General features: G+C 31.7%; 3 protein-coding genes across 3 annotated transcripts; 1 reads left to right on the plus strand and 2 right to left on the minus strand.

Annotated features, from left to right (window-relative positions):
* Nucleotides 1-10,844: 10,844 nt before the first annotated feature.
* Nucleotides 10,845-14,847, minus strand: LOC127735239 (toll-like receptor 4). The gene has a single exon (XM_052245355.1). It carries the CDS (start codon nucleotides 14,748-14,750, stop codon nucleotides 12,267-12,269), a length of 2,484 nt encoding a protein of 827 aa, XP_052101315.1. The 5' UTR covers nucleotides 14,751-14,847; the 3' UTR covers nucleotides 10,845-12,266.
* A 9,327-nt stretch (nucleotides 14,848-24,174) lies between these two features.
* Nucleotides 24,175-30,015, plus strand: LOC127735260 (NADH dehydrogenase [ubiquinone] 1 alpha subcomplex subunit 13-like). The gene is made up of 4 exons (XM_052245378.1): nucleotides 24,175-24,304; nucleotides 26,719-26,797; nucleotides 28,384-28,455; nucleotides 29,739-30,015. Exons 1-4 carry the CDS (start codon nucleotides 24,214-24,216, stop codon nucleotides 29,941-29,943), a joined length of 447 nt encoding a protein of 148 aa, XP_052101338.1. The 5' UTR covers nucleotides 24,175-24,213; the 3' UTR covers nucleotides 29,944-30,015.
* Nucleotides 30,016-43,143: 13,128 nt separating this feature from the next.
* LOC127735238 (toll-like receptor 4) lies at nucleotides 43,144-46,724 on the minus strand. The gene has a single exon (XM_052245354.1). It carries the CDS (start codon nucleotides 46,670-46,672, stop codon nucleotides 44,180-44,182), a length of 2,493 nt encoding a protein of 830 aa, XP_052101314.1. The 5' UTR covers nucleotides 46,673-46,724; the 3' UTR covers nucleotides 43,144-44,179.
* Between the last annotated feature and the right edge of the window lie 25,365 nt (nucleotides 46,725-72,089).

Consider the following 72,089-nt stretch of genomic DNA (forward strand, 5'->3'; position numbering starts at 1 on the left):
TTATAAAATCTAGAAGATAGGAGTAGGCTCGGAAAGACCCCAAAATATACACTTTTACAAATTTGTTAAAAATGTAAATATTTAACTATTTGTTGGAAAGTAAAATACTTTTGTTACATACATATGGGCTGTTTTTTAACAATACAATGCATGTGCATCATGTGTTAGCATTATTAATTAATGCAAAATTACTGAAATCTTCACAACTCTAGCATAAGTGCTAATTTTTAGACGGTTTTTGTCTATACTTAAAGTGGCCGCACTTGCGTTCAGTCTTAATATTTGAATATATGTTGTATTTAATGAAAATACATAACATATATAAAGGTTGAGACTGAACACGAATGCGGTCACTTACATTTTAGACAAAAAACCATCTGAAAATGGACGTTTAATAGCATATTTGATAGATTTTTTATATTGAAGCTTGAATTTGACCGTCTTTATTCATCAAATCGGTTCAAATCTTTTACATAAACTAATTGAATGAACTGAAGTAAACACTTTAATGTTCAAAAAGATGTCAAAAATATTTCATCGGATGTACTTCAAATTTTAGGCCAAAACTAGTTCTTACCGGATTTTCTTTTCAGTGTTGTAGATGTCGTATGGCCAATGTTAATAAAGATGTTTTATTTTCAAACATTTAGTTATAGTCCAAATGTTTAGGAATTTCATTTAGATCGTAGTGTTAATTATAGATACAGATCGTTCATTTTAAAATACCGTAAATTTCTTTAGTTGAAATGTAGTAACCGGAAGATTGAAACATGTGTAACAAACATTTAATCTTGTATGTGAAATATATGACACAATAAGAAAGATTTAAATTCAAGCTACTCTAATAATTGGAGAAGAGCATCTTGTTTCAAACTTGTACCACTATTGTCCATTCATAATGCCAAGTAATTCAATACTTTTGCAATATGTATAGCTCGCCGAAAAAAAAAGTGACTTTTAATTGCTGTATATTATTTGCTGTTGTAGTTTGATATTGTTTGCACATAATTACTATTTCGACCCTTATTATTATGGTGCTGTGAAAAAATGTTGAATGTATATATTCTATTATCTGTATTGCTTACAAACAAAGACATTTTTTCTATTCTATATTCAGCAACGTTTGTTAATTTCTTAAATAACCAATTGAGATTATCCACTATTATAATGTTGAGCTGATATTGTTTTGAAAATACATTTTAGCTATAATTTTTTCTATTATCTACCAACAGAAGCTTAGTATAAAGATAAAAGTGAGGCGAAAGATACCAGAGGGACAGTCAAACTCATAGATCGAAAATAAACTGACAACGCCATGGTTAAAAAATGAAAAGACAAACAGACAAATAATAGTACACAAGACACAACATAGAAAACTAAAGACTAAGCAACACGAACGCTAAGGAAAGAAACTTAACGTGTAGTCATTTCCAAAAAAGAAATATCACATAAAATTGATAATGGAAATGGAGAATTTGTCAAAGAGACAACAACCCGACCAAAGAGCAGAAAACAGCCGAAGGCCACCAATGGGTCTTCAACACAGCGAGAAAATCTCGCACCCGGAGGCGGGTTTCAGCTGGCCCCTAAACAAAAATGTGTACTAGTTCAATGGAAACATGTTTTTCTATCTTGTGAGGAGGTCAGCTTTACTAGTTTTTCTTCGCTAATATGAAGATCACAGACGGGTAAAATACCAATCTGAACAATTTCGTCTTGCAGACCGTTACCTTGAGTCATGCTTATAATTGGATATAGTCAATGGAATATCATCCATCATTACCGTCTTCCTAATCTTTTAGTGTACAGTGCAGGTGCGGATGCAGGATTTTGAAAAAGCGCGGGGGGTTAGGGGAGGGGTAAGCTAGAAAACCAACGTTTGGAGTGATACTTGTAAAACGTCTATGCATTAATCAGTTCATGAGGCCCATACAAAAATTACTATTAAGATTTTCTGGTACATTCAGCTGGTGACACTTGAGGTCACCCTGTTTTTTTTATGGGTTCGTGCCGCTCAAACCTATTTTTTGTATTTTGTTTTACGGACTGCAGTTTTTCGTGTTGTCCATATCGGCTTGTGGTTTTGTGATTGCACCCTTTTTATAATGTGCTATTTCAAATCGAGGCTAGAATATTTTATAAAAGTTTTCACTTCGTTGACAAACTGCATAACAATTAATACAATTACTAGCACATCTGCAATGTTGGATCATCAATAATTGTAAATATTCTCATCACTAACATAAATATACAAAACTATACTGTGCTGCGATACACTCAGTTGTATGTATACAATTTTTGCAATATTCATCTCTATATAACACGTGTACAATAGTTTATCTTGGATGTACACCAATTCTTGGTCACCATACTTAAAACGACGAAAAAAATATACGGAGGAAAACTATTTGAAATTAACAAAAAACAAAACAAATAGGCCAAGTTAACAGGTAAATAGGTTTATGCATGGTACACTGCCCATTTGGTTGACGCTTGTACCTTAATACTACATCAAAAGAACCAAAGTCGAAGCTTTTGCTAAGCCTTTTGAACTGCATCCTTCTCGACTGACCATTGAATTGAGAGCGCATCTTTCCAAATGGTGGAAAATTGCATCGGAATATTATCCAAAGGGATATATCTTTTTATTACAACAATCCTCTGCAGATTTTTGGAAAACTTTTCATATTTTGCCCGCTCGATTTCAAAACGTGCCCATTCATTTTTAACAATTGAAGGCGTTACTAGAAATATTATGTGTCTACATCTGTTTATTGACGTAGCTCTTTCGGTAGCAATCGATTCGCCTACAATAAAATATCTATCTTCAAAGCATATTTTGAAACCCAATTCGTCCTCTACTTCCTCTTGCAATTCTTTCACTAAAGAAACGCAGTCATCAGTATATGAAACGTAAACGTCATAATCAAATGTTAGCTCCAGCCCTTTCTCAGCAAATCTTTGGAAATTTCGAAAGGAAAAGAACCTTATCCTCCATCTGAAATTGTATAATAGTGCAATACAAAGCACACTCGATAAAACAGAAACCAATAATGAAATGCCTAATTTGATCCAAACGGTAGTATCACAGTCAACGAAATAATGATGAAAGTCTTCAGTGACATTTCTTGTATAGTTGATGCTTTTTCTTGAAGAAACCCAACAAGAGTAATTACCATTGTTATCTAACTTTGCTTTAGTTGTCAAAATGCAACGTAGAAATTTCGTTGCGCCACACGAACAAATAAACGGGTTAGTATTTAGATATTATTTAAATATTCCATGATTTCTATGCTGGGTATCAATCCAATCTAGTATATTCTTTCCAATTATTGTTAATTGAGTGTGTGATAAATCGAGTGCGACAATGCTATAAACGGTTGTAACTACATCTGGAACAGTCTCAAAAAAGTAGTATGAGATGAATAGAGCTGTTTTAAATCAAGTAGTAGCCCGAGTGAATTTGCTTTGATTTTCCAGATATAATAATATGATATATCCAAATTCATTATATTTGGACAAAAACTTATTATTGTTGTATTAGTTTGTAAAACATTGAACAAGTGTGTTTCTTTCAAGATAAGTGCTTTTAGATGGATCAAAATCGGAATTTTTGCCTTTCCAGTAGTTTTTACTGAATTTATACCTTAATCTAAATGATTCAAACTGTTAAATTCTTCCATAGTTATAAGTGGGAATAAATTTGCTTCAACGTAAGATATTTCAAGGTGACAAAGGAAGCCATTTTTTGCTTTTATTTCTAGAAATGAACCTTCCGTCATCAAATGAGTTATTCTCATAAACTGAATTTGACTCGGAAGTATAAATGTCATTGAAATGACCTCTCTTGCCCATTTGCCTAGAACTTGTTCAACTCTTGTTAAGTTACCCTTTGTTAGTTATTACGTTAAGGAAAGTTGGATTCTTGAATCCTAATGGGAAATATGAAAAATTTATTATTTTATTGTTGGTAATCTTGAACGTAAACAAGGCGAAATCAACTCCCCAGCTATCCATACTCAAAATATTAGCAGATATAATAACACATTCAAAGCACTCTGGACGTTGAAACAAAAGTAACGATTTGTTTTTTACTAAAATAATGTCATTTTCGGATAAGTCTTAGGTTTTTATACAGATAGTATATGTATATTTCATCATCTCTGGTGTAAGAATTTCTGGACCAATGCTATGCTTCCAATCTGGACGAGGTATTCCGCGAAAAAGAAGTGCATCCATTGTTTTGTTCTGAAATGGATGTAAAATGTTTAGGGCCTATGTTAAATGAATATTGATGTTCGTGAGATTTAGTTCTTTAAGATGTGGAAACGGAACTAAAACGCCACCTTCAATGACAACAAATTCTTTACACGTTGTCATGTGGAACTCCTTTAAACTTACCGGCATTTCCAAAAATGTTTCATTTGTAATAAATGATTTACGTGGCAATAATTAAGACTCAACTTTTGTAAATAGTACAGTGACTTGAACTGCTCTCAAAACGTTTCATTAAACACAAGATCAATGCTCAGCTCTCGCAATTTACTAAGTCCACCCACTGGAATTTTATATGGGTTGTAGTCTCGAGTTTTCATATTTCTACTTATATCTAAATCTGATAAATTATTTAAGCTCTCAAACACTCCCTGAGGATACGACTCAGATACTTTCAGATCATTTTAAGACAAAGACAAATTTTTCAATAATGATAAGCCACAGAAAGCCTTTGTATGCAACCATCTGATGTCATTATTATCAATTATAAGATATTCTAGATACTTATATCTATAAAACCCATTGGCATCCAGTCTGGTTAGTCGATTATTACTTAAATCCAATTTCTTTATATCAGGTGATAAAAACATCGGAGTCGATGTTATTCCTTGATGTTTACACAAAGCCTCTTTATAGCTGTGCATATTATGTGTGATATTGCATTTTGCAAACACAGTTCTATATGGGTAAAAAGTGTAAAACACATAAAGTAAAGGCCGATGAAGCGTTAACAGTTGTGACTATTTACATATTATGATAACGCTCACCTATTTAAATACCGATATCATTTTTCAACACAATGAGACAATGAATACATGCACACCAGGGTAGATTCTATTTCCACAGGTGTTAAAGTCGTCATACCGGGAAGCGGTTAGTATTATGATTTGGTCCAGTAGGACATGTTTGGTCCAGTGTGTTCTGCATGACAAACAATGACAAAATGTAAACATTGCATTTTATCCTAAAAGAAGTTATGAAAATAAATTTCGTCTGATAAGTAGCTTTGTGTATAGCTATTATGTTTGTAAATGCAAACTTTGTATTATATATAGGTAATAGTATGAAAAATATAACGTACGACAATTTTTTAAAACTTAAGTTATTGTTTTTACACATAAAAAAAATCCCCTTTTCATGCTTGATCCAGTTTTATAACAAACAATCGCTTTAAAATATTCTGTAAAACTCGCCACTTTTGCCAATAATTCATTAATCATAATATGTCATAGTTTGATTAAGAATGTTATGGTTTGGTTCAAGTTCATCATGGTTCAGTGTTGTAACTCACACATGTTCATTATCCATATGAAATAAAATTAGTGAGTAGATGAATAAATGTGATGCAATTATTTCAAATATTTTAAGTTTATAGCGTTATTGAAAATACATGCAAAAATAACGACAAGGACAAACAGGTTTTAATGAATGGGTTTTGTTTGAAAAATGTCAGAATGGAGTGCTGCTGTCAAACTTATGACCTAAAACAATATCTTTATTTAGCAAATAATAGTTAAGAAAGCAGAGCTTATAATAATTTTGTCTAAATTTTACTTTCAGATTGTGTTATCAGGTATTCAGAATGAAGCATCTCAGCTATGTCGTTTACAGACAGAAGTAAAATGTTTTTGAAAATTGGATTTCGATTCTATCTCACAAAAAATCTTAGCTTCATGATAGTTTAATTCCAGAACTTAGATGAAAGGATAAAATAGACTTCTTTATCGACAGTTCTTTCAAAATAAAAATTGGAGGGGACGGGGTTCAAGTCTTCTTAATTAATCAAAATGTAGTTGTAGCTTTAATAACTAAATAATTATAAAATTTTTATTCGGCTGCCATAGCAACAATGTACCGGAATCTGCATCTGCAATGAAAATAATAACGACTTAAACTTTTTTCTTTCTCTTGTAAGGAAAACTACATAAATGCTAAGACAGTGAATAGCAAGATATATAATAAACCATCAAGGAGCTATGTATTATTAGATATGCTTTCTTATGTTCATCTGTTATCTTATTGGTGATACATTTTGTACAGGTACCCTGACATAGTGATTAAATCAAAGATCTGTTAATGCAGAGTAAAAAGAAAAATCAAACAGCATGATCAATAAACTGAGGGCATGTAGATGAAAGGGATGTAAGAAAACTTTCAACAACACATATATCTTGTTTATGACGTTCTAAGACAGTTGTATAAAAAAAACTAGGAATAAACATTTGATGAGACACTATTGGGGTCCTAATAGGCAGGTATATCTTGCTTGATTTATATGTACCGGTATATATTCATGCAGATGTTCATATTTCCCTAACAACGTGAAACAATGAGATTTACTCCAAAAACTTGATGTTCATGCTGCAATCTGATTAAGGAATGTTATAAATTTTCGTTACTTTATTTTTCTAAATAACAGCTAGCAATGCAATGGTGGTATAATTTAAACCATTTTGTCTTTTATCGCATGATCTAAATAGACATTCAATAACAGGTGCCCCGATTACGTTACGTGACTTTACATCGACGTTTTCTCATTATGACGATTACCGCCACAAGCCTGGAAATGTCATGGCGGATCACATAAGTCGTAGACTTGGGTCTTGTTGTGACTCATTTTGAGGTGGGGGTATATACGACAAAATATAGAGTCTACTTTCGGAATGATTCATACGCGGTTCCATGTAAGGACTTCCGGTGAAATGGGGGGAGGGGGGGGGGGGCGTGACCATATATGGTATCCAGACCATATTTGTGAACGCCTAACGCCTATTTTGCATAAAACTGAGCACACCCTACTACTCACATATGATCTCTTCATTTTTTTATCGACCTAATTCTACATATGTCACATATACGGAATTTTGTAAGTAACTGACGACTTTTACATTTTTTTGTAACTCTTTAGTATATTTCTTATCTTAATTAATCTCGGTTATCAACGTAAAAAAGGAATGACCAAAAAGTAAAATAGCAAAAATACCGAACTCAAAGGAAAATTAAAAACGGAAAGTCCTTTACCAAATGGCAAAATCAAAATCTCAAACACATCTTACGAAAGGAAAATTACTGTCATATTCCTGACTTGAACCTGGTTTTATAGCAAGCTAAACCTCTCACTTTTATGAAAGTCGCATAGAATTCCATTATATTAACAACAATGTGTGAGCAAAGCAAACAGACATAATAGGTTAAATTGTCAAATATTGGGTAACAGCAATCAACATTGTGTTATAGTCTTATTCACTATAAAAACAAATAACTATTTCAACAAGGAAAATGAAAATATCATATAGACACTCTATAGACAAAGTACATTAGCAAAAATGAAAGACAAGAAAACAAAAAAAGACCACAGCACAATAACACAATGGCGGGATGTATAAATACCGAGCCACGCCAAAAATATATTACCAAAAATGGACTGGACTAAACAGTAAAGTTAAAAATATACAAAGACAATATTTTTACTGATAGATGTTCAAAATTGGTCAAAAAAATTTTCCCTCTGAAACTAATGAGCCAGTTTGAACTGTAGGCTATAGTTTTAAAAAATGTATCCGATGATCCCGCCTGTCAATGAACATGGATGCCAAGCTGAAAATAGAATATGGAGGTTAAACGAAAGTATTGTTCATTATATTTAAAACCGTTGTAGATACAGAAAATCAAAAAGAGACAGACATTATCTGAATAAACAAGATCTACCGATATTTAACTTTTACCAAAAACTGCCAGACAACTCCTAATGTAATTATTGTGCTTCAATGACGACTTTTACATTTTCATTTTCTATAAATCTATAATAAATAAAGTGAAACTATAAATAACAAAAATGATCAGCATGTCAAGATCGTCTGATTTTATTGTTTGAATCAAAATCTTCAGTAGATTCATTATAGGATTAATTACTCTTGAAAGACAATTGGTACCCATTTGTGTTTTTTGTGCGGAAACTGACATAGTAAATAGAGAAAAAAAAAAATATTCACAGCAAAGATCACCAGAACAAGATCTATAAATAAGTCAAATAGACTAAATCTTCAAATGACTCTTTATAGAAATTATTGTCCTAGAACAAAAATCTTTACCCATTTGTTACTATTTTAAGTAACTATCACAATACCATAAACGGTACCAATTGTTCTGTACCAGATGTGCATTTCGACAATCAATGTCTCTTCAGTGATGCTCGAGGCCAAAATATTTGAAAATCCAAAGCTTATTAAAAAGGCGAAGAGCTATAAACCAAAATGGACAAAAAGTATAGCAAAAGCTGGGCAAGAAATCAGAGCTTTGCATGAGGGAGATATATTCCTCTATTTAAAAAGATTTCTTAAATTTTATAACAGCAAATTTTAATAACACAAAATCCGTATTTTCATGCCAGCACCGAAGTATCGGCTACTGGGCTGGTGATACCCTTGGGGACTAACAGTCCACTAGCAGAGGCATCGACCCAGTTGTAGTAATAACATAAACGGTACTATTTTTCTGCACCAGATGCTCATTTCGACAATCAATGTCTCGTCAGTGATGCTCGAGGCCAAAATATTTGAAAATCCAAAGCTTATTCAAAAGATGAAGAGCTATAAACCAAAAAAGGACAACAAGTATAGCCAAAGCCGGGCAAAGAATCTGAGCTTGGCATGAGAGAGATATATTCCTGTATTTAAAATAATTTCCAAAATTTTGTAACAGCCAATTTTTATAACACAAATGTTTTTAATGCATTGTATCAATATCCCAATATACCAGGTAAGCTGTACATGCTACTTGGAGCCTGTAGTAGTGTTATTTGTGGAAACAATAGTAGATAGAGAATAAATGTAAACATAAAAATGATCAGTAGGACAAGATCTACTATTAAGTCGACATAGCCAAAATCGTCAGTCGACTATTCAGTCGAGGATTACGCCATGAAACGGGGTACCTCCGAAAAAGAAGACGTAGACTCTTTCCGAATTGGTCAAGGCTTTGAGGTCGTTGAATTAGAATTGAATGGGTCTATAAACACTCATGCTTCATCTATCATCAAAGACCAAAACGTTGCTAAACATTTGTCTGATCTCCATGACAAACATGTTGCTGTCCCTGCAGATAATGTCTCGAATATTATTGTTTTTGTGTGTAAATCACATTACATAAACTGCTTGATAACGAAATTAGTAATTGGCAATTCATTTGGAGTATCAACATATACGCCCACGACACCTACCAAAGAAGAAATTCTGATCAGGCAGAGGTTGGTCTGTCCTGTTTTCCTTTTGAATTTCTACCAAAGATCAAGAACTTGTTCTTCATTCACTGTACTGGATACCCAAATTACAGGAGTGTCATTTCACACAACGTTATATTGCTGGTTCTGTCAAGCAATCTACGAAATATATTTGCAAACTATATATAGCTATTCAAATCAATTTTACTGCAATCAAAACCGGGTTTCAGAGTTACTGTGAAACTACATATTCCAAGGGCGGTGTAAATTTTGAAAATCGAAAGATCTGTTATTATATTTACAATCTCAGGCTCTTTACTCTTGCAATAGAATAAAAAAATGTCTTTACTACATTTTACACTAGTATACCCAACTCTAAACTTAAAGACTGACGGAACTTATTAAAAAAAAAAAATAGTCAACGTAGATACTTATACATTGTTTAAGGAAGGGATACATCATTCTTTGTAAAAAATAAATCACTCTAATTCAAACAATATATTGTGTGAAACTGACATCATCTGAAAAGAAATTGGACTGCGATCACATTGTTGATTATAATACAATTATCGATTAAAAAGAACCGTAGACAATTATCTTGGCAATTTGTTTTACTGGTAATTTATAAAGTCTGATAAATATTATCTAATAAAAAACAGAAGTTTACTGGTAATTTTTGTTCTCTTAAGTAATTTTGGTCTAATGCCAGGGAAATCCCTATCACCCCTTTTGTATTCATTTCACGTCGATAACACGGCAATTGAATTTATGAGTTAGTAATATTTAATTTGTATTTGATTATGCATGCTAAGATACAGTTTTACTCAATAAAAAATTTCCTGATTTACAAATAACCTATTGATTATGTTAGCACGTATTCAAGAGCGTGGATATAACATGCATATAAACGCTTTGATAACAAAAATTGTAATTTTTAGAAGCGAAATGTTATGAAGTTTGGGGACACTACAAAGCAGACGACTGAGACATTGAAAAATTTGTGTATCTTTTATTCCAATTTTCGTCAGTTTTAGTTGTTTTAATTGATATTGGTCGGACAATGCGGAATAACTCAGATCTATATTGGTAAAAACTCTATGTGTTTTACTACTAGGGTTGTTCCTCGCTTTGTTACAGGTAAAAAAAAAATGAAATTGGATACCTCTACCTCAAAATGTGTGTAAAGATGTGGAATGATTAACTTTGAGTAGTCAGTATGTATGTTTTATGATTAATACTATATATTAACACCATTTTGCTATTGTGTTTGCAATCTTTAAAATTTTAGTTGTAAATAAAGGCAACAGTAGTATACCGATTTCAATAGTCATATTAACCTAAAACAAAACAAAACATTTTGGACTTTTTATTTCATAAAGCAATTACGAGAAAAAAATATTGTTTATTAAACATGTGGTCAATTCTGAAATACAGCCTTTATTCTAAATTGTTTTTTGCGGGGAGTGTGTTCAGTTTAACAAGTTTTTCTTAGCTAGCTTGAAGCTCAGAGACGGGTCAGGTAACAATCTGAATATAGTCAAGGTAATATGAGTCTGCATATGTTTCTATAGAAATCTTGTGATTCATTGAACATTTGAATTCGTTTTTTTCTTGTACATACAAAATTCACGAAAATTGATATCCAACGAATAATAATGAATCCACAGTACCTTGAATCATGCGAATAATTGGACATACTCCAGGGAATATCCATGCCATATTACCGTATTCCTAATCTGTTTGTGTACAGTGTATTTGATGGTTACTCCAGAAACATTTGTTCGCATAGAAATCAAATACAATTTTTACATTCTGAATATGCATCTTATAAAAGCAGCTGGTTATCATGCATCTGTTAATCGACAAATTCAACTAGATTGATTGAAATGATTCAGTCTTTTTTTTCCATGTAAGATAATGCAAAACTTTATTATTTTAGACAGAAAAAATAAAACGATACGAATCACTAATATGCTAGCCAGAAATATAGATATTTTTCAGTGTTGTAAGTGTCATATCGCCAATTTAAACCCCATTCATATTCCACATTTTTTTATTCTGCTATTTGCACAGCTCTTTCAATATTTTCCTTGAAGTTTATTTTCATAAAAACCAGGTATATCTTGATTACAATATCTTTATATATGCTAATTTTCAACAATTTTTTTTATTCCAACGTTGCCGATACGAAAATCTCTTCTGGCGTACCAAATTATAAGCTTGGTATCTTTAATTTTTTTTATATAGCGTTCTAGAAGTCAGCTACTACTAAAAATTATTAATAAAGAAATGTTATTTTTAAACATTTATTTATACTAGTTGTCCAAATGGTTAGAAATTTCATTTAGATCGTAGTGTTGATTATAGTTACAGATCGTTCATTTGAAAATATTGTAAATTTCTGTCGTTTAATTGTAGAAACCGGAAGATTAAAACAGGTGTGACAAACATTTAAATTTGAATGTAATAAATAAATCATCAATAATTGAATGTATTCATATCAGTAACATAGATATCAAAAAAATATACTGTGCTGCAATACACTCAGTTATATGTAAACAATTTCTTGCAATATTTATCCCCATATTACACGTGTACAATAGTGTATCTAGATTATGCACTAGTTTTTAGTATCCTTACTTTTAACAATAACAAAAAAAAACATACCGGGAAAACTATTTGAAATTAACAAAATAAACAAAAATTAATAGGAAACGTTAACACATACATAGTACATTTCCCATTTTGTTGACGCCTGTACCTTAAAACTACATCAAAAGAACCAAAGTCGAAGCTTTTGCCAAGCCATTTGTACTGCATCCTTCTCGACTGGCCATTGAATTAAAAGTGCATCTTTCCAAATGGTAGAAAATTCCATCGGAATAGTATCCAAAGGAATATCTCTTGTAATAACTACAATCCTCTGCAGATTTTTGGAAAACTTTTCATACTTTGCTCGCTCGATTTCAAACCTTGTCCATTCATTTTTAACAATTGACGGCGTTACTAGAAATATTATGTGTCTACATCTGTTTATTGACGTAGCTCTTTCGGTAGCAATCGATTCGCCTACAATGAAATCTCTATCTTCAAAGCATATTTTGAAACCCCATTCGTCCTCTACTTTCTCTTGCAATTCTTTCACAAAAGAAACGCAGTCATCGGAATATGAAACGTAAACGTCATAATCAAATGTTAGCTTCAGCTCTTTCTCAGCAAATCTTCGGAAATTTCGAAAGAAAAAGAACATTATCCTCCATCTGAAATTGTATAATAGAGCAATACAAAGCACACTCGATAAAACAGAAACCAATAATGAAATGCCTAATTTGATCCAAATGGTAGTATCACAGTCAACGAAATAATGATGAAAGTCTTCAGCGACATTTCTTGTATAGTTGATGCCTTTTCTTGAAGAAACCCAGCAAGAGTAATTACCATTATTATCTAGGTTTACTTTAGTTGTCAAAATCCAACGTAGAAATTTCGTCGCGTCACACGAACAAATAAGCGGGTTATTATGTAGATATAATTTAAAACTTCCATGTTTTTTATGCTGGGAATCAATCCAATCTAGTATATTCTTTCCAATTGTTGTTAATTGATTGTATGACAAATCGAGTTCGACAATGCTATAAAAGGTTGTAACAACATCTGGAATAGTCTCAAATAAATTATGAGATAGATTGAGTTGTTTTAGATGAAGAAGTTGCCCAAACGAATTTGCTTTGATTTTCCAGATATAATTATATGATATATCCAAATTCATTATATTTGGACAAAAACATAATATTGTTGTATTGGTTTGTAAAACATTGAACAATTGTGTTTCTTTTAAGATGATTGTTTTCAGATGAATTAAAACCGAAATTTTTCTCTCTCCAATAGTTAGAACAGAACTGATACCTGACAGATCCAAATGCTCCAAACTATTGAATCCTTCAAAAGTCAAAAGTGGAAATACATCTGTTTCAAAATAGGATATTTCAAGGTGACGAAGGGAGCTGTTTATTGTTTTTATTTCCCTAAAGGCATTTTTAGCCATAAGATGCGTCATTCTCAAAAAAAGGATTTGACTCGGAAATGTTACTGTAATTGGAATAACCTTTCTTCTCCAATGGCCTTGAACTTTTTCAATGCTTGTATAGTTATCTTTTGTTACTATGTCGAGGAAAATTGGGTTTTTGAATCGTAAAGGAAAATATGAAAAATCAATTATTTTAATATTGGTCATCGTGTATAAAAATTTGAAGAAATAACCTGCCCAGTTATCCAAACTAAATCTATTAGCAGATAACATAACATTTTCAAAGCACTCTGGATGTTCAAACTGAACAAACGATTTGTTTTTAACTAATATAATGTCATTGTCAGAGAAGTCTAATGTTTTTATACAAATAGTTGATATATATTTCATCATCTCTGGTGTAAGAATAACTGAATCTAAGCCTTGTTTAGAAACAGGATGAGATATTCCGCGAAGTAGTAGCGCATCCATTGATTTCTTCTGAAATGGATGTAAAATGTTAAGAGCCTGTGTTAAGTGAATATTGCTGTTCGTAAGATTCAGCAATTTTAGATGTGGAAATGGAACTAAAACACCACCTTCAATAACAACAAAGTCTTTACAAGTTGTCATGTGGAATTCCTTTATATGTATCGGCATTTCTGAGAATGTTGTATTGTATAGATAGTTTACGTGGCAATAATCAAATTTCAATATATGTAAATTGTGCAGTTTCTTGAACTGCTGTCCAAACGTTGCATTTAATACAAGATCGATGCTCAGCTCACGTAAGTTACTGAGTCCGCCGACGGGAATTTTGTACGGGCTGTAGTTTAGAGTTTTTATATTTCTACTTATGTCTAAAACTGATAAATTCTGTAAGGATTCAAATACTTCACGATGATACGATTTAGATACATCCAGATTATTTTTAGACAAAGACAAATGTCTCAATAATGATAAGCCATGAAAAGCCTTAGAATACAACATTCTGATGCCATTATGATCAATTATTAGATCTTCTAGATACTTATATCTGTAGAATCCGTCTGAATCGAGTCTGGTCAGTCTATTGAAACTTAAATCCAATTTCGTTATATCGGGTGGTAAATTCATCGGAACCGAAGTAAATCCTTGGTATTTACACATAGCCTCCTTATGGCCCAGCATATTAATAGTTATATTGCATTTTGCAAACACAGTTCTATATGGGCAAACAAATGTAATACACAAAACTATGAAGATAAACATATTACCCAATAATTAGAAAAAGCGATAAACATTTATAATCCAAAGTTTAATACTTCCTGCTATGTTTGAATATATAGTTACTTCACCAATCTCATATTACTGTAATCATCATCCGGAAACACAATTTAGAACGTCGATTACGTGAATAAACTTTTAAATGATCACCTGTTTAAATAAATGCCTGTATGTTTGTTCATCTAAGAATATAGAATGGTTGTTTTTACTTATCACCAAGGGGCAAGTAGAAATTCAATACCTTTGTTCTGCAAGATATATTGACTTGCAGAATTTTAAATACCATTGGAAAATGAAGGTATGTTGGAAGGAGTTATACAACCATTGATTTCCCCCTATTAGTTTTTATTAAATTGGCATTTTTCAAAATTGTGAAAAATTTATCTTTGTTTCAAATAAAGAAATACTTGGCATGAGTAAAGTTTATCCTGTCTAGTACTACAGTGTAAATCTCACATAACATGCCATTGCATATAAGATAATAACCATCACCGGAAGTAACCCAATCAAATTGTAACCCACTTTTTCGTATGAAACGGGATGTGACGTACTATGATTTTGTGGTATTAGACATGGAAAGGGACAGAAATTGTGCTTTGCAACATGTCAACTACGGACTCCTTAAAGAATTTGAACCTCCTTATTACGTCATGGCGTGGTTATGTATTTATATGAGAATGTTTATATTTGTTTGCCCCAGTCAACACTTATGTATTTGTGTATACATCCCATAGAGCCAACCAAATGGATACCTCACTTTTTCAAGGATGTGTTATGACCAGAGTGGAGACAGGAATGACTATTATTTTATACCTCAGTCTTATTCTTTTTCTTTACGGAGATTTGGATTATCAGTTATGGATCCACTTTTTGTTTTACTTTTGATACTGGTTAGCACACCAAATAGTAGTAAAAACCTACCTATATAGGTTTTGAGTTATTTCCCTTTGTCCGACAAGCATAATCTAAATGTACTTCAGCGCGGAAACACTAAAATTAATTATCAAACATATATCTCATCAGTATCAAACATTTACAAAAAGAAGGTATTTGAGTTGGTTGCTACAATACAGTCAATTATATGCAATTCTTTTTTCAGTAAAGCATTCGAAAAAACATATTAAAATAAAGTGATATGTACGATGGAAACACGCGTACATAAGTGTATCACGCGTGGTACACTAAACATGTGTTGAAATTTGTTCCTTTACACACCCTCAAAAGAACCAATGTCTAAGCTTTTGCCAACCATTTGGACATCATTCCTTTTCGACTGGCAATTGGATTAAAAGAACATCTTTCCAAACGGTGGAAAACTCCATCGATATATTATCAAAAGGGTTATCTCTTGTAATAACAACATTCTTCTGCCGATTTTTTGAAATCTTTTAATACTTTGCTCGCTCGATTTCAAAACGAGTCTATTCATTTTTAACAATTTACGACGTTACTAGAAATATTATGTGTCTGCATCTGTTAATGGACGTAGCTCTTTCATTTGCAATCGATTCGCCTACAATGAAATCTCTATCTTCAAAGCAGACTTTTAATCCCCTTTCCTCCTCTACTTTCTCTTGTGATTTTTTCACAAAAAACACGCAGTAATCGGAAGACGAAACGTAATTGTCATAATCATAAATTTGCGCGAGACCTTTCTCAGCAAATCTTCGGAAATTTTGAAAGAAAAAGAAAATTATCCTCCATCTGAAATTGTATAATAGGGCAATACAAATCACACTCGATAAAGCAGAAACCAATAATGAAATTCGCCAAATTTGATCCAGACGGTAGTATCACTATCAACGAAAAAATGATGAAGTCTTTAGCGACATTTCTTGTATAGTTGATACTTTTTCTTGAAGATACCGAACACGTTTAATAACCATTAATATTAATTTTACTTTCAGTCATCAAATGAGTTATTCTCAAAAACAGAATGTGACTCGAAAGTAATACTGTCACTGGAGTAGCCTGTCTTGTCCATTTACTTGTTCAACTCTTGTATATTTATTAGTAGTCTTTGTTAATTCGACATGGAAAATTAGATTTTTGAATTCTAACGGAACAGGGGCCAAAAAACACATTTTTCTTGTTTCCAGACAATAACTTGTGTTCAAGTGTATGGATCTCTCTGAAATTGTACTGCAAGGTACCATACCACTAAGGGAAGGCTGGGATTGAGTTTGGGGTGATGAATCATAAGGGGGTTTAAAAAATTTGGGGGGGGGATTTTTTTTTTTCCTTTTTTTTTCTTTTAAAATTTTCCATTTTAAGTTGGTTATTTCTGATTTATATTTAAAATCAAATAATAATGATATGGTAGGAGATACACACCAAACAGGAGGTGTAAATTATTATATAATAAGTATTGTGCAATAGCAAGAAATTTTCAATTGCACAGTATTGCACAATAGCAAGAAATCTTCAATTGCACAGTATTGCGCAATAGCAAGAAATCTTCAATTGCACAGTATTGCGCAATAGCAAGAAATATCCAATAGCACAATATTGCGCAAAAGCAAGAAATTGTCAATTGTACAGTATTGCGCAATAGCAAGAAATATTTAATTGCACAGTATTGTGCAAAAGAAGATACTTCGTATAAATTGCTTATTTCTTGACCAATTTCAATGGGGTTTTATTCTTGAATTCTTAGGGTTCTTTAATATGCTGAATCTAACCGTGTATTTAGTTTTTGGATTTTGGGCATCGTTTTTAAATTGGTCCACATTGAGGTCCAAAGGGTCCAAAATTAAACTTTGTTTGATTTCATCAAAAATTGAATTATTGGGGTTCTTTGATATGCCGAATCTAACCGTGTATTTAGATTCTTAATTTTTGGTTCCGTTTTCAAATTGGTCTACATTAAGGTCCAAAGGGTCCAAAATTAAACTTAGTTTGATTTTAACAATAATTGAATTCTTAGGGTTCTTTGATATGCTGAATCTAAACATGTATTTAGATTTTTGATTATGGTCCCAGTTTTCAAGTTGGTCCAAATTGGGGTCCAAAATTAAACTTTGTTTGATTTCAACAAAAATTGAATATATGGGGTTCTTTGATATGCTGAATCTAACCATGTATTTAGATTTTGGATATTGGACCATAATAGGTGAATGTCCAATTTAAAATTTTTAAGTTCTTAGACCACATTTATTCTGTGTCAGAAACCTATGCTGTGTCAAATATTTAATCACAATCCAAATGCAAAGCTGTATCAAGCTTGAATGTTGTGTCCATACTTGCCCCAACTGTTCAGGGTTCGACCTCTGCGGTCGTATCAAGCTGCGCCCTGCGGAGCATTTTATTTTAAATGGCGGGAAAAGGCTGACTCGGACTTTTAACTTATATTTGCATTGGTATTATTTGGGTCTCAAATCAAAAGAAAAGAAATTTAGAATCTGCTTAAATTTTAGGAAATGACGTTTTATGAGCTATTGAAGTCTTATATGAAAAGAAAAATGGGTGTTATGGGGCAAAATATTTTACCCTGTATTTTAGGAAAAAAACAAGGAGTCGGAATAGCTGACAAAAATTCCTAAACCTGACCTTAGTACATCCTTAATTACAAAATTTATTACAGCTATTTTTGCATAACTGAGGTTCTGAATTTTTTAGTTTTGTGATTGAATCACTAGACATAATGTTTCTGTGGTTAAATATGTTATCTTGTTGATGCTATATACATTGTCATACATATTTGTCGTCCTTCATCGCCAGTTTACTTTTAAAAAAGATCATCTCCTCTGAAACTACTGGGCCATATTTAACCAAACTTTGCCACAATCATCAATGGGGATATATTTAAAAAAATGTCCAATGATCCAGCTTGGCGGCTAGAAATAGAACATAGGAGTAAAATACAATTTTTGATTATTAGTCCCCTACCAACGAAGTCGAAGGGGACTTTAGGTTTGCACTCCGTCCGTCTGTCTGTCTGTCTGTCTGTCCGCCTGTTCGTCTGTCTGTATGTCCTTCTGTCAGTCCGGCAAATCAGCTTTCCACACTTTTTTTCTTCGTTTTTGAAGATATTGATTTGATATTTGGTATAAAGTTTTATCATGACAAGTTATAGATCAAGTTCAAATTTTGTTCCGGTCTGATGATTTAATCCAGAGTTATGGACCACCATAACTCTGGACCATATCTAATGTTAGAGTACTATGTTAAACCATATTTCTGTACAAAGGGAGATAACTAATTTTTTAAAAGACATTATTTGTTTATTTATTTGAAGATTTTTTTGGCAGGTTTGTTAGTTATTTAGTATAAACTAATTTTCTGAAAGCTAAAAAGATGAATGATAAAAAAGAAATTATGAAGAGAAATCCTTTAATTAGATAATAATCTATTTTTATTATGTATATATATTGCAATACATTACATTGTGTAGATAAAAGTTGTTGACATTTTATAGATAAGTTACAAATCTATATTACTGTGGATTCATTTATTTTCGTGGGTACCAATTTTCGTGAATTAAGGAAAACTTACATGTTCGTGGATACTTAATTTCGTGGTTTTTGACAATGTCTGCATACAAGCCTATAGTAAATTTGTCATTCATTGAACATTTCATTTCGTGGTTAACCTATAACCACGAAATCCACAAAAATTGGTATCCAACGAATAATAATGAATCCACAGTAGTTTGTGACAAATGAAAGAAAAAATATTTGGAACTATTAATTATATTTGATTATAATTTGAAAATAGATATACACTGTATTACATCATATCTAATTTTAGAGAACTATTAATCATATCTAATGTTTTTTTCATCATGCTTATACAATATTGATTGATAATTGGTATATAGTTTTATCATGACAAGTTACAGATCAAGTTAAAATTTTTGTTTCGGTCTAATAATTTTGTGCAGAGTTATGGTCCTTGGACTTGAAAAATTCACTCATATAATCAGTTTTCCACACTGTTTTTAGTCATGCTTGAAGATATTGACATGATATTTACTTTTTGTTTACACCATGGCAAGTTATATAACAAGTTAGCATTTTGTTCCAGTATAATGAATTTTTACCCAGTAGGGGACTATGTATTGCCATGCAATACTCTCAGAATGCTTGTTATCTTGAAAATTGCTATATATATATAGAAATTTGACTATGAGATCTACATAATGTCTATTGACATCAAAACTGTCAGATAACTTCTTGTATGAGTTATTGCATTTAAACAATGAATTTTTGTAATTTTATACATTTTTGCCTATTATTTAAAAAATTATAATAGATGAATAGGAACTTTACTTGGCAAAAATGATCAACAAGACAAGATCTACTAGTACATGTAAGTCAACATGACTGAAATCCTTAGTCTACTTCTTATTTAAGTTATTGCCCTGTAATGACAATTTGCCCCCTTTTCTTACATTTTTGCCTTTTATGAAAACAATAATAGGTAGATAGAAACTTTAAATAGCAAAAATGATCAGCAAGACAAGATCAACAAATAAGTTAGAAAGGTTGAAATCATCAGTCATCTCCTTATTGGAGTTATTGCCCTCTAATGATAATTTTCACCATTTCTTTTGCATTTTTTGCATGTTATCTTGATAATAATAAACTGTAATAGATAAATAGAAACATTAAAAGGAAAAAAGATCAACAGAATAAGATCTACAAATACTTCAACATGACTGAAATTTTTAGTCCACTCTTTATAGAGTTATTCCCATTTAATGATGTTTTTTACAAAAAAAATGGCCATTGTTAAAGATGCAGGTTAGGAACACAGGCTCTTTAGAGCCTATAGTTACAATTGGTACACTTAGAATAGAAGGAGGACAAACAAAACAAATCATAACTAGAATTGTTAATCACCAAAATAAAGTCATTTTATTATTTCATAATTACATAGAGTATTTATAAACAATTATTTTTACATAATAAAATTTTATATTCTGACATAATAAATGCAGGAAAATTTCAATAGGTAAGCAGTTAGAGGTGGGTGATAATAACTTCATCCAATAGAAATTATATATAAGATTCAATATAAACAATGACCACTCCATATCAAAATAAGTGAGGTGGGGTAAATTAGGAAGATGACAGATTTTTTAAGATCATCTTCAAACAAATGTTGACTGAAGGAAAAGATGGCAGTAATAGTGGCACTTGGTTTTCATTGAAACCCTATGAAAATGAACAGGTTTATCTGCTCTGAAAGATTCAGAACATTGTGATTTCTATGAGGGTTTGGATGGGAGATCCTTCAAATCTATATTCTTTAATTTTTTAAGCCATTTTTCTCTATTCTTTATAAATTTTGCCTATTAATATCTAATCTTCATAATTATGTTTGCACCCCATAATCAACTTATTTTTTTAGGGGTTTATTTTTCTCTGTTCTTTATTTTTTGTCCCTTATTCGAAATTCTTTAAACCCCATCCAAACCCTTTGCCTATAATGCCTTTTTTAATGGTCTCATTTAGGACAGTGGGTCACTTCATAGATCTCTAGGAGATTCACTTATAGCCTTTGGTTAAGAAAAAAAATATTTGATAAAATTAATAGTGACTGAGTGGTCTGATTGTATGGTTTTATTTTACTTTTTTTTCAATTTTACACGGATTTAAAACTTGCTCAGTCCGAAATTGGTTCTTATATTATAAACCTGCCTTGAGTTAGGGTTACACTAATAGCCTGACCAATATGCAAAATGCTAATAAATTTTTTGTTCTTCGAAGGATCGAGTTCAAACTTGATGTCAAGGAAGATTATAACATTAAATATATAAATATTAGAAAAAATATTTTAAAAAATAATTTAAATAGTTAGAAAACTTGACCTGACCAACATCGACCCTGCCCTGACTAATGTCCTGACCGATGTAAAAATGCTAATAACTTTTTTATTCTTCGAAGGATCGACTTCAAATTTGATGTCAAGGAAGATTATAATATAACATATATAAATATAAGAAAAGATATGAAAAAAAATAATTTAAAGAGTTAGAAAACTTGACCTGACCAACATCGACACTGCCCTGACTAATGTCCTGACCGATGTTAAAATGTTAATAACTTTTTTATTATTGAAAGAATTGACTTAAAGCTCGTTACCAAGGAAGATAATAACATTAAATATAAGAATTTATGAAGAAAAAAATGTTTGCTAACTTTTGAAATGTTAGAAAACTTGACCTGACCTACTTGATCTTTGCCATGATGAATGTCCTAACCGATGTAAAAATGCTAATAACTTTTTTGTTCTTCGAAGGATCGACTTCAAATCTGATGTCAAGGAAGATTATAATATAACATACATAAATATAAGAAAAGATATGAAAAAAGATAATTTAAAGAGTTAGAAAACTTGACCTGACCAACGTCGACACTGCCCTGACTAATGTCCTGACCGATGTTAAAATGTTAATAACTTTTTTATTATAGCAAGAATTGACTTAAAGTTCGTTACCAAGGAAGATTATAACATTAAATATAAGAATTTATGAAAAAAAAATGTTTGCTAATTTTTGAAATTTTAGAAAACTTGACCTGACCAACTTGATCTTTGCCATGATGAATGTCCGGACCGATATAAAAATGCCAATAACATGTTTGTTGTTGAAAGGGATATTACCAAGTTTGGTACCAGGGAAGATTACAACACTTAGTATAAGAATGTAAAAAAAAAAATTGTAAAAAAAAATATTTAAAAGGTAAAAAAAACCTTGACCTGATCTAGGGTTACCTTGTCCTCGCCAGTGTCCTGACCGATGAAAAAGACAAATATAAATATAACTGGGTTTTTCTCTCTCAAAAGACAGAATAGACTTCTTTATATTATATTAATACTTCATTTTTAAATACAGTTAAGAAAGAAGATGCACTTTTAATTAATTGAAATGAAAAGATGTATAGAAGAAAACAAAAGGACAGTGACATGATAAAATTATGTTTTTAAGTGTTTATATTTCTATTATGATTCTAACATAATTTTACTTTGAATGCTTGTATAAACATTATTTTGAAATCAAACGAAGCCCATTTCCTGACTAAAAAAACAAAAATTGAGTGAAATAAAAAGAAAACATAGGTAAGTAAACACTCCAATTTGTGTTAACTGTAATTAATATAGGTGTGATTAAATTTTAATTGTTCATGTCCCTGTCTTTTGACTTTATTGAATTCTGTACATCTATATTATTTTAAATATTGAAAGTAGGAAAAGTGCATTTACTAAGTATCTAAATCATCATACATAAAGTTATCTAATCACATATCACTTTTATAATTATTTAATATGGTTTAATAAATCAGTAATTAGTTTAATAATTTACACTTAACCATGTTTATAGAATTATGAAAGTAGGTGTCAGTACTACCAGTAATCATATTTACCATATCATTTCAAATTAACAAAAAAAATGCTTTGAATGTTGTGTTCTTGAGGGGATTGGATAAATATGTTTTCATGATTATACAAGGCAAGAATTAAAACAGTTTTTGTGAAATTTTGATAGGGGTTAATTGTGATCATATCAAGTTCCATGTTGCTTAAAATTAAAAAGTGCACCTTCTTCCTTAACTATATTTAAAAAATTGGAATATTGATAAAATTCAAAGAAGTTTATTCTCGCTTTTGAGAAAAAAAAAGTTATTTTTTTCTTTTTTTATCGGTCAGGACATTGGCAAGGACAAAGTATAGATTGGTCAGGTCGAGTTTTCAGTTTACCTTTCAAATTATTTTTTTTTTTAAATTTTTTTATAAGTCTTATACTAAATGTTGTCATCTTCCCTGATACCAAACTTGGTAATATCCCTTTCAACAACAAGAAAGTAATTGGCATTTTATATCGGTCAGGACATTCATCATGGCAAAGATCAAGTTGGTCAGGTCAAGTTTTCTAACATTTCAAAAATTAACAAACATTTTTTTTTTCATAAATTCTTATATTTTATGTTATAATCTTCCTTGGTAACGAACTTTAAGTCAATTCTTTCAATAATAAAAAAGTTATTAACATTTTTACATCGGTCAGGACATTAGTCAGGGCAGAGTCGACGTTGGTCAGGTCAAGTTTTCTAACTCTTCATTTTTTTTTTCTATATTTTTTCTTTTATTCATATATTTAATGTTATAATCTTCCTTGACATCAAATTTAAAGTCGATCCTTCGAAGAATAAAAAAGAAATTAGCAATTTTACATCGGTCAGGACATTAGTCAGGGCAGAGTCGACTTTGGTCAGGTCAAGTTTTACAACACTTTAAATTATTTTTTTTTATATGTTTTCTTATATTTATATATGTAATGTTATAATCTTCCTTGACATCAAATTTGAAGTCGATCCTTCAAAGAACAAAAAAGTTATTAGCATTTTTCATATTGATCAGGACATTAGTCAGGACATTGGTCAGGACATTAGTGTAACCCCTTGAGTTATCTCCCTTGCGACCTCCAAATTTTGGGGAATCCGAGATGTCGAGGATCGGGTACACTCAAGATATGCCCCCTCCTTGGGGGTACAGGCCTATACAATATGAAAAGATAATGCCTAAACAAGGAAATGGTACTATTATATGCTTTAATGTAATCATGTTAATCGGGTATCCATGTCTAGCCTGGGTAACCGGTTAGCAAACACTAAAAAAAATTCTAACATCATGTCAAACATGGGATCCTGATTCACCGTTTGGCAATACATTTGCGATCAGATATTTAACCCTGATCACAGGCTAGTCCATGCAGATACTTCCTTTCCCAGGTTTTAATAGTTACCAAATTGACTCAAGAACAATGTCAAAAGACAAAACAGATGTATGCATTAATTCATGTAATTACTAAATTAGTCCAAGTAATTATGACGTCTTGAAAGGCTATTCATAATTATTTTGACTATGCAATAATATGATTATGAGGGAGATGCTACGGTATCTGATATAGACTTCTTAATTCTGCTGGATCATCAGACAAGTCCAGTCCCATTATGTTGTCAGTTAGCTGTGGAATCATACTGTGGTCCGCAAATTGTCAAAAAATATCATAAGGATCTATGAGCTACGTTTCCACAGCTAGTTGTCAGTCAGACAATTATTAGCCTTGTGACCTGTCTCACTGCGCAGGAATTCAGTCCTGTTTAGCGCTGATCATGAAAAGTGGTCATGTGGATTGTATAAGCCTGGCCGTACTGACACGAACAGGAGGTTTGGTCAAGATAGACAAATATTGGCATATCAATGGTCCAAGTGTTCAGTATTTAAACAAATATGTGTTATCCCATATTTAGCTGCCAAAATCAAAACCGAACATATTTAAATATTGTTATTCTCGCAACCTTGAATATGATATAATTTTCCTTTAAAAGTTCATGCTTTATTATGTAAAAAAGAACAAAATTCTTTGAAAACAACAATTTTGTGTATAAAGCATGTATAGGGACAACAGATTTTCCTCAAATTTTTTTGTGATACTGACAAGATTGAATTTTAGTCAGACAGATGAATCATTGCAGTTTGTCTACTTAATCATGTTAATGTCGGTCAGTCCTTGAATGAATTTGGAGGAGTCATCTAATGAACACCTAAGTGGATTTTGCATGTTTGATTGTGTTTATTTTGTCATACTTGTAGGCAATCGGATATACAAGTTTGAGGGAAATTGATGCTACTTAAAAATTCAGATACAAATTTGGGGGAAATACATATTTGTAGAATGCCTTGGAACCCTTAAAGATGTTTCACTGAAAGAAAGAGAATCTTGAAAAAAGTTTAATTTTGGCCATGCTGTTGAAGGTCTTATCAAGGCTATAATATATAGACACTTCTAACGTTTAAGGGAGCATTTTATTGTAATATTCCAAATGGAATACAAAATAACAATGCAAAGGTTCTAAACAAATTTGCTATTGAAACGCTTTTATCTCTTAGTTGATCTAGCTATTTCTTCTAGGCCTCATTCTTTACCTTTGAGAGTTCCAACAACATAGTGCAGTAAGCAGTGATTGTGACATTCATTAGATCCTATCCATTTCATGTCATGCAATTTATAAATAACATTTTCTCAGATATTCAAGTTACAAAATGATGTGCATGTGTACAATCATACTTGACATGCTTGTCAAGAAAACTATTTCATTAAAAATTACATAGTTGTGCATGAAGTAATCTTTTTAAAAAACAGGTTTAACTATGAAGGTTAGAACAGTATTATGAATATGTTGAATGGTTAAACTACTTACTCAATTAGTAGAATAATCAGATAATAAAAGAAGAAAGATGGTGCAATAAAAATCAATGCACAAAAGTTCTAAACTCTCAGATACAACAAGCACAACAATGATAAACAATACCATATCAAAGAATGCTCATAGTTATCGAAAGAAAGTTCAAATAGAAAATGTTTGCCCTACTACACTGCAATGACTTTCACATGCACAGCCCGTCTCCAGGTGCGGAATTTTCTCGGTGCATTGAGGACCAATTGGTGACCTTGGGCTGTTTTCTGCTCTTTGGTTGGGTTTTTCTTTGACCCATTCCTTGTTTCCATTCTCTATTCTACAGGAAGACACCATCTTGTGCGATACACAGACCATCAGAATTTCAAGGCAGAAAAAAATGAAGAAAAAATTTTGCCTTATAATATTTAAACTATAAATTAGCAATCTTAAATGATGATTAATAATTAAAAAAAAAATAAAATAAAAAACAGACACATTGATCGAACAACACAGTATGATTCCAACCTTGATCATTAATTGAATAAGTACAAATTTTAGCCAAAAAGATTGACTATTCTAGATTTGTTCAAAGCTTTATAAATAATGTTGCCAAAAAAAAAAGAAAAAATTGGATGTGAAATGCCACATTTTGTTTAGTTAAATATATTTTGGATGCCTTTTACAATCTGATTTTTGTCTCATTCCAAGTTTTCCTAGTAACTTAATTAAGTTATCATATCTATATGTTTCCTTTAATTATTTTGTAGCATTTATAAAGTTAGCAGGTTTGGTTGGCTTTACTACATTTGGAATAATTTCCTATTATAAAACAAGAAGAACATGGAGGTATGGTTTAGAATTTATCACATCATAAATCTGCTTGTATGAATATACTCAGTCTTCTTCTTCTTCTATATGCATGTCCTTCCAATTATGGAACACCTCCTCAACGGATATTATCCAGGTAGGGGTTAATTAAAACTTAAATAGTATGCACTAAAAGTTTTCCACAAATAACTATAAAAAAAATCAGTACTATATGAAAATAAGGAGATGTGGTATGACTGCCAATAAGACAAATAACCACCAAAGTTCAAATGAAGTGGATGTAAGCAACTCCTAGTTCATGTTTAACTAAATTTAGTAATACCTGGGGCTTATACATTATCTATTTGTCCCAGGTACATGTAATACCATGAACTACTAATACATGTAGGTAATTAATTACACATGTAATACCTTGAATTACTAATACATGTAGGTAATTAATTACACATGTAATACCATGAATTACTAATACATGTAGGTAATTAATTACACATGTAATTTTATGTGAAACATTTACATTGATAAGTAAAACAAAATTCATGGATACAAAGATTCTCTTGTTATTCTTTAGATTTGATTATCTCTTTTCAGTGCATTTTGGTGAAGGTTTGATACAAAAATCCTTTTCACCCAGGAGAAATTTCCCAATTATTATTATAATTTGTTTGGTTCTAAAAGTATTTTAAAAAGGGTTGCATATTTGATGTAAGAAAGACCGTAGAATTACTATTACTTGAGCCATTCTGAATGTAACAAGAAGATATTGAGTTTTGATTGATTACATCCTTTTTTTTAAGAATATCTGTGTAGTTGATTTTACTTTCTTTTAGCATTACATGTTAATAAATTTAAAGATAATTTACATGTCACCTATCTCACTGAGCTAGAAATTTAGGACAATAGCAATTTAGTTACAATGTACTTTCAAAACAAAGTATCTGATTTAAATTAATCATAAATTTCACTTAAATGTTCATACCGTATGATTACTTTCACTTGTAAGATTTTTTTTGGTGATTTGAGTTGAAGCAGTCTGCTTGATCTTTCATGTATCAATATTGACTGAAGAACATTTGAAAACAAACCTTAGTGACGGATACAGATACATGTATGCTAAATTTAGTTTTCAAATAGTAGATATTCTTTATCTTAGTAGCAACAATATGTGCATCCCCTGTATTTTGTCTTAAAAGCTGGTTTGTTTCTCCAAATCTTGTTCTTTGTTGAGAAAGCACAATTACATAAAATGCTCACTCATAATAATATTCAGCCTACACTATTATCAGATGAGTATGTCATAAATGACCAAAGACATACATTCCTAAGCACTTGACAATCTTTCGTCCATTACCAAATTGAACTCCCTAATTTCTTTGTTCATTAGGCAATACAGCTATTGTTAAATGCATCTTCTCATGAAGCACCTGATAGTGTTGCCTTATTTAAATAATTTTTCCCCCAAAAGATCAGCAAAATGCATACTCAGAGCTTTTAGAACCAGTTCTTCTGGTACTTAAATTAGTTTTTAGAAAAATACAAAAAATGTCCATATTTTAACTTAAATTTGAAAAGTAGGTATTTGACTGCTCTCTTAATTTTCTCAGATTAAGAAGAATAGAACAGAATGATGCTAGATTTGCTGTAGAACCACTCATTATGGCAGAAAGGCAAAGAAGGTATTTTAAAGTTAAAGATGAATGTATTTTTTTTTAACTATTCAATTGATAATTTTATTCAAAATAATAACATATTTCTGTAATGTGCATAGTTGTCCAAATTATGTACAAATGAGATTTACCTTGCTGCTGATATATATTAGTGATCTTAAATTGAATAAAGGTTATCAGTGGGTTGGTTGATAAATCACCAAACTCAGTTCAAATTATCCCTTTTATAATATGAAGGTAATAGTGGGTATTAAAGTAGGGCTTGCTTTTAGAGTAATTATCACTTTTATGACATGAAAGAGTGTGGCTGTTTAAGGAAAAAGTTCAGCTAAATAAAATTGCAAAACTTCAATTTTTTCTCTCTCCGATTTATGTTAAAAGGGCAAACCAACGTGTGATGTCCAGTTCAGACTCAGCAAAACCGGTCGAGAATATAATTTTCATGACTTTTCAGGACAATATGACTGATTTGTATGCCATGCAGTGGACCATATTCTTATATTTGAATACATACAGCTCTTGCTGTAAAATTAAACAGCCAACATACTTTTTTTTTCTTGAGAGAGGGGGTTGGGGCATTTTTTGGGCCAACAAATTGATTTGGCTGTTCATTAACTACAAACTCATGATGTATACACACCTTGTTGTTGTATTTTTACAAATTTACAAAAGAGTTTGGGCAATATGGCCCTTATTTGGCCCAAATATTAGTGCAAATCGAAAAGTGACCATGCATGTTCTTTAATTTGTCCCAACTACACTAAGGTACATGGTGTTCCCAAAAAAAACAAAAAAACAAATTTCACATGAAACAAGTTACCATTCCAGCAGCAAACCATGACAAAATTTGTATATTTGGTAAATTATCTTGATTTTCTTTGTTTTACATCAACTTTAAAGTATTTTGATTGAATTGGAGAAGTATGTGCTTCCTTCTGTACGAAAGAAATCTTTCGTCAAAAGTGTTTTTGGCTTCTATGAAAGGGAATAATTTAATATTTGGTCTGAAGCTTTATAATGTTGAGTGCCGATAGTTTGATATTTAACAACACTTATTGTGCAAGGAAAATTTTCGTGAAAGTTTTCTTTGCTTTAGTGAAAGGGAATGATCAGTTATGCTCCAGTATACAAGTTACCTCAATCAATTACATGCAGAGACACAGGTCCAGACCCAGTATTTTGTATTGTTATTAACAAGAGCCAAGAAGAAATTCAAAACAAACTTGTCATTCAGGTATAATTTCTGATGATCTGATATTTAACATTGAAAAATAAACAAATTTTATTTTCAGTACAATGAAATATTGGAGGAAACTTAGAGATGAAGAGAATGAATTGATGAAAAATGTCCCACATTGGAAAACTGGTACCTTATATGGAGAACCAGTTTATTACAGTCCAAGGGGCAGATTTGTGGAGCCTAATTTTACAGAATACTATGCTCATACTAATTCAAAATCAGCTGCATATCACAGAAATGAAGCACGCAAACATTAAATAAACAAGTTCTTAGATTCTAAAATTATATGTATGAATTATAAATGTTTGTTAAATACAAAATGAATTGAATTGATTTATTTAATCTAATTCCACCAAATATTTAACAAAAAGTAGACTTTAATATTAAATGAAAACTTATACATGCTTAAAAGCTACAATTTAAAAAAAATGATATATCCACTGCTGGGATAGCATAATGAATTGCACTTATATTAAGAATAAGAAGATGTGGTAGGAAATGAGATAACTCTTCAACAGAGACCAGATGAAGTGGATTTAAGCAACTAGAGGTGACAGTAAGACTGTCAACATTGAGCAACACCTATATGGTATTGGAAGCTATAAATGATCCTGACATGACAAAATGTAAAGCAATTCAAACAAAAGAACCAACAACCTGATTTATGTACAAAACAAACAAAAAACACAAATGATAGACAGCAACCAATGATATCATGACTTTAGACAGGCACATACAGAATGTGGTGGTGTTAAACATATTTGCAAGCCTCCCCTAACCTAGCACTGTAGTTTAACAGCGAAACCTATAGCAGTTCTACCTGACGATATCGGGATATGGGTACTTACTCAAATCTAAACCTGAAGCTTTGATAATATTAAAAAGCAGGCACAAATAAAAGAATAAATAATGTCAAAATGTTCAGACTTTAAATTAATCTTTATTTGGGTAAGTTGATACAAGCACATGATCTGTTTTGTTTCTTAAACAGTTAAAGGCAAAACATGTTTAAAAGAATATATAATATAATGTGGAAACACGTAAAAAATGAGCTATGAACATCAAGTAGTTCATGCATTTTTCTGTAAAGGTTTAAACAAATTTAAAACAAATAATCTTTACTGTGGGTTAGCATTAGTTAGCAGTCATCATCCTATAAGTTAAGCACTGTTGGTTATATTGACAAATTAGAATCTTCAAAGTAGCTGGAACTTGAATGCAGTGTTGATAAGTTCTTTTGATGTGTCATTGTATGCAAGAGAGACACTCCTTTGCACTATGTTGCAATTCCTACAAGTATTGCGAAGCTATGAGTAAATAGCCTCCCTTGAACCGGTACATTATTACATTTTTGTTTCGCCTGCGCAGAATGCAAAACACAAGGATTACAATCTGGCGACGGCGTAAACTATTTGTATAAAACTTTATATTTCAGAAGGTAGAAGATCTGGATGCATCATACCTTGTATGCAGATGCCTTAGATCACAAACTATCCGTCAGTTATATTAGATCATTGTCCTCAACCTCATTTTTATGGTTCAGCAACTGTTGAAAAAAAATTAGATTTTTATGCCCCGGCCGTAGCGGTGGGGGCATTGCCATAGCAGTGGGGGCATTAAGTTTTACCCTTGTCCGTCTGTACGTACGTACGTCCCAAAATTGGTTTCCGTTCTCTAACTTGAGTTTGCCTCAACCAAATGTTATGAAACTTATAGACAATGCTTATTACCACAAAACACAGATCAAATTTGAATTTTGGTGGCATCACTTTAACCGTTCTAGAGTTATGCCCCTTTATAAATGGAAAAATTGCTAAATTTTTAGTTTCCGTTCTCTAACTTAAGTTTGCCTCAACCAAATGTTATGAAACTTATACACAATGCTTATTACCACAAAACACAGATCAAGTTTGAAAATTGGTGGCGTCACTTTAACTTGAATGCAGTGTTGATAAGTTCTCAACCAAATGTTATGAAACTTATACACAATGCTTATTACCACAAAACACAGATCAAATTTGAATTTGAAAAATTGCAAAATTTTTATTTTCTTTTAAATATCAAGTAATTTTTAAAATTAGAGTTATCTTCCTTTGTCCATGATTATAGTTGAATCAAAGATTGCATAATTTTTAGTGTCCATTCTGTAACTTAAGTTTGCCCCCACCAAACATTTTGAAACCTATATAAATATTCATTACCACAAAACTAAGATCAAGTACAAATTTTTTGTTTCCGTTTTCTTTGCTTCAACCAAATGTTATGAAACTTATACACAATGCTTATTACTACATAATACAGATTAGGTACGAAATTTGGTGGCGACTCTTTTACCTTTCTTGAGTTATGTCCCTTTATAAACATAAAAATTGCTGAATTTTTCGTTTCCGTTCTCTAACTTTAGTTTGTCTCAACCAAATGTTCTAGAGTTATGCGTGTTTACAAATAGAAAATTGATGAATTTTTTAGTTTCTGTTCTCTACTTAAGTTAGCCTCAACCAAATGTTATGAGACTTACAATGCTTATTACCACAAAACTCAGATCAAGTTCAAATTTGGGTAGCGTCACTTTTACCGTTCTTCAGTTATGTCCCTTTATAACTATATGATATGCAAGCGGGGGCATCATCTGTGTCCACATGTGGACACTATCCACATTTATTTTTTGTCATATGAAATACTCACTTATTATGAGTAATATAATTATATTTGGTATATGTGATCCTCGCTAGGTCTATATGTTGTCAGACAAGGTTCACCTAACCCCTACCTCATTTCATGGATTAGTGATCAAGGTAGAAGTTTCTTGGTCAAGCCAGTATCTCAGATACAGTTAACTCTCTTTATCACGAACTAGGTTGACTCGAAATTTCGGATGAGTCGAAATTTTCCCGTGGTCCCTAACTTTTTGTCATAAATATATATGTATTTCGACACCTGATGAGTGGAAACTTCGGTTGTGTCAAACCAAATTTACGGTCCAAGGTTAACAAAAGCATTTAAATTGCGTTCTTGGTGTCGAACCAATACACGTATGTCAAAACATGACCTCTGGAATTTAAATGAATGTACTATAAGGTCAACTATATTTGGTGTATGGAATTAATGTAAGGTGTGCATGTCAGACTGTCAGGTTTCATCTGATTTTGACCTCATTTTCATGGTTCATTGTTCAATGTTAATTTATTGTGGTTTGGTCTGTTTCTCAATACTATAAGCAATATATAAGCTGTATTTGGTTTCTGGAATGGTTGGAAGGTGTACATGTCTGACTTGCAGGTTTCATCTGACATTGACCTCATTTTCATGGTTGGTTTATTGGTCATAGTTAAATTTTTCTGGTTTGATTTATTTCTCAAATAATATAAGCAATAGGGACAGTATATTTAATGAATGGAAATATTGTAAGTTAGACATGTTTGTCTGGCAGGTTTCATCTGACCTTGACCTCATATTCATGGTTCATTGATCAATGTTAAGTTTTTTAATAGTGTTGTCCGCTTATTGGATACTGTTAGCTATAGGTCAACTATATTTGGTGTATGGCATGATTGTTAGGTGAACATGTCTGTCTGTCAGGGTTCATATGACCTTGACATCATTTTTATGGTTCATTGGTCAATATACAATTTTCGTAATTAGGTCCGTCTCTCAGATACTATAAGCAATAGTCTAACTATATTCGGTGTATAGTTTGAAATTCAATCATGATGAGTAAAGCAGGCGAGACATTTCAGCTTGTGCACTCTTGTTACATATAGTTATTTGATTTCATTTTGAATCGTTACAAAATTCATAAAAATGAATAAATTTTAGTATTTATACTTGCTTATAAAAATATTTATTGTCTCGCCACTTATCATTTGAGTTTGGAATGTCAATGTTATTGAGATAGAATTTTGATGCACACTAAACCGAATGGAGATAAACACATGGTTGCACAAAGACGAAGAGAGATGCCGATCCGAACCAAGAGAGCACCTGCTAGATTTAGAGACTTCATGTGTAGTGTGATTTTAAATATGGACTGTAATTATCTTGTTTTTTTCCATATACATGTTTGGTATTCTCAAATCAACACAAGCTCGAATCATGTGTGGTTCTAAGTCTTCTTTTGGCATCTTACTGAACCTCGGTTTGGGTTGTACTACTAACGATGAACACCATGTAATTGGATCTCCAGGTTCAACCATCTAAAAAATATCTTCTTGTATTCATTGTTCCATCCATTTCTTCAATGGGTCTTGCAAATAATAAGGCACTTGTCTAGGTTTCTGTGCTACCGGTATTGCATCTTGTTTCATTGAAAATTTTACCATAAATTCATCATTATGCTTCGAGTCTTGAATTTTTCCGATTCCATTGAATACATCGTTAAACTTACTCATGAGTTCTTCTATTTGTTTTGGTCTTTCCTCTACAAATTTTACATTTCCGCTCTGAATTCCTAATTCATTTGGCTCTTTTAATGTTCCATCTTCTTTTATTTGTAGCATGCCTGATTCAATAAATGTTTTCTTTCATATGAGTGGTGGTGAATTAATTTTTCCTTTAATCACAATAATTCTTGTTTTTATCCCTCGTGTCGCATTTCTCACTGTAGTAATAAATTCTCCTTTGACTGGTAAACTCCTTTGTAAAGTACTCAATTTCGTTTTGCTTTCTAATAATTCAGTTCCCTCTCTAGTTCTGTTTTTATATGCTCTGTGCTGGTACTCATCCATTACGTTGACGTCGGCTCCGCTATCTGATTCTATTTTCACTTGTACATCGCTCATCATAACTGCATGGTACTGTTCTTGCTTTGTCTCCAATTTTATGTACATTTATTTTCTTAATTGCTCCTAAATGATTCACTGTTCTTCCCAAAAACTCATCTTCTGAATATTCTTCTTCGCTTGTGTCTTCCTTTGTTTTTCTTACATTCCTACATTGATTTCTTTTTTATGTGTCGTTTATTCCTAAATCGGTCATTACTCTGGTTTACGAGTGTCATTTTCGATTTGCAAACTACAGCAAAATGATTCCATTTCTGACATTTGTTACACTGTTTTCCGTTGTAACATAAAATTTGTTCCGGCGTGATATTTGTTCCGCCGGAACTTATTTCATAGGAAATATGTTCCACCAGAATTTATATCACAGAAAATTTATACCCGGAATATATATTATAAGGAAATATGTTCCAGCCCTGTAAAATTTGTTCCGGAACTAATTTTTGACCAAATGTGAAATAAGTTCCAATATCAAATGTTTAAAAAAAAGTGAAATAAGTTCCTGTAATATAAGTTCCAAAATTTGGTATATTTCAAATTAAGTCAGCATATATGTATACGTAGATAATATGATTAAAAACAAATGAACAACTAAGATAAACAACTGTGATAAATATTTTAAACACACTATTTAATTTTTCTACAAATTCTGATATAAAGTAACATATGTTTAATTTCAATATTAATAAATAAATGATGGACGCTTAGTTGACGTTTTGGCTCGTTTGGATTTGCGTAGGACGGGAGTTGAGGTATCAACATGGCCTGATTCTAGAACACCTATCTTGTCATGATCAACAGATGTGTTGACAACAGACGTATTAGACATAGTTGACATATTAAAGTATGTGTTCAAAGATTCCTCTGATGACATGTCATCGGTTAACATGAAATTGGCCTGGCGCGATGGAACTTCAACATCTGAATCTGACTGATATACACTTGATACATGATGAACCTGTGCTACAGTCACAACTGATTTGTTCACTGCACTGACATTAGCTACGTTTTCATTTCTACTTGCAGTTGCCAAATTATCATCTTCCATTTGATCATATCCAACATCATCATCTTCGTCATTGTTGTTAGCATCAGGTTGATACCAAAGTTTCAAATTCTTCTGATTGTGAGGTCCAATATCTTTTTCACCATTAGAAAGCATATATATATATAGTTACCTTTGCCGCAATACTTTTTGATTGAATATGGGCCCTGATACCTCAATTGTTGTACTGTTGCTAGGCCAGCTTTGCGGCGAAAATGTTTTAATAAAACTTTTTGTCCTTCCTCATATGTTTGTTCAGATACATTATGGCGCTTATCATAATTAATTTTTGTCTCTGTTGAGCAATTTGTACATTTTCTCTAATTTTGTTTTCGATTATCTTTCTCCTTGCAACCAGCTCATCAACCATCTCCTCGTTAATTTCATTTTGCTGAACAATAGGCCCGATTCCCTTTTCATTAATTAATATTGGCTTTCTTGCATACATAGCTTCAAATGGGCTCACTTTAGTGCTATCATGAATGCCAACTCTGTAGGCAAATAATGCTTCGTTTATAAATAAATCCAATTTCTCTGGTTCTTTGTCCACCAATATATTGATCATTGTTTTAAGAGTGCCATTAAAATTTTTTACTAAACCATTGCTTTGGGGATGGTATGGGCGGCTTGTTGTAATATGTCTGATATTGTAATCTTTAAACAGATGGTCAAGAATTACTGTTGAATTCCCCACCACAGTCCGAAATAACTTCATTTGGAGGTCCAAATTTTAATATTGTATCTGCCAGTTTTGATGCGACTTCACAAGAGGATTTTGAGTAGATTAGTACAGCTTCCGTCCACTTTGAAAGATAGTCAACCATAGTCAAAACATACCTGAAAGAATGTTCGATTGGTAATGTTAAGCAATAAAGAGACATTTTTTACAATTTCTAAACTAGCTTATCTATTCACACAGTAGTGTTAATATGAAAACTTTCTGTCTAAAAATGAAATTCTCTAGCTATAGATCAATCAGTTTAAAAATATTTAAAATGTTCTGTTATCTAATTAAAATGTTCCTATATAATAGAATGTACATTTGTAGACAGAAGTAAACAAACAGTTATTTCCATTTATTATGTTTTCCTTTTGCAAACATATTATACTCAAACAAAATCAAAATTCATAAACATAATATATAATTTTAATGTTAACATGTAGAAAAAGAACCTTAATTTTAAAGTTGTTTAAAAAAAATTATTTTAAATTTTTAATTGCAAAAAATACATATATAAATATACCGTGTCATGTCATATTGCATTTCAGTTTATAAACTCATTGTAAATAATTGTTGAGTAAGACGTTAAAAAAATACTTTTTTTTTTAAACTAATATTTTGAAAAAGTTTCAAGTGTAACAGCTAAACAATTTATGTAACATATTAATTAAGTATTTATTATAAAAAGTTTTTATGTACATACTTGAATAATTCATAATTTTTTAAATATTTATTCAAGGCATATATACACGAAATAAAAATGATTGTACCTGTAGCCATTAGAAGATAATGGTTGCTTCTGTTGAGTCAGGAAAGGTCCAATCAGATCTATTCCTATCTTTCCCCAAACTCGCTTACCAACAGGGACAGATGTGAGCTCTGGGATTGCTGTTTTAGCCTTCTCGTTTTGTTTTTGGCAATTTCAACATTGTTGAACATATTGTTTAGTATCACACACAATGCCTTTCCGATAGTATCTTTCTGTTATCTTGTTCAAAGTTTTATTAACACCTTGGTGCCCACTATGGTCATGGCACATTTTCAAAATACTCTTGACTTTGTCTTTTGTCACTACAAGTCTTTAAATTAACTGATCAGTAGTTTTGTCCTTTTCAACATAGTACAAATTCATCTGTAACTATAAAATTTTTCTGAGTGATTTTTCTGATTCTTCTTTTTTCTGCCTCATTAGTGTCATTTGGGTATTTTTTTTTATCAAGAATGTAATTAAAATTTTTACTATACTCCACAGGATCCATATTGGATGTTTACACTTTTTATTTATTACATTATCAATATAATGCATGTTTTATAATGTACTTGAATGATAACTTTAAACTCACTGATGACAATGATTAGTATTAAAAATAAGTTGTATAACCAGTGGAACATATTTCACAGACAAGGAACTTATTCACAAGGTAAGGAACATATTTCACAGACAAGGAACATATTTCACAGACAAGGAACTTATTTCACAAGGTAAAGAACAAATTTCACAGACCCAGAACTTATTTCACCAGGTAAATTGTGGAACTTATTTTTATAGAGATGGAACAAATTAAATACATATTATCTGTGAAAAAAGTTCTCTCAGAATATATTTCCTGTGATATTTATTCCACTGGAACTTTTTTCACAGGAACAAATTTTGGCTCACACATGCAAATCTCTCATGTCATGTATCTGTAATGTCGTATCTTCTAGCTTGTGCACTTCTTGTAACATTTGGTCAAGTGTCCACTTTCTGTTGATCGTCTTTTTTGATTAGCGATTCATTATCTGTTGTTTGAATAATGTGTTCTAAATTTCTGTCATCTTGATTTTCAAACTCACAATCAGCAGCTCTCTCTCATAGTCGTGCCGCGTATGCCACTGTTGATTCTCCATTAATCGGTTTCATTTTCAGAAATACGTATCTTGCATAATGTTTATTCTTCTTTGGAGCAAAATAATCATTCAGTTTCTTCTTTAACTTCTCATATACATCCATACGTCTGTCTACGGGGTCAGGTGTACTTTTCTCTGATCTTGAAATCTCTTTACCTCTGTAAATAATCATTGCGTCCTTTTTGTCCTCGGGATCTATAATGCGAAAATATCGGAACTTCTTTCGATTCCTTCTAACCATTCCTCCTACTGACTTCCCGTGGCGAGATGATCCTCCGACGGTGTGAACGGTAAAGTTCTCAAATTTCTGTTTTCGGTCACAACTGTAATTCTTTCAGCCATGTTCCTTCTTTATGCTTTTAAATCTTTTCTTTCAATCGCTTTTCATCTTCTTTTACCCTCGTCGCCAAAGAAATAACTTAGGCATGTATAAGACAACAAAATTAACAGTGGAACGTATATTAGAATCTATATAAGAACGCATAACAAAGTAACCAAGGATGTGACGTTACATACGGAACACTAAAGTATAATGTTACGTTACGCGCAATTAAAGTCATTACAACTTTTACAAAAATCTTCTCGAAAACTTCTTGTACAACTGGATACCAAACTTGAGCACACACCAACACTGACGGACAACTCCTTATAGAAGTGGTTGCCCTCAAATGATGATGTTTACCAATTTTTTTGAAATTTTGGCTATTATCTTTAAAACTTTGATAGATAACGTGGAACTGTAATGGCAAGAATGTTCAGCAAAGTTATAAACCAGGCGATTTTTTACCGATTTTTGTGGTTTTATTTTTGCGGAAACTGGAGTACATAGGAAGAAACTAAACGTCGAAAATGATCAGCAGGACAAGATCTACAAATAAGTCAACACTGCCAAAATTGTCTTTCGACTCTTTATAGGAATTACTGCCATTGAGGACGATCTTAATGCCTTTGTGTTTTTTTTCGGGAACAATTGTTGATAGAGTTATTGCCCTTAAATTAGATTTATACCTATTTGTGTGTTTTTGTTGTTGTTGCTGAAACTATCGGAGATAAACTGGAAACGTAAAAGACCAAAACGTTGATAAAACTTGTCTTACCTCCATGTCCCCGCAGATAAATCCCCGAATAAAATTGTTTTTGTGTGTAAATCACATTCGTAAAATGCTCAATAACGAAATCAGGCATTGACAATTCACGTGGAAACACTTTATATACGCTAACGACACTTACCAAAGAGGAAATCTGGAACAATCATAGGTGTATTCTACGTTCCTTTTGAATTTCAACCAAAGATGAGAACTTGATCTTCCTTCACTGTGCTGGATACCAAAATTATGGGTGTCCTTACACATAACATTATATTGCTGGGTCTGTCGAATGCCCCACGAAATATCTTTCCAAACTATAAACATCAATTTTATCAGCAGTCAAGTCCGGGTGTCAGAGTTACTGTGAACCTACCTAATCTAGGGACAGTGTGAATCAGACATGGATACTAAAAGACCAAAAGAACTTAAGTCTCTTTCCTCTTGCAATAGCATAAACAAATTTGATTTTCTACCCTTTACGCTAGTATCTTAGCTTACACGTTCTACTGTTAAGGTGATATTCCATCAATAATTAAAGCAAAGTTTGATGACTATGTGCAACGCATCTATCTCGTCGAAGTTAAAATACCGAAGAATACCAAAGACACAGCTACTAGTAAGCCTGCCTCATATCTTGACTCACATCTAGGGACGGTTGAGAACAAAACTTACGATGAAAGGGATGATTTCAGCTTTGTAATTGAGAAATTTCCATTTACTAGTATATTTGGCAACACTACAGATCACTACAGCAGCGCCTGTATATGGATTATACATCTCCCAGTTGATACGATATTCCAGAGCTTGCGTTTTCTATCATGATTTCCTTAAACTTGATAGAGGGTTGTTGCTTACAAGGAAGATATTGAACCAATTGTTCAAAGTGGTAAAGTTGAAGCTATTCCTTCGAAAGTTTGACGAACGCCATCACGAGTTGGTTGACCGTTATTGAATTTCTGTGTCACAGATGACCACTGATATGTTACAATTATCGTAACCACAATCCCGTCTTTTTTTCGTTGATAGTGACATCACAGAATTAGACTTATCATCGGATTTGTATTTTCATGAGCAAGACGAAGAGAGCCATATGTGGAATAGGAACTGCTTACCCTTCTGGTGCATCTGAGTTCATCATCGGTTTATATTGGGGTTCGTGTTGTTCAGTCTTTAGTTTTTTTTATATGAAGTGTTTGTTGACTTTTTCGTGTTTTCGTCGTTTATCTGTTTTTGCCATGGCGTTGTTAGTTTTTCTTCAAGCGATGAATTTTGAAATTTTCCGTTGGTTTCTTCATATTATTTATTGGCCTTGAAAGATGATAGATTCCCCCTTTTTTTTTGCTTTATTGTCAGAAACTATCATAAACATTCTTATTGCATTGTATTAATTTTTTTCAAAAATGCCAGGTTAGCAAACTTTTTCCTTAGAGCCTTAGTTTTCCGTATAAGAATATCTTTCTTCAAATTTTTGAAATCTCTCAGATTACCATTCAATATTTATTTCGTAAAAGTTAATTCATGTTACGCCCATCCCCATTTTTTTGAATAACAGATCATGTACATTCCAAGTTCTAATAATAACCCTTTTGTCCATCTGAAAGTTGCGTATAGACCATAATTGATATGGATATCTGGAAATAATTCAATGCAGCAAACTAAATTGCTGAATCTCCAAATCCAAGTATGTTTTTCAAAGTATTATTACAATTTAAGTAATTTTATACAATGTCGCGAGGTTTAACATGTTTGGGTGCGCTCGAGCCTTCCCTAACCTGGGACAGTGGTGTAACATCGCAACACACGAACAAAAAAACCAGTTGGAAAGGCACGAAGAACATAAAAACAAAAAAGAACCAAAAAAAAAAGCAAACCACAAAATACTGATATAAAAGAATGTATATATTTACATGAATCATTATCATTAATCATATTAAACACGTAAAAGAGCAAGCAATGATACAAATGACTGTTTCTTCTGGTTGACATGCTATGTCAACACTATTACATATATTGTTATAAACAAATAGACAAATAAACTATTTCATCATCAGACAAGTTAAAAAAAATCATCATTAAAGTATACCAATGAACATTACATGTCTTAATTCTTCAAAAGGGAAAATTTAAAGGTACATGTTTTTCATCTACAAAAATGTTGCAATTAAAACAAACTCTGTCATATAGGCTTTTCCTGTCAATGAGACCAGTTTCAATATTTGATGGTGCACACCTGGAAAAACCCCTACGATGACGTAATGGTAGTTTCAGTAGCAAGTAGTTCTCAGTGTTATGTTTACTTTAATAGTTAATATGTTCTCAATGTATATATGTTAAAAATCTTATAAAAACTCATCAAAGATACCCGACAAAAGAATCACTTAATTCTTATATCTACATTTTTATGCTTGAACCATTAATTAAATTACGAGTTAAATAAAACAATTGCTTGTATTCCTTTGCCTTGTAGTGACGTTGTAATGAGGAGCACGTGCTATCAATATTTGTCATTAATCTGGCATTTTATTGGGAAATGAAATATAATTTTGGAACGCCTCACGATTCTGCGAGATACTGAAGTTTGAAATTTGCATGTATCATGTAGAAACACATTTTTTTTAATTTTTCAATACTTTTCCGAAAAAATAACACGAGTTTCAAACAAAAAAAAATTATTTTCAAATGGGTTTTTGCAAAGTGTTCTCAAATTCAAACGCATTTAAGTTAGTCCCTGAAATGAAGGTGGACTGTGATAAAAATTTTGTTAATAATATAACTATCGGTAATAAAAAGCAGTAGACAATTACCTTGCCTATTTAAAGGCACACAGAAAAACACATACTGTTGATTTCTTGTTGCAATTTCAGCATTCTTGAAGAAGTGCACAATCGATTGCAAAAGAAAAATAGGGGTACATGTACTCAGTTTTAGCTAAAAATATAAAAACTAGTTTTTTTTAAATGCTGGAGATCTCATTTCCATTTGTTGTTGCTCAATTACGTCGCAGTGTAATCTAAATGCAAACTTTCCTATCAACGTAACCGATTTGATAAAGTTTATAGTTTTCCCGCGTTGTTTGGATGCTTAGCAACTTGCAAAAACAATGTGTCAAATTTTTATGCATTTTTATATATCTACCATTGCTAATATATCACATGCCCTTAATCAAATTTGTTCAAGTAAAAATAACTGTAATCGTTTTGCATTACTCTGACTGAATAAAATATACACTTGGGCTTTTTCCATTCGAAGCACTCATAACTACATAAAAAAGTCCTTAAATGATAAATAATCATCTTAATCATAATAAACTATATCATTTTTAAAAGTTTCAACATAAAATTTTTATTGTTATGTGCATTGGAATTTAACAATCTCATTAAAATCAAATCTTTCACTCTGCTCCTCATCAGATTGGCAATTTAACAAATTTTAAAAACTGTCCTTCCATTTTTGTAAAACTCAGTCCATATAATTTATAACATAACCATCATATTGCACAATCTCATTTGGCATTTTGGATTGTCTTTCATTTCCATTACCCATATTAACTATTTTACACCACAATTGTAAAAACACCCAAAGTAACTTATTTCAATCGAACTGAACAGAATTAAATAACAATGACGATGAAAAACAATAGAAAAACAAATGAAAAACAGCAGTCAAACTTTTTGCGATAATAAGTTAAACCAATATTTTGGTATTGGCACCGTTTTTCGATCTTTCATTGTCAAAATTAAAGCGACAGAAAATTAAATCATTACAGGTAATTAGCATTGTTAAGACATATTTTTGGGATGAATTATATATTATATCCTAGACAAATCACCTCTGAAAACACAGCAACACAATTTCAACCTTCTGCTATCAGTACTTGTGTCATAAAGTCTGTTGTATATATCATTTTATTCTGGTATCACCTAACCTGAACAAAGGTATGCAGAAAAAACATTTTATTTTACATTATTGCGTTGTACATTTGTTGAGGAAACATATAATATGAGTTACATTATAACGGTATCAGGAGCAGCACAGCCGACAGGTTAACATCATAGAGAATCCAGTTTGTCAGTTTGTTGAACTGAACTGTGATCTATTAAAATTAATAGTTATATTGGCAAAATAATTAGAACCTTTAAAAAAGTTTCCCTTAATTGACTAACTCCAAAAACAATGAAAACAGAGCATCTCTGTATGATAGATTATCAATTATTAAACATATATCTAATAAGGAACATACATTTACAAAACAAATACTGTGGTAGTTAGTAGCAAGAATATACTCAGTTATTATACATGTCCTCTAATACATATTCCCACATTTATACACTCGTACGTAAAAAGATGCACAACAGTTTATCTTGACTATGCATCGCATCTTTGTTTTCATACTTAAGGCGAAAATTAAACAGACGTAAGATAACACTTTAAAATAAAAAGATATGTGCAAAGAAAACGTACGTACATCGGGGATGGGGTAATTTAAAATGTAATGGTAATTAAGTGTAATGCATTACAATTTTCCATGTAATGTATTGTAATGTGTAATTGAGCATTATTCAAATTACATGTAATGGTAATTTAATTAATTACAATGAAAAAAGCATGTAATACTAACTTACTTTTCAATTACATTTCAATACCATGTACTTTTATGGTGTTAATGATAAGAAATTATGTTAATATTGATTGTAAAATGATATTTATTTCACAAATATCAATATTCCAGGTACATTTTTTTTAATACACAAATCTGTGTTTTATTCTAAAGTTTTGATATTGTTTATTTGACATGCAGAAACGTCGTACATTAATGTATCATGAGTGGTACATTGAACATTTTTTGACGCTTTTAACTTTACACGTTTGTCAACAGAGACCTAAGCCTGTTATCTGGACGACTATGGTAATTGTATACAGGACAAATTTAGGAATAACACGTTTATATGTGTTAAAAAACAACTTTACACTACATCAAAAGAACCAAAGTCGAAGCTTTTGCCAAGCCATTTGGACTTCATCCATCTCAATAGGCCATTGAATTAGAAGAACATCTTTCCAAATAGTGGAAAATTCCTTTGGAATAATATCCAAAGGGATATCTCTTGTAATAACAACAATCTTCTGCAGGTTTTTGGAAAACTTTTCATACTTTGCTCGCTCGATTTCAAAACGAGTCCATTCATTTTGAACAATTGACGGCGTTACTAGAAATATTATGTGTCTGCATCTGTTAATGGACATAGCTCTTTCCGTAGCAATCGATTCGCCTACAATGAAATCTCTATCTTCAAAGCAAACTTTGAATCCCCATTCGTCCTCTACTTTCTCTTGCAATTCTTTCACAAAAGACACGCAGTCATCGGAATATGAAATGTAAACGTCATAATCAAAAGTTAGCTCGAGACCTTTCTCAGCAAATCTTCGGAAATTTCGAAAGAGAAAGAACATTATCCTCCATCTGAAATTGTATAATAGAGCAATACAAAGCACACTCGATAAAACAGAAACCAATAATGAAATGCCTAATTTGATCCAGACGGTAGTATCACAGTCGACGAAATAATGATGTAAGTCTTCAGCGACATTTCTTGTATAGTTGATACTTTTTCTTGAAGAAACCCAACAAGAATAATTACCATTTTTATCTAACTTTACTTGTGTTGTCGAAATCCATCTCAGGAATCTCGTTGTGTCACACGAACAAATTAATGGATTATTACTAAGATATAATTTAAAAGTTCCATGTTTTTTGTGCATGTTATCAATCCAATCCAGCATATTCTTTCCAATTGTTGTTAATTGATTGTACGACAAATCGAGTTCATCAAGGCTATAAAATGTTGTAACAACATCTGGAACAGTCTCAAGCAAATTATGAGATAGATTGAGCTGTTGTAGATTAAGAAGTTGCCCAAAAGAATTGGCTTTCATTTTCCAGATATAATTATAAGATATATCCAAGTTGATTATATTGGGACAAAACTTTAATATTGTTGTATTAGTTTGTAAAACATTGATCAAGTTTGTTTCTTTCAAAATAAGTGTTTTAAGATGGATTAAAAATGGAATTTTTGCCTCTCCAATAGTTTTTACTGAACTTATACCCGACAAATCCAAATGATCCAAACAGTTAAATCCTTCCATAGTTATAAGTGGAAAGAAATCTGTTTCAAAGTAAGAAATTTCAAGGTGACGAAGGTAGCTATTTTTTGCTTTTATTTCTAGAAAGGAACCTTCAGCCATCATATGAGTCATTCTAAAAAAATGAAGTTGACTCGGAAGTAATACTGTCATTGAATTATGCTGTCTTGCCCATTTACCTTGAACTTGTTCAACTCTTGTAAAGTTATCCTTTGTTATTACGTTAAGGAAAATTGGATTCTTGAATCCTAACGGAAAATATGAAAAATCTATTATTTTGATGTTGGTCATCTTGAACGTAAACAAAACGAAATCAACTTCCCAGCTATCCACACTAAAACTATTAGCAGATATCATAACAGCTTCAAAGCACTCTGGACGTTGAAACAAAACTAACGATTTGTTTTTAACTAATATAATGTTATTTGCGGATAAGTCCATTGTTTTTATACAGATAGTATATGTATATTTCATCATCTCTGGTGTAAGAATAACTGGATCAATTCTATGTTTTGAATCTGGGCGAGTTATTCCGCGAAAAAGAAGAGCATCCATTGTTTTGTTCTGAAATGGATGTAAAATGTTTAGGGCCTGTGTTAAATGAATATTGCTGTTAGTAAGATTTAGTACTTTAAGATGTGGAAACGGAACTAGAACGCCACCTTCAATGACAACAAAGTCTTTACAAGTTGTCATGTGGAATTCCTTTAAACTTACCGGCATTTCTAAAAATGTTTCATTGTTTAAATAATTTACGAGACAATAATCAAGACTCAATTTTTGTAAATTGTACAGTTTCTTGAAGTGCTGTCCAAACGTTGCATTTAACACAAGATCGATGCTCAGCTCACGCAAGTTACTGAGTCCGTCGACGGGAATTTTATACGGGTTGTAGCCTGGAGTTTTCATATTTCTACTTATGTCTAAAACTGATAAATTATTTAAGGACTCAAACACTCCATGAGGATACGATTCAGACACATTCAGATAATTTCTAGACAAAGACAAATGTCTCAATAATGATAAGCTACAGAAAGCCGTAGTATGCAACCATCTGATGTCATTATTATCAATTATTAGATATTCTAGATATTTATATCTATGAAACCCGTTGGCATCCAGTCTGGTCAGTCTATTATAACTTAAATCTAATTTCTTTATATCAGGTGGTAAATCCATCGGAACCGATGTAAATCCTTGATATTTACACAAAGCCTCTTTATAGCCCAACATATTTAGTGTGATATTGCATTTCGCAAACACAGTTCTATATGGACAAACACATGTAATACACACAACTATGAAGATCCACATATCATCCATTTACCAGTGAAAGCGATATCAATTCAAAGCTAAAATACGTCCTGCTATAATCAAATATTTAACTACTGACCCAAACTCATGTTGTCATGGTCGAAAAAGCGGCAATGATTTAAAAGTAAAACCGATCAAGTGTTAAAAATTGGGATTATTTACATATTATGAATACGATAACCTGTTTAATAAAAACTAAATACCCATACTATTTTTCAACACAATGATAAGACATTGAAATTTGAATATGTACACACCGGGGTATCATTTGTTTCCACTAGTGCGTCATACCGTTAAGTATAGTGATTTTGTCATGATTTAGTGCAGTAGGATATGATTTTGTTCAGTGTTTCTGCACGACAAACAATGAAAAAATGTAAACATCGGATTTTGTTCTAAATGAAGTTATGGAGATAAATTATTAATGAGCTTTGTTTATAGCTATTATGTTTGTAAATAAAAATTCTGCATCATATCGGTAATTATATGAAATACAAATATAACGCTTAGGAACGGCAATTTTTAAAAGTAAGGTTATTTGTTTTTCACACATAAGAAAATGTTCTGTTTTCTGCGTGTTACAACAAATTAAGTGTTATTACTTGCAATTGCTTTTAAATATCCAGAAAAAATCACCACTTTTGAAAAAAATTCAATATTTATAAATAGTGTCATGGTTTGGTTATGTCATATGAAACTTCAAATTTAAAAAAAAAGTTGAATATGTTTAATATACTTGAATGGCAAAGTTGTACTATAAAACAAGTGAACTTTCTTGTAAAAGAAAATCCTTATATTATCAAAGTCTTCATAAATGTACTACTACTGAATTATTGTCTTCCCGTACACTAATTCACCGATATTTTCCCGTATGCAGTGACCTTAACTACGAGACCTCTTATTAGAACTTCGGCCCCCGCACAGCGCAAGTGCCAGGGGGTAAACCGTGATGAAAATTGTAAACAAACGTGCACTGGAAGGTAAATAGTAATTGTTTGGTTCGTGTTCGCCATAATTCAGTTCTGTAATTCATACACGTGTATCATACATATGAAATAAATTAAGAGAGGTAGAAAAAAAAATGTGGTGCAATTATTCAAATAACTTTAAGTTTATAACGTTATTGAAAATACATGTATAAAATGACGACAAGGATAAACAAGTTTCAATGATATGGTTCTGTCTTGGAAAATGCCGGAATGTCTTTATGAAATTACGTATAATAAAGCTACTACTTTTTATTTCAGAATAAAGTTCTGCTGTTAATGTTATGAGCAGACAAATGTAGATTAATTTTCATTTCTATGACACCTTACTTTACTATGGAGATCAATTCCTCCGAATTAAACAGACAAAAAAGATGACACAATAAAAAAAGAAAATGTGGTATGATTGCCCATGATACATCAGAATGACGTGGATGTAAGCAACTATACGTCACTGTTATGCTTTTAACAATGATCAAAACCATTACCATATAGTAACTATAAAAAGTCCCAACATGAAAACATGTGAAACAGTTCAATTATGAAAACAAACGACAAGACAAGACTGGTTATATATCACAGCTTCATCGCATCATTCCTCATATCGTAATAACTATATAAAAGAAAGAAAATTAGATATACCAAGGAGATGCTAAACATGTACAGAAAACTATTCGGAAAAAACTTTCGACGAATACTTTTATTTAGCATTTAGGTTTAATGACATATGATACAGTAGCAAGAGCAGATACTAATGCATCCAAATTTAACGCGTGGTTTTCATAACGTCGCTAAAGAAAAGCATTCAAAATTCGCGGAAATATCACTAACGTCATCAAATCGGTTACGTGGTTTTGACAGTATTTGGAAAGGAAAAAGAAACTAATGTTTATCTAAGCACCCAAAATCTACTACGGAGCATCAAAGTCGATGCAAATGGTAATTGTTACTTTTTTTATCATAAATAATTTCGTATATGACAGTAATTTGTATAGAGTTTTAATGTACGGTGGGGATTATTGCACGACGATCTTGCATTAAGAATACACTGCGACGTAATTCAGCGCCAAAAAAAGAGAATGGGATCGCAAGCTAAAAAAAAAAAAAAGAACACCAGGACCCTATTTTCTTCTTTTGCACTCGATTATGTACGGCTTTAAGAATGTTATATCGAAATTGCAAGAAAAAATCACCGGTAGATTTTTTTATGAATGCATTTGTATTCACATTACATAAACTGCCTGATAACGAAAGAAGTAATTGGCTATTCACTTGGAAACTCAACATATAAGTCCACGACACTTATCAAAGAGGAAATTCGATCAATAATAGGTCCTTCCTATTTTCCTTTTAAATTTCAACCAAAGATGAAGAACTCTTCCTTCACTGTACTGGATACCCAAATTGAGTGCCCTTTCCCACAACGTTATATTGCTGGGTTTGTCAAACTATTCACATAAATTGTATCAAAGCCGGGTTTCAGAGTTACTGTGAAACTACCTATTCCAGGGAGGTGTGTGTAAATCCGATGTGGATACTTAAAAATCGAAAGATGTGTTAGGATATTAAAAATCTAAGTCTCTTTCCTCTTGCAATAGAATCAAAACATCGTCTTCCCTATAATTTACACTAGTATACCCAATTCTAAACTTAAAGACTGAAAGAACTAATCCAACTTTGTTTCATAAAAAAGAATAGTCAACGTATATACAAAAAATATTGTTTAAGGAAGGGATAAATCATGATTTGTAAAGAAAGAAACCACTCTAATTCAAACAATAAATTATGTGAAACTGACATAATCTAGATGCTTTGTATTTAATTAACAACATATTTGTTGCGTTTGGATGACGTGTTTTTCAACAAACAATCGGCATTCGTATGGGAACCTATTGTATTGCTCGACTTATACTTTTATTCATATGAGAGACAGACTTTATACAGGAGCTTGATAGGAGGAATGAAAGGAAGCTAGCTTTATCCTTTAACTTTAGATGATGTACTATTAATAAATAAGGAAAATTTTGTGACTATCTTGAACGCATCTATTTCGTCGAACTTGAAATAAAAGATACCAGAGATTAGTCTGCCTTATATCTTGACTTACATTTAAGGGTCGGTTGATAAAATTTTACAAAAAAGGGATGATTTCAGCTTTCGATTTTCATTTTTATTTACATTACAACAACGCCTGTATATGGAGTATATATCTCCCTGTTGATATGATATTCCGTAGCTTGTGTTTCCTATCATGATTTCTTTGATAGAGGCTTACTGTTCAGAAGGAAGCTGTTGAACCAATGGTTCAAAGTGGTAAAGTTGAAGACGGACGCTATCACGAGTTGGTCGACCGTTATGGAATATATGTACTACAGATAACAACGGATATGTCTTAACTGTCGTAACCACAATCTCATATTTTTGTCCTTAATGGTGACATCACTGAATTAGACTTATTACCGGATTTGTACCTGCACGAACGCGATGAGTGCCTTATGCGTAGCAGGCACTGCTTACCCTTCCGGTGCACATGAGATCACACTGGTTTTTAGTTGGGTTCGTGTTGTTCAATCTCTAGCTTTTAAAAAAAAATTGTATACAGTGACTGTGGACCGTCTTTTATGCGCTCTCAGCTTTTCTGAAACCGATGAGTTTTGAATGTCCACATGGTAACTTCTTTCTCTTTATTTGAATTAAATGATTTAAAAGCATTGACATTTTTTTTCTCATATTTTTTGCTTTACTGTTAGAAACTATCAGAAACATTATTATTGCATTGTATTACTTTTATTAAAAAATTCCAGGTTAGCAATATACGTTCCTTATAGCCTTAGTTTTCAGAATAAAATGTTTAGAATACCTTTTTTCTAGTTCTTGAAATCCCATCGATTGCCATTAATCTACTAGTATTATATATTGTCCTTAGGTATGACCAAAAATTAAATAATGCGTGCGAGTAACCCCCATTCCAATTTTTAAAGTACAGATCCACTACTTTCCAAAATATAATACTACAAGTAATAACTTGACCAATTTCCCTTTTGTGCATCTGAATGAATATCAGGAAATAATTTTTTTTTATAAAGAAGCAAATCAAATAGGTGAATCTCTAAAGTGTTATTTAAATCTAAGTAACTTTACAGCACTCGATCCTTTCCTAATCTGGGACAGTAGTGTAACAACACAACACGCGAAAAACACTGTAAACAGCAGTTGGAAAGGTGGGGAACCTCCCCCCAATCATCATTAGAATAAAGTATATCAATGACATGTTTTAAATCTTCATAACGGAAATGTTAGAGTTAATGTTTTTCATCTTCTAAAATGTTGCAATTAAAACAAAATCTGTCAGATTGACCATTCCTTCTCTAGCCACCAGTTTCAATTTTTAATGGTGCAAACTTGGAAAAACCTGTACGATGACTTAGTCGTATGTTCGATATCAAGTATGATCAGTGTTAAAGTGTACTTAATGTGTTATTCTACTATATATGATAAATTTATTTCCTTTAGGTAAATTATCACTTATATTACAATTTCTTTCACAGTCGTGTGATTTTAACACCTCCGTCCCTTAATGGCAGCTATGGTTTTATTTACAACTATCTTTCTTTACAGACCTTTTAAACTTGAAACTTAAACCGACTGCTTTCCGTTTTTGTACAGTATTTAAAAATATTTGTTTACTGCTTTACACCTAGCGGTTTCTCATCCGTATCATCGAACACAGCATTATTAGAGATATATCAAATAACGCCCTTGTAAAATATCATGGCGCAATTCTGCACTGTCATGATTCATACAAAATCTAGAGTGTCAAAGCCGAGCCATAATTAGTGACATTTCAAACTATGATATTAAATTCGTTCATGTAAATATAGTGTTGGAAACCACAATTGAGGGGGTAGTAGTATATAGGAAGTTAAAAAAAGTCGGGATGTGAAATAATGGGAGCAAAAAATGACGGAAAAAATGACATAAAAACAGGATTTGGGAAATGGTAGCACCCCGTGTCACACCCTCACAATGAGATTTATATTTAATGATAAGTAAACCTAATTTCGACCTGGCTCAATTTTTGTCATAAGTAATAGTCTTTAAAAAAGTCAGTTAACAATAAAAATTATTGATAACTTGAAACATACTCAATATTTTCACAATTTAAGGTAAACTGAAAATCTCATCTTGTTACAAAGGGAATTCTTATTTGTATCTCATTTGATTTTCTAATATTAACATTTAAACAATTATGATTACATCGCATATTAAAACATTGAATATTTTTTTGAATCTTTTGTATTTTCTACCATTTAAAACTGCATCACCAGCAGAAAGCAAGACGAATAATGTTTTACCATCAATACCAATGCTTAAAGACTTAATATCACCAATCAAATGATTTCTAAACATAAGTGTTGATAATACACTTAACATTTGAAAGCGTAAATACATATTGCACTAACACCCAAGGTTAAATACCAGTACTCTACCAATTGAATCAAATGCTTTCTTAAAACCAATGAAGATTACAAAAGTTGACAATAAACTTTTTTTGCGTTCAATAATTCAGGCCAATGTACTGTGATATATTGAGATCACACCATTTATAAAACCATTTTTAATAATCATTTATTAATTCCCATTCAATTAACATATCATTCAAAACTCCACAAAGAAGCTTACGTGCAAAATAAAGGCAACAGTAGTATACCGCTGTTCGAAAACTCATAAATCGATAGAGATAAAAACAAATCCGGGTTACAAACTAAAACTGAGGGAAACGCATCAAATATAAGAGGAGAACAACGACACAACAAAAACACAACATTAAAATGTAACACACACAGAAACGAACTATAATATAACAATGGCCATTTTCCTGACTTGGTAAAGACTTGGCAAAGAGAGCTTGAATAATGTCCTTATATGATAAAGGACAGGTGCGATCTTTTGGTAAACATTTTGGTATAAGAGTTATAATACCTTATTCCAAATACATTTTGGCACTTTACCAAATTTAAAACATACATATAAATGGTATACAAAACCAACATGATTTCCCTTTGATTGTTCCTTAACTTTTTGATACAAAGTAAATTGCGTTATGCATTTTCAAAATATGCAATAAAGATGTGAAATCAAAACTTAAATTTCGAGATACTCCAGATTCAAATTTGTATGATTCATTTAAAAAACAAAAAATTTTAGTTTTCAATAGTTTTCCGAAAAAATAACACACTATAGCTTTCAAACAAAATGAGATATTTCAGGTTGCACTTTGTAAATACAGCTGTTTCTCAAACCACGCCTCTTTTGGGGAGATATTTAATATTCATAGGTATGTTAATTTGTTAACGTACTGGTTCCCATTGATGATCTCTGTGTTTCATCTCATAGAGACATCACTTGGGAATGTAACCAGTATAGAAAAACATGGTAGCGGCTAAATTTTAATTCTTCGGAGGTCCAAAAATGGAGGTAAGGGTAGTATAGAATTTTAGTATAAGTTTAAACTCTTAGAAGTTCAGGGCATATAAATGTTGAAAGTATGCCGCGCATGAGAAAAATGCCTACCCCTGAGTCATAAAACAGTTAATTTAACTGGTAAATGCTATGATTTTTTATTTTAAAGGTCTTTTATAAAGTAAACAATAACTGTGCTATGAAGTTATGCAAAAATCAGATGTAAGCAGTCATTTCAATCAAACTTTTAGTGAAGTTATGCAGCAGACTGATATCTTCATAAATACAACTTTTGCAAATATGGCTTTGTTTAAACACTTCTAGGGCATATATTAACTAACTTATGTTAGATATATGGTTAGGGATGATACTGTTGTGACAAGAATTCTAAACTGACCATTTGAGGCAGAAATTGTGAACTTTCATTGACAAATAGGCATACAGTAAGATGTGGACTGGAGACACAAGCAGGATTGGATACTTTGTATAATCTTGAATGTTGGAATGCTTAACTACTAAACAATACATTTATAGTATTCTAAAATGCTTTCAATTTGTTATCAGAATAGTTCAAACAGGTTTTAGACAGTTCATGTCAGAAAACATGCACATAGGGTAAGCTGGCAATAATTAGAGTCTTGTTTTCAAAATCTTTAAAAAATAATTGAAACAGGGGTAGGGGTATAAAATGTACTGTAAAAGGAAACTTAGAGTATATGCAGTGATTTCTTTAAGGCTATAATTCTGATAAATAAGTATTGTTGTGAGAAAAATTGTTTTTAGAGAGTTTTCTATTTGAATAAATGTTTGTATAGGTTGCACTTTGTAAATACAGCTGTTTCTCAAACCACTCCTCTTTTGGGGAGATATTAAATATTCATAGCTATGTTAATTTGTTAACGTACTGATTCCCATTGAGGATATCTGTGTTTCATCTCATAGAGACATCACTTGGGAATGTAGCCAGTATAGAAAAACATGGTAGCGGCTAAATTTTAATTCTTAGGAGGTCCGAAAATGGAGGTAAGTGTAGTATAGAATTTTAGTATAAGTTTAAACCTTTAGAAGTTCAGGGCATATATATGTTGAAAATATGCCGCACAGCCCTATATTTTGACCTTTGAATAAAATAGTAGTGCATATAAACTTTCCGTTCTGAGATATTATTTTTCACGAAACTTCATAGTAAAAGTGTCAAAGTTTTAGCCACAAAGGGAGTTCCTTTGGGAAATTGCATTGTCTGTATTTACAGAATTGCAACCTTCACACCTTTTTTGCAAAGTGTTCTAAACATTGAAGGCCTATTTTTATGTCCATCAAATGAAGTTGGACTGCGATAACATTTTTATTTGTAATACAATTATCGATAAAAGAAAAGCCGTAGACATTTATTTTAGCAATTTGTTAAACTGGTAAATCATAAAGTTTGATAAAGATTATTTACTAAAAAAATAGAAGTTTTATGGTTTTTATTTGTCTCTCAAGTAATGTTGGTCTAATGCCAGGGAAATCCCTTTCACTTTTCGTATTCATTTTACGTCGATGACACGGGAATTGAACTTATGAGTTAAAAATGCTTAATTTGTATTCGATTATGTGTGCTGATGATACAGTTTGACTTCCTGATTTACAAATAATTAATTGATTGTGTTAGCGCTTATTCAAGTGCGTGAATATATCATACATGCTTGCTTACACTATTTGACCATATATATATATATATATATATATATGGTCAAATAGTGTAAGCAATATATATATATATATATAGTATCCAAAACTACTTTGTAAGTTTGGGAACACTACAAAGCAGAGGACATTGACATTGAAAAATTGAAAAATTATTTGATTTTCCATCACTCGTCAGTTTTATTGCGAACCCAATGAAAGTTTTCCACAGTGCCATCTCTATCTGGTCAAGGTATTTAAACTTTTGTAAGTTCTCTTGTCCCATCAAATGAATACAATAGCTATTGTTATCTGTGTAGTTTATTCACTGGGACCTTTAAATTTCTTCTAAGAGAAATCTATCACTCATTGATTAATTTACCTGAGTCATGAAAACAATTTCTTATATATAGACAAAAATACTTTTTTTATACTCATTAACTGCCTGTGATGATGTATTTATTCAAAATTGATAATATAATATCAATCTTTTCAATATAAACACTGATTTAATCATATAAATTTGATTTCTAACAAAAGTTTAAGTAATGTTCCCATTGAAATTTGCATTTTTTTGTTTTTGTTTAGTTATAGAATAATTTAAGTAGGTCTTAATTTGAACATCATTATTTTCAAGTTTTTATGTGTCAAACACACAAAAAAAAAACAAATTCTAAAGTTTTGTCAGAAATCAACTTTTATTAATGTTTGAATCACTATTTACATTCAACAAATTGAAAATATCTTATTAATATCGAATAAATACAACATCACATGCAGTTTTGAGTATAAAACATGTATTTTCGTCTATTTAGAAGATTTTTGTTTTACTCAGGTAAATTAACCAATGAGTGATAGATTTCTCTTAGAAGAAATTTAAAGGTCCCAGGGAATAAACTACACAGATAACAATAGCTATTGTATTTATTCAATAGGATAGGCGAACTTACAAAAGTTTAAATACCTTGACCAGATAGAGATGGCACTGTGGAAAACATTCATTGGGTTCGCAATAGTTGTTAAGTGATATTCGTCGGACAATGCGGAATAACTCTATATCTATATTGGTAAAAACTGTATGTGTTTTACTACTAGGGTTGTTGTTCCCGTTGTTACAGTTACCCAATTTAAATAAAAATAATGAAATAAAAATGAAATTCGATACCTTTATAATATTCAAAATCTGTGTACAGATGTAGAATCTTTAAATTTGAATAGTCAGTATGTATGTTTGATGCAGAATGCTATATATTAACACCATTTTGACATTTCTTTTGCAACCTTTTAAATTTTAGTTGTAATACCTACATGATATATAAGAATTGAATACTAAGTAACTTAAAAAAAATTATATCTTTTCGAAAAAGGCCCTAACTGTTGATTGTTTCATATTTTCTCTGCCGTTGTGGTTTTGTATTCTTTTTTACATTGTTATTATCTGGACACTGATTGAAATTTTGCTGTGAACAGTTGTAAAATGAATATATGCTATGAACTGTATTGCTTACAAATAAAGTTATCATTTTAATAAGATTTTCAATACAGTTGATTTCTGAAATTTCCAATGTGGATTATCATACGGCGATCTATAGTGGCTTAAATGTACGTCAATTGGACTGTGGCGGATATTTGTCTCATTGGCAAATGTTATAGTCTTGAGTTGTTTTTGTTGATACATTTAACAATGATTTTTCAAGTTTTGTACCGAAAGAAACTTAGTATGAAGATATTTTCAAAGTGAAACTAAACAAATTGAATTACTTGAACAAGTCGTGTTTTCCTTGACAATCAAATGATGCCTTCCTCAATTACACCAATCAATTCATTATTTCACTTCTTAAATGCACAGCTACACAAACAGATCTTTGTCGAGGGTAAATTTGAAGAATAAATTGAATCAAATATAAACATAAAACAAAACAAAACAAAACACTTTGGACTTTGTATTACTTAAAGAACTTACGAGAAAGAATTATTGTTTATTAAACATGTGGTCAATTATAAAAATATAGAATTTTTTTTCGATTTTTTTTTTTTGCGGGGAGAGGGTTCAGTTTAGCAAGTTTTTGAAGCTCAAATACGGGTCGGGTAAAATCCGAATATAGTCAATGTAAGATGACATGTCTTCCTACAGACTGTTACCTTGAAACATGTGAATAATTGGACATTCTCCATGCAGTATCCATGCCACATTAAGTTTGGTATCCCTAATGAATTTTCATATGACGTTCTGGAAGCCACCTACTACTAAAAATATTAATAAAGATATTTTATTTTCAAACATTTATTTATAGACAAATGGTTAGGAATTTTATTTAGATAGTAGTTACAGATCGTTCATTTGTAAACTTCTTTAGTTGAAATGTAGAAACCGAAAGATTGAAATGTGTGACGAACATTTAATCTTGTATGTGAAATATATGACACAATAAGAAAGATTTTTATTTACGCTACTCTAATTATTGATGAAGATCATCTTGTTTCAAACTTGTACAACTATTGTCCGTTCATAATGTCAAAGAATTCAATACTTTTGTAATATGTATAGCTCGCCGAAAAAAATCCGTTACTTTTAATTGTTGTATATAATTTTCTGTTGTAATTTCATATTGTTTGTACATAATTACTATTTTGGTCCTTATTGTTATTGTGTTGTGAAAATTTGTTGAATGTATATACTCTCTTATCTCTATTGCTTACAAACAAACGATATAATTTTTATTCTAAATTCAACAACGTTTGTTAATTTCTAAAATAACCAATTGGGATTATCCAATATTCTTGTTTTAAGATGATATTGTTTTGTGAATACATTTTAGCTATAACTTTGTCTATTATCGACCAACAGAAGCTAAGTATAAAGATTAATTTAGGAAGGAAAAAGTAAAACAACAAAAATACCGAACTCAAAGGAAAAATCAAAACGGAAAGTCCCTTAACAATTGGCAAAATCAAAAGCTCAAACACATCAAACGAATGGAAAACAACTGTCATATTCCTGACTTGGTACAGGCACTTTCTTATGTAGGAAATGATGGATTAAACCTTGTTTTAAAGCTAGCTAAACCTCTCACTTGTATGACAGTCGCATAAAAAATTCTATTATATTGACAACAATGTGTGAACAAAACAAACAGACATGTACTTAACTTAACTTAACGTGTAGTCATTTTTAAAAAAGAAATATCTCTTATTTTTCTTTCTTGCGAGGAGGTCAGCTTTACTAGTTTTTCTTTACTTATATGAAGCTCAAAGACGGGTCGAGTACCAATCTGTACAATGTATTCCTGCAGACCGTAACCTTGAGTCATGCTAATAATTGGACATAGTCCATGGAATATCAATCGATCATTACCATCTTCCTTATCTTTTAGTGTACAGTGCAGTTGCAGATTCAGGATTTTGAAAAAGCGAGAAGAGGAAGGGGTTAGCTAGAAAGCCATCATTTTGAGTGATACTTGTAAAAAGTCTGTGCATTTATCATATGACACTTGAGGTCAACCCGATTTTTGATGGGTTATTACCGCTCAAACTTATTTTGTGTTTTGTTTTGTGAACTGTGGTTTATCTGTACGTCTTTTTTTATGTGTTGTCCATTTCGGCTAATGGTTTTGTAATCGCACCCTCTTTATCTTGTGCGCTTTTAAATCTAGGCTAGAATATTTTATTAAAGTTTTCACTTTGTTGACAAACTGCATAACAATTAATATAATTACTAGCACGTCTACGATGATCAATAATTGAATATATTCTCATCAATTACATAAATATACAATAATATACTGTGCTGCAATACACTCAGTTGTATGTATAAAATTCTCGCAATATTTATCCCCATATTACACGTGTCAATAGTTTATATTGGCTGTGCACCAATTATTTGTCTTCATACTATTAACGATGAAATACTAGTAAAAAAAACATACAGGGAAAAACTATTTAAGATAAACAACAATAAACAAAACAAAAAGGGACAAGTTAACACATACACAGGTTTATGCATAGCACTGTTCATTTGCTTGACGCTTGTACCTTAACACTACATCAAAAGAACCAAAGTCGAAGTTTTTGCCAAGCCATTTGAACTTCATCCTTCTCGACTGGCCATTGAATTAAAAGTGCATCTTTCCAAATGGTTGAAAATTCCATCGGAATAGTATCCGAAGGGATATCTCTTGTAATAACAACAATCCTCTGCAGATTTTTGGAAAACTTTTCATACTTTGCTCGTTCGATTTCAAAACGAGTCCATTCATTTTTAACAATTGACGGCGTTACAAGAAATATTATGTGTCTGCATCTGTTTATTGACGTAGCTCTTTCCGTAGCAATCGATTCGCCTACAATGAAATCTCTATCTTCAAAGCATATTTTGAAACCCAATTCGTCCTCTACTTTCTCTTGCAATTCTTTCACAAAAGAAACGCATTCATCGGAATATGAAACGTAAACGTCGTAATCAAAAGTTAGCTCCAGACCTTTCTCAGCAAATCTTCGGAAATTTCGAAAGAAAAAGAACATTATCCTCCATCTGAAATTGTATAATAGAGCAATACAAAGCACACTCGATAAAACAGAAACCAATAATGAAATGCCTAATTTGATCCAGACGGTAGTATCACAGTAACCGAAATAATGATGAAAGTCGTCAGCGACATTTCGTGTATAGTTGATGCCTTTTCTTGAAGAAACCCAACAAGAGTAATTACCATTGTTATCTAACTTTACTTTAGTTGTCAAAATCCAACGTAGAAATTTCGTCGCGTCACACGAACAAATAAGCGGGTTAGTATTTAAATATAATTTAAAAATTCCATGTTTTTTATGCTGGGAATCAATCCAATCTAGTATATTCTTTCCAATTGTCGTTAATTGATTGTATGACAAATCGAGTTCGACAATGCCATAAAGCGTTGTAACAACATCTGGAACATTCTCAAACAAATTATGAGATAGATTGAGATGTTTTAGATGAAGAAGTTGCCCAAACGAACTTGCTTTGATTTTCTAGATAAAATTATATGATATATCCAAATTCATTATATTTGGACAAAAACTTAATATTGTTGTATTAGTTTGTAAAACATTGAACAAGTTTGTTTCTTTCAAGATAAGTGTTTTTAGATGGATTAAAATCGGAAGTTTTGCCTCTCCAATAGTTTTTACTGAACTTATACCGGACAAATCTAATCGATCCAAACTGTTAAATCCTTCCATAGTTATGAGTGGAAAGAAATCTGTTTCAAAGTAAGATATTTCAAGGTGACGAAGGGAGCTATTTTTTGCTTTTATTTCCAGAAAGGAACCTTCAGCCATCAAATGAGTTATTCTCAAAAACTGAATTTAGCTCGGAAGTAATACTGTCATTTAATCAACCTGTCCTGCCCATTTACCTTGAAATTGTTCAATTCTTGTATAGTTATCCTTTGTTACCACTTCAAGGAAAATTGGATTTTTGAATCCTAATGGGATATATGAAAAATCAACTATTTTTACGTTGGTCATCTTGAACGTAAACACGACGAAATCAACTTCCCAGTTATCCAAACTAAAACTATTAGCAGATATCATAACACTTTCAATGCTATGTTTTGAATCAGGACGAGTTATTCCGCGAAAAAGAAGTGCATCCATTGTTTTATTCTGAAATGGATGTAACATGTTGAGGGCCTGTGTTAAGTGAATATTACTGTTAGTAAGATTCAGTACTTTAAGATGTGGAAACGGAACTAACAAGCCGACTTCAATGAAAACAAAGTTTTTACAAGTTGTCATAGATTAATCGGCATTTCTAAAAATGTTTCATTATATAAATAATTTACGTGGCAATAATCAAGACTCAACTTTTGTGAATTGTACAGTTTCTTGAAGTGCTGTCCAAATTTTGCATTATATACAAGATCGATACTCAGCTGATGTAATTTACGAAGTCCACCGACAGGAATATTATACGGGCTGTGATCTTGAGTTTTCATATTTCTACTTATGTCTAAAACTGATTAATTATTTAAGGTTTCAAACACTCCATGGAATACGATTCTGATACATTCAGATAATTTTGGGACAAGGACAAATGTTTCAAAAATGATAAGCCACAGAAAGCTTTTGTATGCAACCATCTGATGTCATTATTATCAATTACTAGATCTTCTAGATACTAATATCTATGGAACCCGTTGGCATCCAGTCTGGTCAGTCGATTACAACTTAAATCCAATGTCTTGATATCAGGTGGTAAGTGCATCGGAACCAACGTAAATCCTTGATGTTTACACAAAGCCTCCTTATAGCCTAACACATTTCGTGTGATATAACATTTTGCAAACACAGTTCTATATGGGTAAACAAGTGTAATACACAAAACTATGAAGATGCACATATTATCCATTTAACAGTGAAAGCGATATCAATTCAAAGCTAAACATCTTCGTGCTATTATATAATATTTAACTACTGCACTCTTTTTGTCGTGGTAGAAAAAAGTTGCAATGGTTTAAAAGTAAAAGTCGATGAATCGTTAACAGTTGTAATTATTTACATATTATGATAATGATTACCTGTTTAATAAAAACTAACTACCGATATTATTTTTCAACACAATGATTTACACACCTGAGTAGCATTTATCCCCACAGGTGGTAACGTCATCATAGCGAAGAGTGTCTTGTATAGTGATTTAGTCATGATTTGTGCAGAAGGACATGAAATGCATAACAAACAATGGCAAAATGTTGTTTTTTTTCCAATAGAAGTTATGAAGATAAATTTCGTCTGATTTGAGTTGCTCTGTTTATAGCTATTAGTTTTTGTTAAAGCTAATTTTGTATTATCTAATAATATGACACATTTAACGCTTATGTACGGCAATTTTTGAAAGTTAGATTATTGTTTTTCACATACAAAAACAAATGCCTTTTTATGCGTGTTATGGTGGGGTTCGTGTTGCTCAGTCTTTAGTTTTCTATGTTGTGTTTTGTGAACTGTTGTTTATAGAAATAGGAAGATGTGGTATGAGTGCCAATGAGACAACTCTCCATCCAAGTTACAATTTATAAAAGTAAACCATTATAGGTCAAGGTACGGCCTTCAACACGGAGCATTGGCTCACACCAAACAGCAAGCTATAAAGGGCCCCAAAAAATTACTAGTGTAAAACCATTCAAACGGAAAAACCAACGGTCTAATCTATATAAAAACGAGAAACGAGAAACACGTATGACCTACATAAACAGACGACAAATACTGTAATCAGATTCCTGACTTAGGACAGGTGCAAACATTTGTCTGTTTGTCTTTTTCGTTTTTATCCATGGCGTTGTCAGTATATTTTAAGTTTGAATGTCCCTTTGGTATCTTTCGCCTCTCCTTTACAACAAATTAAGTGTTATAACTTACAATTGCTTTAAAATAATCTGAAAAATGTTTGCAAATAATTCAATATCTAAAAAAATATGGTCAATTTTTGGTTAAGAATGTCATGGTTTGGTTCAAGTCCACCATGGTTAAGTTCTGTATATAAGACATGTTTTTCATACATATGAAATAAGATGAGCGAGATAGATTAACAAATGTGATACAATTATTCCAATAATGTTTAATTATATAGCGTTATTGAAGGTTAAAATGAAGTAATTATTTATATTGGCGCCAATGGTAGCCTTTATTGGTTCTGCGGTTTTACTATAAAAAATCTGTTGACAAAAACTGTCATATTCTGAATTTTTAACACCATTGCTGCAAAACACATATGGTGCCCCCGCTTTTTTGATTGCATTTTTTGAGGGTACTCTTTGGTTCCGAAATTTTCGAAATATTATGAATGAACCACCCTTGTTTAATTTTGCACAGAAAATATTGCTCATCACAGAGAGTTTCCCCGAACTTTCTTGCTATTTCTACACCAAAAGCTAACACTCCTTTCTCACTATTTTAATTTTCTTTTCTTATTAACAGGGAAGCAGAAAAAAAATAACTCTACCTATTATCTTGGATGTAAAAACTAGGTGGCGCCAGTCATCTTTAATTACTTTCTTTTGACCTAAAATACATGTACAAAAGAGGGACGAAAGATACCAGAGGGACAGTCAAACTCATAGATTGAAAACAAACTGACAACGCCATGGCCAAAAATAAAAAGACAAACAGACAAATAATAGTACAGATGACACAACATAGAAAACTAAAGACTAAGCAACACGAACCCAACCAAAAACTGGGGGTGATCTCAGGTGCTCCGGAAGGGTAAGCAGATCCTGCTCCACATGTGGCACCCGTCGTGTTGCTTATGTTATTACAAATCCGGTTAATAGTCAAATTCGGTAAGTCACATTCGTGAAAAGGGACAAATTACGACAAGGATAAACAGGTTTCAATGATAAGGTTTTTACGTGAAACATGTCAAAGTCTTTATGAAATTACGTATAAGAATGCTTCTACTTTTTCATTTCAGAATTGAGTTCTGCTGTTAATATTATGAGCAGAAAAAAGGCAGTTTTTTTTTATTTCTGTGCCACTTCACTTCACCATGGAGACCGATTTCTTTCAATTAAACATACAAAAAGATGACAATATAACAAATAAAGATGTGGTATGATTGTCAATGATATAACTATTTACCAGATTCAAAATGACGTGGATGTAAGCAACTATACGGTTGGCTATAATTGCTTACTGGTTTTGTATCATGACTTCATCACATCATTCCTCATATCATAGTAACTATGAAAAAAGAAAGTTAGATATAACAAGGAGATGCTACAGAAAATTGTTCGGAAGAGACCTTCGACGAATATTTTCATTTAGCATTTACGTTTAATGGCATACAAAACAGTAGCAAGGGAAGATAATTAAAATACCACTTTCTTTCTGAAAGTTGTGCAATTTGTTCGAAAAAGTATTGAAAAATGATTTTACATAAAACATAAATTTCTAAAAATTCTCGAAAAGTAAGTCATGGGGGTATATTTTTCCTTGCATATTTCAATAGTGCATATCAACATTGTCTTTGTGTCAAAATCATTTTAAGATGGTGTCCGCTGGTATTCGGAGTCATTTACCGACAGAAGTAATATGTCTCGGGAAATTAGAAATCGATATTTTCCGAATAAAACATATACGTTTCATGAGAGGTCTTGGATATCAGAACTTAGATGAAAGGATAAAATTGCACAACCAGAGCCTTCTGATCTGGATTATTCAAAATTAAAAGTGATATTCCAAGCCAAGCGAGTGTGTTTTCTTTACCAACAGTTCTCACAACATCAATACAACTTGAATAATAATGGAAACCTATTATAAAGATCTCTTGATCTTTATATCGGCCTAATTCTACATAGATCATTTGTATGGTACCTTGTTATAAGTAAGTGACGACTTTTAAAGTTGATGAATTCTTTATTATCTTTCTTATCTTAAATAATCTAAGTTGTCAACATTTAAAAAATAAGAGGAATGACCAATTTACTATTATTATTTTTTCACTCAAGTAGCAAAAACCAAATAGATGTCCAAACCAACTGGAAATTGAATGTTAAAGAGTCTATATCATATACCTCAATTTGTTTTAACACAATTTTACGTATTTCAATAAACTCAAAAGGTATTTTGATACATAATTGAAAATTTTATATGTTTTTGTCATTTTTTGTTCTGAATAACAAGCCTAATTAAAATGAATTATTATGTATCAGCAATGCAATATTTAGCTTTGCTTCCAGCATACTTTCAACAAAAACGACCAGCATGCCAAGATCTACAGATTTTTCATATGGGCCGAAATCTTTAGTCGACTCACTAAAGGAGTTATTGCTCTTGAAGGACGATTGCTATTTATTTTGCGTTTTTTTTGTTGTTGTTGTTTCGGAAATTGATATAGTATATAGAGAACAAAATTTTACAGCAAAGATCATCATTTATAAATAAGTCAGATGGTCGAAATTTTCAAATGACTCCTTATAGAGGTTTCCCGATTTTCGACCGTACCAACCGTAGTACGAACTGGGAGCCGTCATTGAACTTTTGAAAATAATCCATATATGCCCTTTATGTCAACGTATGTTTTATGAATCATTATCAAAAGTATTTGGAGGATTTTTAGCTACAACTTGGTACTAATTTTATGTGGATATTTTTCCTATTCATAGCAAACGATATTGTGTGTACTCGATTATGCTTTAAACCAACCGTTGCAAGTAACCGTTGCACGAACAGTTTATAATTATGATTTATTTCCCCTGAAAATGTACAGGCAAAAACAGAAGCTAAATATAAAGCACATTCATCTTTGATCTAAAGTTCGCCTGTTATATTGATATATTGATATAACAGTATAGAATGAATAGGTTGGCATTTTTTGGGTAGGCGTTTAGAAAACATGATAGAATAAGACATACAAAACTGACCTCATTAAAAATGTATTGATGATGAACTTGAATACAAAACCGGTTGCGCAATTGATTTTACATATTTAAAAAAAAAACTCCTGTGCAAATCACCTTAAAGTATAAAAATGTAAATCCGACTGAGCAAGTCTCTAAGTATACATATTAACTTATGTCATATCGGTAATCAAAACACTTTATTAATAAATAATCAGTATCAATTCTTCGCATTCTTTAATAGAATTTAATATTGTCACTTATTTGAGTAGTTCAAATTCATTATCTATAACATATATATATTCTGATATTTTCTGCATTTTCGCAAAAATCATCATACACACTTATGAGAAATTTCACCAAAGTTAAAAGTACGAAGAAAGGGTCAAACAAAAGATACGCTAATAAAATATTCAAAGAACACGAGTGACAGTACAATTTACAATCATTATATGTCTGTTTTGAATTCAATGATTCAAGACATTGGTGTTTTTTTCATCGGTAACAGAAAAGTGAATATTTATTGTTCAATATCTATTTCAGTTTACTTTTTCAGAATGCATTACTAGAAAAAAAAATCTTCAGTTGTGGATAAAAAAGTACACGAAGAGTGCCCTTTTCTCACTCAATATGAAATCTCAGCTCTCTCATCGTCTCAAGAAAGAAAAATTCTGCTGTAATGATCGAAATAGATTAATTAAGGTTACACGATACCGAATGACGTTACGCCACGAGTTATCGTTCCTGACGTTATCGAACAAAGTTCATACATACCAGTCCATGCAGCAGGTTCTGTAATCACAAATGTGATTTAATAATAAAAATCCTTTTATTTGTGGTAACTTTGTGACATTTTTAACTGTAACCTTTTATTTGTGGTAACTTTGTGACATTTTTAACTGTAACTTCCCCTAGATGCAGAGTGCCGATAGATTTGATGCAATACGTAACGGTTAATTGACATTGATTGCTTTATCGTTTTCCGCCAATTCTTCTGCTCATTGTTGACCTTTAAAAATATACTTTTTAAATGTTCTGTTTCTTTAATATTTAAGCATCTGCACGATTTATTTATATTTGTTCTTATGAGTATTATCACTTTATTGTTACTCTTGGTTTGTTTTTGCAATAAATTCTTATTTATATATGATGCACGCCGTGTCCCCATGAAATTTTGTTTTGAAAGTAAAAATCTAATTTATAGAAACGCAGGATGATGTGTGAAAATACGGAGAATTGTACCACTATTAATGCAATTCGTGTTCCAAGTGTAAACAGTCTCTGAAATTCATTGGTCTGTACAGAGGAAATCCGATATAGTTTCGGAAACATTTTAAAAATAAAGTGCTAGCGTTGTAATCGTATAAACCAGGTCTACACAGGACAGCAACATCGGAATGAGGCCTGAGAAAGTTAACGAAGGCTCAGAAATACATGTGCACTTGATTAGGCAGAAATAAGATTAAATAATTCAGGTCCCCTTACAATCTGATTAAAGCCAGCCCTCTGTATCCACTTTGGTCTCCAAACACAAGTGGATAGTGCGGGCTGGCTCCAGTCAGACTGGTCCCGTAACAAATTATTTTTCTCGAAATTTACAAGAAAACAATTCATTAATTATTATTCAAACGGCAGTCAGAAACAGACTGAAAAAAAAACGAGATCCTGAAATCATTTAGATTTTATATTCATGTTAATTCACGCTTGCATGGGTATTCGGGGTGGTGTTTTTTTTTTGTGTGTTTTGAGTTGGAAATAAAGTACAAGTACAAGTTGGGAAACAAAACGACTGAAAGACGAGTAACAAAGTTGCCTTTTGGGGCCCTGATGGGCATATTGCATATAAGTATGTAAAAAAGAAGTATTTGTATTTCTTTGTGTGGATAAATATACAATATATGTACATTGTCGGAAAATATAAAATTTATTTGTACGAGCTTTTGAAACAGGACGAAAAGCGAGGCTCGCCGAGCTTTCCTCTTGTTCGCAGCGAGTAAAAATACATTTTATATTTCCGACAATGCACATGATTTTTATATTGTTTTTATCCTGCAATTTACACCCGTCACTTGAAACTTTAGTTGTTAAAATCCAAATTATTGTCTCTATTTTTTTTCAAAGAAATCGACAAAGTATAAATGTGGACCGCGAAGATGACCCAAAAATGAACAGTTACGCAAAAAGAAATATCCACGTTACCGCCTGCTCAACATGGAAGCGGGGTAACAGGAGACTTTATTTGTACAAGTACAAATATAACAACAAATTATTTGTGTACATGTTATTTGTTCAAAAGTTGGGTGATTGCTCGATAAATCACGGGAGATATGGGATATACAATAAGATAGAAACATCTGGGCAATTGGCGACATCAAAACCATAGACATCAAGAAAATCGAAACTAATGCATGATGAACGAGTAACCTTTTACTTCTAAGTTGTAGTTTTAGTAAACGTTGGTCCCCTAAATTGGAAAGTTTTAATAAGTATATTTAGTATAATTATCAAAGTAACATATTTCAGTCTCTAGTACATATTTGTTTAAGTTTTTTTAACTTCTTGTACTTCAGGAGAAAATTCAAACTATAATGAAATAAGGAGATGTGGTATAATTGCCAATTAAACATCTTTCCACCAATGACGAAATGACGAAGATGTTAGCTTGCTTACATTACTACTACATTTGAGATCTCCAAATTACCATTCCACTATGAACTGAATATTCAAAAATATGTATTGTCACCAAATTCCTTATAAAATAGAACACCATCATATTGTTTAACCTGTGTCCGTTCGACCGTCCATCCCGCACTTGGTATATATAGGGTTTATACGGCTAATTTCTTAGGAATTATGTACCTAGTGTTACTACTTATACTAAAGGTGCGCATATCGTCCAGATTTTCTTTTTTTTCATGACAGGTTGCTGGATTTGGCATTTTGATAATATATAAAGGCACGCAGAGTACAGACTCAGGCTTACATCTCTTACATGTACAATTTCAAGCTGGAACTTTTATATTGCTCAGAGTGTTTTTCTTATATAGAGGATGCATATATGATCTCAAGATTTTGTGTGTATAATTTTCCACCAATGACAGAATGTTGAACTTTGTGAAATTTTGAATACCGTTTGCAAGGTTTGTCCGACTTACTAAGCACACAACTTACACGTTTACACCACGCAAAGTATACTATATTAATGCCTGTACCAAGTCAGTAATATGACAGTTGTTTATTATTCTTTTGATGTGTTTGAGCTTCTGATTTCGTCATTTGAAAAGGGACTTTCCGTTTTGAATTTTCTTTGGAGTTCGGTATTTTTGTTATTTTATTTTTTAGGATGTGTTTTTTATCAGGATCTTTATTTCCTTTATAATTTTTACAACTAAGAGAATGTTTAACCTTTTTTGACTGGTGCATCTTTTATACACAACTGTATTGTATCGTCCCGAACATGCATGAAATATTTGCGACTGAACATTAAACAACCATCAATCAGATTAATTAAAAATCTGTTTACGTAATCAAATTTTTGAAGTTTATTCATACATGGATGCAGCGATGGCATCACCAGTGTCTAATATGATAGAGCTAAGTTGAAGAATCAGTTATTCTATAATGAATCTCACGTGAAATGTTTCATGTGATTTTCACGTGATCGTTACAAAAATAAGAAGGTATTTTTTCATGATTTTAATTAAATTTTAAAATAAAGATGTTGTTTGAATAATTGTATTTTAAAAATTTACGTGACTTTAACGTGTACAAAATTCAGGTGATTTATACATGAACTATTATCATAAGATTCACGTGAAACCAATCAGTTCACGCGAGTTTCACGTACATGCTCGTTTGAGGTGAAAATCAGACGAGATTCATGAGAGTGAAATGTCCATGTGCAGGACGAAATAAGATTATATCAGTAGAATTTTATATTGAATTACTAGGAAATTTACGAATCCCGACAGGGGAAATGAAAATAAACTAAACACCATTCAGATCCCGACACTTGTTTTTTTTCAATACATCTGAGTAGGAATAACGTTATATTCTGTATTCAATAACGTAACACGTTTTCGGTCGAATTCTAAGCGTATCGATCAACTTTGAAGCCATTTATCTCAAAAACAAGGATGGTGACATATGAGTTTCTGTATGCGTACGGATTCAGTATGCAATCCTGGACATAATGTTAGTTTTTTTGTTTTTCTCCGTATATTAGAACATAACCATCCATTGGAAAATATAAATATATAAGCCGAAGAAAAGGCATTTTCCTTATATATCTATGTAAATTTGTCGCCAAAATTGACGTTTTCCTATGAAAATTACAAGAAAACTAAAATGGTGACCCCCATTTTTTATTACATATTCCGATGTAACTCGATTCAAAGTACAAGTGTGCCAAAAATTTAGGAAATCGGGAGATATGCCATTCGGTATCGTGTTACCTTAAATAATAATAACTAATTTCAAAATCATGCAAGAACTAATATGAAATCAACACAATTTTGACATGTTAACGAATATAACCAACATCAGTAACACGTGTTTTAGAAAGTAGTTCATGAATATTATATTAATTATTCCAAATTCTGTTTATATATAAAAAAAAAATCTATAAATAACCAAAACAAAAACAATACCTGTAGCAAACAGAAACACAAATCTATACTAAGAATCTAAAGGCCGTGTCAACTCAGTTCGTTTAAGGTCTGTTTGATTAATGCACTTGCGCATAACTAAATAATCTCAAAAAGAACCATACACCAAGTGTTCTAGAAACGTTGACATCGTTATCAAATAAAAATTTAAGCTAGTATTTTGCTGATATGCATTTCAATTTTTAAAATTTTATCATGATGTATAAAATAATCTCATGCATTAAATGATACCTCCAAAACAGCACTAAACGTTGAGTTACGTACCAACCGTACCTGATACGTAGAAAATCGGGAAACCTCTTATAGGAGTAATTGTCCAAGAATGACAATGTTTACCCATTTGTTACTTTTTTAAGTGACTATTACACATATACTTATTACATTGTATCAATTTCATGAAAATTACCAGGTGAGCGGTGCATGCTCCTGGAACCTGTAGTAGTGTTTTTTTTTATGTAAACTATAGGGACAAGATCTACTATTTTGCCAACATGGTCGAAATCGTCAGTCGACGATTCAGTCGATGATTATGCCAGGCAACAGGCTTACCCCAAAAAAGAAGGTCTGGACTCTTTCCGAACTGGTTAAGGCTGTGAGGTAGTTGATAAAAATTAGAATTAAAAAAAAAAACAGAATGAGTATATGAATACTTACGCTTCATGTATCGTCAAAGACCCAAACGTTTCTAAACACTAGTCTAATCTTGAAGACAAATATTAAATTTGACCCAAACTATTCTAAAACCAGTTTTTGGCATGATACGGATTATGTTCTTCTCGTATAATTCATGATGACATGATATTAAACACCCAACAGGAGGGATTGGGATTGATTTTGATATGATGAAAACATAATCTTTTTTGATCAATTTAATTGAGGTCTGGAGCTGGCATATTAGTAACTGATAGTAGTGCTTTGGTAATTTATGTTTGTCATTATCATTTTGCTCAGTTTCTTCTGTTACCTATTCTAACATCGGACTCGGACTTCTTTGAAATTGAGTTTTACTGTGCGTTTTGCTGTGTTGTTGATTATTCTACATTGGCTAAAGGTATAGGTGGAGGGCTTAGATCTCACAAAACAAGTTTAACCCCGCCGCATTTTTGCGCCTATCCCGAGTTAGGAACATCTAGACTTGTTAGACTAGTATTTGTTTTAAATTTTGGTTCATTTGTATGTTTCGTAGTTTCATGTGGCGTCCAATTTTCGAACGAGTATACATTATTATTTAGCGGCCAGCCGAAAACGCTTCCGGGTGCGGGATTTTCTCGCTGCTTTGAAGATCGATTGGTGGCCTTAGGCTGTTTTCTGCTCTTTGGTCGGGATGTTGTCTCTGTGGCACATTCCCCGTTTTCATTCTCTATTCTATGTTGCTGTTCCCGCAGATATAACTCGATTATTATTGTTTTTGAGTGTAAACTACATTACATAAACTACTTGATAACGAAATTAGTAATTTGCAATTCACTTGGAAACTCAACATATACGCCCACGACAATTACCAAAGAGGAAATTCGGATCAATGATACTTCTGTCTTATTTTTCCTTTTGAATTACAACCAAAGATGAAGAACTTGATATTCCGTCACTGTACTGGATACCCAAATTACAGGAGTGTCCTTTCATACAACGTTATATTGCTGGGTCTGTCAAGTAATCTACGAAATATCTTTGCAAACTACTCACACCAATTTTATCAGCAATCAGAGCCGGGTTTCAGAGTAACTGTGAAACTACCTATTCCAGGGTGTTAAAAATCAGATGTGGATACTTTAAAATCGAAAGCTCTGTCAGGTTATTTACAAGCTTAGTTTCCTCTTGCCTGTACACTCTACACTAGTATACCAAAATATAAACGTGAACACAATTAAAGAACTTTGGTTCATAAAAAAGAAATGTCAACTTTGATACAAATATATTGTTTAAGGAAGGGATACATCATACTTTGTAAAAAAGAAACCACTCTAATTTAAACAATATATTCTTTGAAACTGACATCATCTAGATGCTTTGGTCTTTTTTTATATCAACATATGTATTACGTTTTGATGACGTGTTTTTCAACATATGGGAACCTATTGTACTACTCGACTTGTCGACTTATATTTGTATTCATATGAGACAAACTTTATACAAGAGCAATAATGAAAGGAAGCTAGATTTATCCTGTAACTATAGATAATAAATAATGCTAAGTTTTGTGATTATGTTAAACGCATCTATTTCATCAAACTTGAAATAAAGTATACATTTGCCTTTTATCTTG

This window comes from Mytilus californianus, unplaced genomic scaffold, assembly GCF_021869535.1.
Source record: "Mytilus californianus isolate M0D057914Y unplaced genomic scaffold, xbMytCali1.0.p SCAF_3, whole genome shotgun sequence".
NCBI classification, from domain to species: Eukaryota; Metazoa; Mollusca; class Bivalvia; order Mytilida; family Mytilidae; genus Mytilus; species Mytilus californianus.

Bases quoted from the DNA above. Each gene is read 5' to 3' on its own strand.
- LOC127735239 (XM_052245355.1), bottom strand. From the start codon at position 14,750: ATGTTTATCTTCATAGTTTTGTGTATTACATTTGTTTGCCCATATAGA.
- LOC127735260 (XM_052245378.1), top strand. From the start codon at position 24,214: ATGTCGAGGATCGGGTACACTCAAGATATGCCCCCTCCTTGGGGGTAC. The intron at 24,305-26,718 runs GTACTATTATAT...ATTATTTTGTAG, and splicing joins AATGCCTAAACAAGGAAATG to CATTTATAAAGTTAGCAGGT. The intron at 28,456-29,738 runs GTATTTTAAAGT...TTTTATTTTCAG, and splicing joins ATGGCAGAAAGGCAAAGAAG to TACAATGAAATATTGGAGGA.
- LOC127735238 (XM_052245354.1), bottom strand. From the start codon at position 46,672: ATGGATGATATGTGGATCTTCATAGTTGTGTGTATTACATGTGTTTGT.